Source organism: Erythranthe guttata, chromosome 8 (genome assembly GCF_056151865.1).
Source record: "Erythranthe guttata isolate IM_541 chromosome 8, IM_541, whole genome shotgun sequence".
Taxonomy (NCBI): Eukaryota; Viridiplantae; Streptophyta; class Magnoliopsida; order Lamiales; family Phrymaceae; genus Erythranthe; species Erythranthe guttata.
Window position 1 is genome coordinate 15891542 of NC_142540.1, and position 60948 is coordinate 15952489.

The 60948-nt window shown below is 37.0% G+C and overlaps 9 protein-coding genes across 11 annotated transcripts in view; 4 read left to right on the forward strand and 5 right to left on the reverse strand.

Annotated features, from left to right (window-relative positions):
- Window positions 1-2095, forward strand: part of LOC105951275 (protein PAT1 homolog 2) — a 6691-nt gene extending 4596 nt beyond the window's left edge. Inside the window, exon 6 of the mRNA XM_088821976.1 lies at window positions 1-2095. This exon is cut by the window's left edge and continues 606 nt beyond it. Within this exon, the coding sequence (XP_088678102.1) occupies window positions 1-1418 (1418 nt within the window). The 3' untranslated portion in view covers window positions 1419-2095.
- A 3589-nt stretch (window positions 2096-5684) lies between these two features.
- Window positions 5685-8577, forward strand: LOC105951277 (UDP-arabinose 4-epimerase 1). 2 transcript variants are annotated; one of them, XM_012974679.2, is made up of 9 exons: window positions 5685-5936; window positions 6319-6449; window positions 6672-6785; window positions 6928-7035; window positions 7151-7242; window positions 7415-7556; window positions 7656-7880; window positions 7973-8117; window positions 8201-8577. In XM_012974679.2, exons 2-9 carry the CDS (start codon window positions 6324-6326, stop codon window positions 8422-8424), a joined length of 1176 nt encoding a protein of 391 aa, XP_012830133.1. In that variant the 5' UTR covers window positions 5685-5936; window positions 6319-6323; the 3' UTR covers window positions 8425-8577. The 2 variants fall into 2 exon arrangements, with proteins under 2 accessions (XP_012830133.1, XP_088678103.1); XM_088821977.1 differs by having other exon boundaries at window positions 5685-5782.
- A 105-nt stretch (window positions 8578-8682) lies between these two features.
- Window positions 8683-15380, reverse strand: LOC105951276 (heat shock protein 70 (Hsp 70) family protein). The gene is made up of 14 exons (XM_012974678.2): window positions 14591-15380; window positions 13976-14208; window positions 12841-13000; window positions 12278-12523; window positions 12064-12200; window positions 11638-11971; window positions 11394-11555; window positions 10862-10933; window positions 10579-10679; window positions 10428-10497; window positions 9857-9913; window positions 9678-9739; window positions 9407-9479; window positions 8683-9218 (listed from the first exon to the last, which is right to left on the reverse strand). The coding sequence occupies exons 1-14, from the start codon at window positions 15350-15352 to the stop codon at window positions 9060-9062; spliced, it is 2628 nt and encodes an 875-aa protein (XP_012830132.2). The 5' UTR covers window positions 15353-15380; the 3' UTR covers window positions 8683-9059.
- An 8489-nt stretch (window positions 15381-23869) lies between these two features.
- LOC148768612 (uncharacterized) lies at window positions 23870-25729 on the reverse strand. The gene has a single exon (XM_088821290.1). It carries the CDS (start codon window positions 25727-25729, stop codon window positions 23870-23872), a length of 1860 nt encoding a protein of 619 aa, XP_088677416.1.
- Window positions 25730-27986: 2257 nt separating this feature from the next.
- Window positions 27987-30596, reverse strand: LOC105951581 (uncharacterized). The gene is made up of 7 exons (XM_012975037.2): window positions 29934-30596; window positions 29659-29806; window positions 29351-29542; window positions 29117-29245; window positions 28770-28939; window positions 28539-28669; window positions 27987-28101 (listed from the first exon to the last, which is right to left on the reverse strand). The coding sequence occupies exons 1-7, from the start codon at window positions 30586-30588 to the stop codon at window positions 28021-28023; spliced, it is 1506 nt and encodes a 501-aa protein (XP_012830491.2). The 5' UTR covers window positions 30589-30596; the 3' UTR covers window positions 27987-28020.
- Window positions 30597-37529: 6933 nt separating this feature from the next.
- On the forward strand, window positions 37530-42350 carry LOC105951278 (DEAD-box ATP-dependent RNA helicase 53, mitochondrial). The gene is made up of 8 exons (XM_012974680.2): window positions 37530-38170; window positions 38683-38810; window positions 38926-39337; window positions 39482-39580; window positions 39684-39908; window positions 40844-41005; window positions 41125-41553; window positions 42016-42350. The coding sequence occupies exons 1-7, from the start codon at window positions 37790-37792 to the stop codon at window positions 41533-41535; spliced, it is 1818 nt and encodes a 605-aa protein (XP_012830134.2). The 5' UTR covers window positions 37530-37789; the 3' UTR covers window positions 41536-41553; window positions 42016-42350.
- Window positions 42351-42747: 397 nt separating this feature from the next.
- Window positions 42748-44984, reverse strand: LOC105951279 (F-box/LRR-repeat protein At3g26922). Its single transcript, XM_012974682.2, has 2 exons — window positions 44799-44984; window positions 42748-44278 (listed from the first exon to the last, which is right to left on the reverse strand). The coding sequence occupies exons 1-2, from the start codon at window positions 44844-44846 to the stop codon at window positions 42917-42919; spliced, it is 1410 nt and encodes a 469-aa protein (XP_012830136.2). The 5' UTR covers window positions 44847-44984; the 3' UTR covers window positions 42748-42916.
- A 9711-nt stretch (window positions 44985-54695) lies between these two features.
- Window positions 54696-56482, forward strand: LOC105951281 (oxygen-evolving enhancer protein 2, chloroplastic). Its single transcript, XM_012974684.2, has 4 exons — window positions 54696-55237; window positions 55552-55784; window positions 55882-55932; window positions 56031-56482. Exons 1-4 carry the CDS (start codon window positions 54988-54990, stop codon window positions 56289-56291), a joined length of 795 nt encoding a protein of 264 aa, XP_012830138.1. The 5' UTR covers window positions 54696-54987; the 3' UTR covers window positions 56292-56482.
- A 159-nt stretch (window positions 56483-56641) lies between these two features.
- Window positions 56642-60557, reverse strand: LOC105951280 (2,3-bisphosphoglycerate-independent phosphoglycerate mutase). Of its 2 annotated transcripts, none has more exons than XM_088821978.1 (10): window positions 60266-60557; window positions 59924-60108; window positions 59632-59759; window positions 58806-58956; window positions 58455-58658; window positions 57944-58368; window positions 57629-57821; window positions 57404-57499; window positions 57154-57309; window positions 56642-57059 (listed from the first exon to the last, which is right to left on the reverse strand). In XM_088821978.1, exons 2-10 carry the CDS (start codon window positions 60083-60085, stop codon window positions 56895-56897), a joined length of 1680 nt encoding a protein of 559 aa, XP_088678104.1. In that variant the 5' UTR covers window positions 60086-60108; window positions 60266-60557; the 3' UTR covers window positions 56642-56894. The 2 variants fall into 2 exon arrangements, with proteins under 2 accessions (XP_088678104.1, XP_012830137.1); XM_012974683.2 differs by having other exon boundaries at window positions 59924-60115; window positions 60266-60326.
- Between the last annotated feature and the right edge of the window lie 391 nt (window positions 60558-60948).

A 60948-nucleotide genomic window follows, 5' to 3' on the forward strand; every position in this document is an offset into this window, starting at 1 on the left:
CTTCAGCTCATTTTTCATCATTGCAGTCTCAAATGTTCAATAGTGTTCCTTCACCATCACATTTTAGTCAATACAGGTTAGCCGATAAGAAAGAGTCAAAATCTAGATCATCGCAAAAAGGAAAACAATCTGTTCGATTCTGTAATCAAGGATCAGACGCTAGTAGCAACAGGAGCGACAGTAGTTTGCTACAGTTCAGATCGAAGTACATGAGTGCTGAAGAAATAGAGAGCATTCTTAAAATCCAGCATGCTGCAACACATGGCAACGACCCTTACGTAGATGATTACTACCACCAAGCCCGCCTTGCAAAGAAATCTTCTGAAACAAGATCAAACCATCGTTTCTGCCCGTCCAACCAGAAGGAACAATCATCTCGTTCTCGTAATAGCACTGAATCACAGCCACATCTCCATGTTGATGCTCTGGGAAGGATCGGTTTTTCTTCAGTTCGTAGGCCCCGCCCTCTTCTTGAATCTGATGTTCCTCCCTCTCCTTGTGGAGATAATAGTACTTCTGAGCAGAAATCATCTGGAAAACATTTGGACCAGGAACCAATGTTTGCAGCAAGGGTGACTATCGAGGATGGGCTACGTCTTATTCTTGATGTTGACGACATTGACCGGATCTTACAGTTTACTCTGCCCCAAGATGGTGGATTCCAGTCTAGGCGGAAGCGTCACATGTTGTTAGAAGGCTTAGCCGCCTCTCTTCAGCTGGTTGATCCACTTGGGAAAAGTGTTAATTCTGTTGGGCTGTCACCCAAGGACGATATTGTGTTCCTACGAATAGTTTCTGTTTCAAAAGGTCGGAAACTTATTTCACGGTATCTTCAGCTTCTTTTACCTGGTAGCGAACTTGCTCGAATAGTTTGTATGGCCATCTTCCGACATTTAAGGTTTCTGTTTGGGGGCCTTCCCTCTGATCTTGAATCGGCTGATACCATTAAGGATCTTGCAAGAACAGTCGCTGTCTGTGTTAGTGGTATGGAACTTAATGCACTGAGTGCTTGTCTTGCTGCTGTTGTTTGCTCCACCGAACAGCCACCTCTTAGGCCGCTAGGGATTCCTGCAGGAGATGGTGCCTCCGTCATCTTAAAGTCCGTTTTAGAAAGAGCTACTAAGTTGTTAAGAGAACCTCAATCTGCCAGCAGCTTGGGCATACCGAATCCTGCTCTTTGGCAGGCTTCATTTGATGCGTTCTTTGGTCTTCTGATGAAGTACTGTGCGAGTAAATATGAAAGTATAGTTCAATCACTAATGAATCAGAACCCAGAAAACAAAGAGGTAGTGGGTCCGGAGGCAGGAAGAGCTGTTAGTCGGGAGATGCCGATTGAGCTTCTACGTGCTAGTATACCCCACACTGATGACACTCAAAAGAAATTGTTAATGAATTTCGCTCAGCGATCGATGAAGTAAATTCCTGAATCTGTCAGATGTTAGCTGAGATGTGGCAGGCTAAGTTTTGTACAAATGATTTGCTTTTAAAGTTGCTGCTTTTATGTTCAGTATAACGATCGAAGGATGGGGAATGTGCATGCATGCTTTAGGCGGGATTTTAACGCCTTAAGTTCGACTTTTTTGAACCATCAGGTGCCCATTGCCTTTGGGAGAAGGGTTCATTTTCTGCTTATTTTCGTGAATATACAATTAGATCTGTGTATTATGTCAAAAGCTCACTTAACTGCCATTTTTTTTATATTTTGTTTTCATGGAGAGCTATTTGGCAAGTGTTGTGTAAACTCTGGGTTAAAAATTGAAGTGTAAGGGTGAATGTACAGGTAAGCCCTTGGGAAAGGTGACAAAATTCGGGTGTCTGCAGTTTCATCGTCCTCCTTAAGAATAGTGTCTTTTTTGGGGGGAACAAATATACTTATATAGAGGCAATGAACTCATCGTATTTTTAACTAACGATGTCGGGTTCAGTTTGCACATATCTGGAGGCAGGTTAGTATTAGTAGTAGTAGTAGTTGTAGCTGCATTGCATGCTTGTTTGTTCAAATATTTCTTCTCTCCCTTTAGATATGATACATTATTGCATTTGTTGTTGACTTTGATTTATTGTACACTTTCTTTTTAGGTTCTACCTAATTCTATATGCCCTCTTGTTTCTCATTAATAGTTGGGCAACCCTAAGAATGGGGCGGCTATTTCAAATACCATTTTTTTCAGTTTATTATCATCTAATTAAAAAAAATAGATAATAAATAGATAGTGACATTTATTGAATTTAATCGAACATATATACTAATCAATCTCAACTCCCTATTATTACACTATTACTGCATAATCAATGTTATGAAAGATTATGCTTAAATACAATGATTGTATAATCATATATTTTAAATGTATTACATTATCAAGACAAGGTAATCATCTTATTTTGATCAATTTTATCAATCTAATCAAAATTGCCAAACAATGCCTAACGGTCTTAATTGTATAGGATGCATATCAAGTGTAGCACGTAGGATTTTTTTTTTTTTTTTTTTTTTTTTTTTTTTTTAATGAAGGAACCTGCAGCCAACTATATAAGTGCACTGTAAAAATATATATTGTAAAAATATATATTCTTGTATAATAACTTGGTTGACTTAATGTGAAAACATAAAAATAAATTTTAGTGATAAATAATAGCTTGGATAATACTTCCTTGAATGGGGAATCGAGTAAAAAGTTAGGCATCCTACAATTGTATGGCCATAAGTCAATTGAGTAGATTTTTTTCCACTCGTAACAGATAAATGAATTACTTATATAAATATATTGAATTTGGAGATATGTCATAAGACTATGTTACTTGCATTGTCTTTTAGTTAACTCACACATTCATGATTAATTACAAGCTAATTATTTCTATACATTTATAATTTAATTAATCACATTTTAGAAAGAATTAATTAATTATAGAGCACATTGAATTAATTACACTACAGTAGAACCTCGATAAATAATATCCGATAAATTAATAACATCGCTTAAATAATAAATTTTTCTAGTCTTAACTTGGGGACAACGTGCTAAATTAATAATTCGTTAAATTTATAAGATAATACACATTCGAAAATTTTAAGAAGCCCCATACAATATATAATTTAATAATGCATAAAAATAATTCTTAAATTACATGGTTACTGTACATACGTTATAGATCTATGTAGGCTTAATACAATATAATTTAATTGTCGTTTGTTTTTTGTTGAAGTTTACATTACCATCATTTTCTTCCCTGACTTTTTTTAACATGGTTAGAACTTTCGATATAGTTTTCTCATTACTCAACAAAAAATTGTTATATACCATTGCTTCTTTAAGACCTTTTGTTCGTGAAACGAGCTTTATAGTGCATTGAACTAATGGTACAATGAATAATATGCACGTAAAAAACTTTAAAAAATATGTATTTTTTGAAAATAATAATAAAAATAATTTCATAAATTAACAAATTGTTAATTAATGTATAAATTAATAATTATTAAGTTATCGATAAGTTGATATTTCGCTAAATTAATGGAATTTTGATGGTCCCAGTTATATTAATTTATAGAGGTTTAACTGTATTATGTGATTGAGATTACACATCTTTCTTTTATCTTGTAGGTATTATGAATAAGTTTCTGACCAACAATCTTTATTATTCTAGATTCAGGTTATATCATTTCGCCAGTAAGTCATACATTTAATATGTAATATAAATAAATAAATAAATTAATGCATATAACAAAATTACCCCCAACCCTTCCTAATTGTAACCACAATTTAACTTTAATTTAATCAATTTTTACTTTTTTTTTTCAAGTTTTTTTTCATGAATTTTTTTTTGCCGCCAGTTTCCGGTGTTGACTTTTTTATTTTTATTTTTTTTGTTTTTTTTTTTCCCGAAATTTTTTATCCTTTTGTTTGCACCTGCCGCCGAACGTTGACCGTAATTTTATTGTCATTAATAGTAATTATACTATCGCTGATAGTAAATTTACGTAATTGTACTGTGGTTGACAATACAATTACTGTCAACCACAACAATATTATTATTTTTTTGGTTTTATTTTTGTTTGACAAGTCAATGTAATATTATTACTGTCGTTGACGGTAAAAGTAATGTAAACACAATAATATTACTGTCAACCACATCAATATTTTTTATTTTATTTTTGCCTTTTTGTTTTGTTTGATTTGTTGACCGATTAACGTAATAATATTACTGTCTACTATTGTAATATTACTATAAACACAATAATATTACTGTGGTTGACGGTAATATTACTTTCGTTACAGTAATATTACTGTGGATGATAGTAATATTACTGTCAACCACATCAATATTAATTATTTCGGTTTTTTATTATGTTTGTCTTTGTTGAACGACAACATATTAATATTACTCTATTATTACGCAATAATAATGATTTTTGTTGTGTTAATATTACTGTCTATTACTATGTTAAACAATAATATAGTTAATATAACGGTCAACCACAACAATATTAATGTTTAAACGGGCAAAAAGATATTGTAGAAAAAAAATAAAAAATAAAAAATCGCGTCATTCTCACATGTGATCTGATCGCATAGAGATCGGGGATCCACCACCCCTTCCCTACGACATGTATATATATAGTCTTGAAGCACAAGGAAAACTACTCTCTCTAGTATACACTTATTTTCACCAAATCTCTTTAAATACACCTATATTGTCCCCTCACAATTCCAAATAACTTGAAAGTTGGAGTGCTAACATCAAAAAATTCTTTTCCAGAACTCTTTTTGTAGGTCGCTCATAAACACGTACGTTAACTTCCTCTTGTTTGGACTTTCTCTCATAAACTTGGATTAAAGTTCCCAAGTTTATATAAGCTCATTGTGCTTTACTAATCAGTTGTTCGACTAATTTCCAAGCAGTTAATCCACTGATTTTATCTCAATGGAATGGATTGGATTAGTTGAGTCGATTAATGTACAATTGAATCAAGTGATTTAAATCAGTTGATTCAACTAATTTTAAATGTTTGCAAATGCTTTTAGAAATAGATTATGATCTTTTTTTCAGCATATAATTTGTTTTTAGATATTTGCAGAACAAGCTTTTGCTTTTGCTTTTGCTTCTCTTAAAATAAACTGTTTTAAATTATAATTTTAAAAGCACCCATATACCTGTTTTTTTCTATTTTAGTTGATTTTTCAGTTAATCTCAAACACCCCAACTTTTAGAAATAAACATTTAATTTCAACTTAACTCACAATCACTAACTTCTACTCTTAAATAAGTTTTTGTATACACCACCTAACAATCAATTGGCCAAGTGATTGGGAAGTTGACCAACCGATAAAGAAGTATTTTTTGTTTTTTCAAATTACCCCAAGAAAATGTGTCCTAATCAGACATATAATAAAGTTTCTACTTGTAAAAAAATGAAAAAATAAAATAATAATCTATTAATATCATAATAAAATATCCACCAATGGTAAAATATCTCCCTTAAAAAACAAGAAACTAAGAGAGGAAAATATTTAATTATTTTTTGTTGATTTCTACTTGGACTATTCTCTCTCTCACACAAATACACACACTAATAAGGGTGCATGTTAATTTTCATTGGTTTTTCATGGCAATATTTGCGTGTTATCTCCTAATTTCATGGCTCATTTGTTAGTATATATATTCATGAAAAATGGTCCACTTTTCTTCCATTCCAATCTATTAATTACTATTTTTCTCACATTCTTTCTCGTTGACTCTTCTTCCACACACACACACACACACTAAAAAAAAAAAAAAATTATAGGTAACTACTTCCATAATAAATATATATATTTGCGTTTTGACATTTAAACTGCCATTACATACTATTATTAGTCTGATCTGTAATTTGGTATTTATTTCTTCTCATTCTCATCAAATTTTAATTATTCAATTCAATCTTCTTCTTCCTCTTTCTGGTAAGTCATTACTAATTCAGATACTCTTTCTTTTTCTTTTTTCCCATTAATTCAATATCTTCAAAAAATGTATATGTATATGTATATATATAATTATATATATATATTTTTTTTTATGGCCTTTAAGGGAAGAAAAGATTTTCATAAAACCATATGATTTATTAATATTTTTTTATTTATTAATTTGCTGAAATGGAATTACTGAATTTACACATTTTCCTGTTCTATGCAATAATACATTAATGTATTATTTTGTTTTTTATTTTTTTGTTTCTTGATGATGAAGTTCAAGATTGGCTGCTAATCTTCAGAACTTTGTCTATTCTTCCAATAATAAAAAGGACTAATTTTGTCTAAAAAAATATCATAATTTGGTTGGCAGGAATAATGGATTACTTATTAGAGAACAAACGAAAAAGCAACTTCAGCAAGAAAATTCTATTGGCTGCTGCACTCACCGCTCTTCTCGTTTTCGTTATCAAGCGGCCTCCCGTTATTAGTCCCTCTACCAAGGTACCTTTCTTCGTTCACATACTCTTTTCGATTTTTCATTTTCGTTTTTTTCCACTTTTCTGTGAAAAAGGCCATTACATTAGTCGGTGATGTTGCCGGATTTCGTGGCACCATTTGAAAGATCATGAATGAGAAGTCGTCCACTTTCGGTTTCTGTTTTTTTTTCTTACATAATTATATTTATCCAAACCTTAAAAAGAAAATTGTTGTTGTACGATTCAGTTTTCTGAGCACGAGCCAGGCGTAACGCATGTCTTAGTGACGGGAGGTGCAGGCTACATCGGTTCTCATGCTGTTCTTCGACTTTTGAAAGATTCATATCGTGTAACTATTGTGGTATGTCGTACTTGTATACCCTTTTCCGTATATAATTCATCCTTACTTCGTTGAGTTAATATATTATTTATGTATGAATATTTTATAAAATTATCCATATTCTTACAAGATTTTATATATATATATTTGTTTATGTGGACAGGACAATCTTTCGCGCGGAAACATGGGAGCCGTTAAAATCCTTCAAGAATTATATCCGGAGCCCGGAAGACTTCAATTCATATATGCTGATTTAGGCGATGCACAAGCTGTATTCTTTCTTTTCTTTTTTCAAATAATATAGCTATTTTACTAAGTGAGATTGCGCTTTCGAAAAAATAGAATTCCTTAGCTTTTTTATTTTTATTCAACTTATTTAATATCAGGTAAACAGAGTATTTTCTGAGAATGCTTTTGATGCTGTTATGCATTTTGCTGCTGTTGCTTATGTCGGTGAAAGTACAGTCGAACCCCTAAGGTATATATATCACTACTACATCTACACGGCATCCAATTCAATGTTCGTTTTTTAGTTAAAAGTTTTGATAGTATAATTCGTTAAAAAAAAGTTGAAATATATAGATAGGATTTTCGACTCGGGTGCGCTTGTATCTATCATTGTTTTCTTACATATATATATTTGCATGCAGGTATTATCATAACATTACATCAAACACACTGCAAATTGTGAAGGCAATGTCAGCACATGGTGTGAAAACATTGATATATTCAAGTACTTGTGCTACGTATGGTGAGCCCGAAAAAATGCCAATTACCGAAAACACCCCTCAAGTGAGATCAAGATAGAGAGTTCGATAATAATATTTCAATTTTTTTTTTTTTTGAAACTATTGAAAAGTTTGATCGATGATCTGATGTATATTCATTCAGGTGCCGATAAATCCATATGGGAAAGCGAAGAAAATGGCAGAAGATATAATAATAGACTTCTCAAAGACATCAGACATGGCTGTAATGATCTTAAGGTACTTCAATGTGATTGGTTCGGACCCTTTGGGTAGGCTCGGAGAATCTCCCAGACCTGAACTCCGTGAACAAGGAAGAATTTCCGGAGCTTGTTTCGATGCTGCCAGAGGAATCATTCCAGGCTTAAAGGTCCATACATTCATACATACGTACTTCTCAAAATGAATATTCAAAAAAAAAAAAAAAAGTCGGTACTAAATAAGTTTTCTTGATTATTTCAGGTAAGAGGAATCGATTACAAGACAGCAGACGGAACGTGCGTAAGAGACTACATTGATGTGACAGATTTGATAGATGCTCATGTGAAAGCGTTAGCCCATGCTAAACCTTCTAAAGTCGGCATTTACAACGTTGGAACTGGAAAAGGTCATAACTCGTCATTTTCCGTTTTTAGTGAGCCTATAATATAATATAACTACTACATCTGATTTTACGATTATAACGTGCAGGTAGTTCTGTAAGGGAATTTGTGGAGGCGTGTAAGAAGGCAACGGGAGTGGATATAAAGGTGGAATACCTTAGCCGACGGGCCGGTGATTATGCAGAAGTGTACAGTGATCCTTCGAAGATTAACATAGAACTTAATTGGACTGCTACTTACACTAATCTTCAACAAAGTTTGACCACAGCTTGGAAATGGCAGAAGGCGCACCTTAATGGTTACGAAACTTAAAAACGACATGTAACTCTACTGTTTTATCGGATTTTTTTTTTTTAATTTCGGAATTTCGATTGTTTTTGTTTAGATTCGAAATAGACCAAAGTGGTGGTTTTGCAGCATAGCATACCCCCAAGGGTAGATTGGAAATAAAACTTTATTATTCTATTTTTATGTTTTCGATTTTTCGAATTCAAGTGGAAGTTACTAAGAACTCCTTACTCACATGAGAAATCCAAGTGGTGCGCATCAAATAGATAGATACACATGCTGTTTGTATACACCAATATAGTATATATAGATTATAGAGAGATGCCAAACAAATTTCTTTCAATACCCCAAAAACAAATGGCTCATCTATGCTAACAATTTCCTATGCGAGTTTAATATTACAAGTACGAAATTGCAAAATGATAATGCTTAATTTGCTTCAAGGCTCAAAAATCCCGGCGATTTAGCAAGAAAAAGCCGACCACCAAAACTGGGCTCAACTCTATTATGCATTTCCTAATCATATCATAGATGTACTTACTAACTATAATTAATCAATCGGTGATGGATGATGGATGGCCTTATACCTGCCCTCCTCGTATTGCAGGTGCATCCTCAAGCTTTGGTGTTTTGTATGTTACTCCCTCAATTATTATTTATTACAACTCGTCGTGAGCCTCGGTTTCAACATTTGCCTTGTCATTAGCCGCTTTGTCTGAATCGGCCTTGCTCTGCTCCTCTGATGTGGAGTTTTCCTTGTCAGTTTTATCAACCTTCGGTTTTGGCTTTGGTTTTGAGATTTTGTTCACGCTCGCAACCTACACACATGATCATGATAATAATGAATAAACTCCAATTATTAACTTAATAACACTTTCTCATGACAAACTTCTTCTCTGGCATCATTGGCTTGCAAATATGATAACCAACAAGCACCCAACTAACATACAATATTGTCTTAAAATCCTCGGTGTATGCATACATAAGAAGGAGATAAGATAACTACCTTGTCCTGGAGATCTAAAACTTTCTCGTATACTTCATCAGATGTGAATGCCGGTTTATTAAATCCAGAAATCCTGTTGGAGGGTGCCATTAAGTACTTTGTTAATAGAAATTATAAATATTTTTTATTTTTTTCCTCAACTGAAGGAGTTGCGGACGCCAAATTTAGATCCATGGAAGAAAAATGAAACAAACAAAAACCCACCAAAAATGATTGCAGAGAGGTGAAGGTAAAAAATCATGTTCTGAAAGAAAATAAAGATAAAACTTACTTCTTCTGCTCAGCCTCCTTATCACTTAACCAATTCTTCAACTTTTCAGCTTCCTTTGTTACCTAAAAACCACAATTATTTTTAAAATTATATTTCTTAAAATAATACGAAAAATTTATATTCAGCCAGTATGTGCCCCAATATGTATGGAATGCTTTGAGATACGAAGTTGAGAGAACCTCATCTATTCTTTCTTTGGGCAGCCAAGATTTGTCTTTTTCCCATCCTTGCACAATCTAAAGATTCAGGAGACAAACAAGAAGTAAGAGACGGCCTTGTAATGTAAGTCCAAGCATGCATCCTGAATATCAAGAAAAACGCACTCCTAGATATAAACTAAAAATCAACAAAACTGTCACCTTTCACTGAACTGGTTTTATGAGAAAAATAAATTGAAATAATGAAGTGATCAGGCAAATGTAGACACTTCGATGAGAGTTGGCACTTTGGCTTACTAAGCCAAAGTTTAGTCTTCTCTAAACCATATTAAATTTAATTCTTTTACCTTCTCCAGCTCAAAAAGTTCATAAACAAAAGTGCATTTGCATCTAGTAAACGAAGAACACACATCATCTTCAAACCAAAAATATTTTTCTTGGAAGTTTCTACTCAGTCAAACAAAGGCAGAAAAAACATGTACTTTGCCCTCTCCATCGCATTAATTATCACAAAAATACATAGTGTCCCAAAACTGTCTAGCAAACACTTTATACTTTAGAAGTTGTTGATCATAGAAAGAAACAAACTCACCTGCCGTAACTCCGTAAGGTATCTCTGTGCAAGTTGAGATGCAGCCGGCCGTGCAGTTAGTTCGTTAAATCTATAATAAATAACATGTAAGAGCCACACCCCTAACATGTAACAGCTATTCTAATCTATTGAAATGGATATAGCGGCAAACCTAAGGAATATGGGGTCACCAATAGCTTTCAACATATCTAAACGTTCTTGAAATTCAGATGCGGCAGCATCTTCACCGTCAGTATACAACCAGTCTTCTACCTAAATCAATGTATGTGTTCAGCCAGTATGTAAACGAGATACTTGAATAGGAAGAGTGCTAGAAACCAAAGACAAAAATTGCAAATGAACACGCACAGAGAGCAGAGAGAGAGAGAGAGAGAGAGAGAGAGAGAGAGAGAGAGAGAGAGAGAGAGAGACTGAGTGAGTGAGAGAGAACTAACCTCGTTAAGTTTTTCAATAAAAGATTTTCGTTCTTTGGCAGAAGATATTTTCTCAAACTCCTCAGATTCAAGCTATTTACATCAACATCAATAAAGCATGTGTCAGTTAATTAGATTCATAGAAATTTCAAGGACACAAAAAAGTCCGAAAATAAAATCTTAATAAAAAATAACAAACAGCAAGCTAATCTCTATACACATGACAAGGCTCAAGCCAAGTCCGCACCAGCCAGTATACCAAGGTAAAAACAAATGGCAAATGAGAAAACACAGTTAATAGTCTTAAAAAATGCATGTAGCAGGAGGAAGATCACGTATATGACCTTAATAGGACAAGGGTAAGTAATGTATGAATCCGTTATATTACAAATGCAGGTAAGCAAGAAGATGATTCGAACCTCAACGGGATTATTTTATATGAATCCATTAGCATCTAAATTGTCAACAAAAGGTAAGTGAAAAGTGAAAGACATGATCATGAGTTTACGTAGTCATGACAGTCAAAGTCTGCATATTAAACTAAACTTCTGACCTTATCTTTAGTAGAATAAATGTATGCCTCCAGGTTATTTTTCAATTCAGCTGTCCTTCTCCTTTCTGCATCCTTCTTGTCCAATGCTTCCAATTTGAGTTTGGCCTCCGCAAAAGATTCCTTTGGGAGAGGCATTCCAGGCCCTCTTGTTTTCTCAATAACCTAAATGAACATAGAGATAGGATTCTCAGAAATGATACATAATGCAATAACTATCAACTAAACATTGTTTCATTTTAAGTACCTTAAGGGGAACTCGGAAAGTTCGCTTCTTTAGCCTCTTTTCAGTACCAAGATCCACATTGCTAGAATCATTAGCACTGGAATCTGAAATGTTCGTATTGCCATTATTTGTCTCCAATTTGTCACTACTCTCCTCTGAAGCACTAGCATCCGCATCTGTATTGTTAGCTGAAGCAGATGTTGAGTTGTCCACTGTGAGATTTTTTCGTGGGACTTCTACCCATTCAGTTATCTCGATGACAGCTTCTGCTCGATCGAAGGAAAATACACCACTTCTACTGAGGGAGAAGTGTAAACTGGCCTTGATTGGGGAGGAAAGGTTCCGTGACGAGTACCTGACAAACAAAACAGCATAAAAAGAACCTCACTAAGAAAATAGAGTAATCTATTCAAATTAAATCAGATTTTTAACCGCCATAATCCTTACCTGTCACTAGCATCTTTAAGACCCGAGACATCATACTGTGCAAATGTAAGAGAAGAGGCACCCGGCGGTATCAGATCTTCATTCTCATAAGAAAGTGACACTTCAAAATCTTTATCGTGAACAATAGATCTGAACATCTACAATATAAGTTGGAACAAATCAATTGACATCTTGAAACGAAATGTAACACTTTCTGTACCCAAAAGTTCTTTACCTTGCTGGGTAACTTTTTCATTCTTGGTACAATCAGCTGTCTCGTGGTTTCATCTTTTAAAAGACCATCACCATTCAACTCAAACACAAAACCATAAGTAGAACCATCTATCATGCCTAGCTTACGGTTTAATTTGATTCCATCACTTAAATTTGCAGCATGTAGTGAGGCACCTAGAACAATAGCCTCATCGGCATCGAGATGCCTGTCCAACTCCTTCCTTCCAAGAAATTCCTGAAGTTTAGCCTGTACAACAAAATACAGGGTCAATTTTAAATACTCAGCTGTTGTGGAAATGGAAGCTGAGCTAACAGATGAAAGAACTTGTATATTTGTTGGGGATTGTTCTAAGAGCAAGTCAGCATCTAGTGTTAGCAAAGGGGGTCATTAGTTATATGTAAAATAAAGCAATGCAGATTGAAAATTGTAAATATTGCAGAGTTAAAAGAGTGACCCAAAATAGTATTCTTCCAGGAAGTTAAGACAAACGTGACGACAAAGTTCTATATATGAAGCATGCATCACATATCAGATGATGACTCAGGAAGTCAGTATTTCGTGACCTGCAACTTTGGAACTCGGGTGGCACCTCCAATCAACTCCACTCCGTATAAATCATCAGCATTCAAACCAGAATGCTTGAGAACTTCTTTTAGAGGAACAAGGGCTTTTTCCCAGATATCTTCACAAATCTCTTCGAACTTCTCACGAGTTATTGTGCTCCTATAGAAATAAATTCAAAAGAGACAAATAAGAAAATGAGTGAGCTATCACTCACTGCATATGTGATCAAAGCATGGGAACACTTGGAAAAAGAACCCATAATGCGATCTCAGGCTAAAATCATAAATAATACAAGATGTAACATACAAACTCATAGTCATAGAAGCAATAAAGTGGGGAGACCATGAAATAAGTGACAGGTGCTACCATATGAAGACATGGTTAGCATTGCATATATGAAGTCAGAGGCGCTTTCTGGAAAGATCTTAAGATTTTCAAGCAAAAGTCATGAAATAACTGCATATAGAATGCAACAGAGGTTCATAATCCAATTACTCTGCAAGTCGCCAGCATTTGGGGCATGATAAGTTATTGACATGATTCCATTCAAATGCATGCATTTACGAAATATATTTCCTCATGATAAGTTATTGACATGATTCCGTTCAAATGCATGCAATTACGAAATATATTTCCTTATTAAAAATTGTAAACAGCTAAGAAGCAAATCAACAGTATTACCTCTTCAAAGTTTACATCATTTTAAATAAAATTCAAATACAAACAGTTTACATCAGCAAAGCTTGTGCTTGACATGATCACAGTTTTTCAACATTCAAAGTAACTTAGTTGAATAAGTAAATTTTAATATTCTTTTTTGATGGGTAAAAGGAAACAAAATAATATAAACTGGCAGGTTAAAAATTCTGAGGACGTGAAAACGCAGATATGTCATATGGTAGCAGATGTAGTAGTGGCAGAAGAAAAAGACTCTTTAAGGTATCATCGCTTGAGTTGGAACCAAAAAGATAAAAGAAGTAACAGAATTATTTAGAGTGGTCGTTACATAAGAGAAATGAATAATTACTGAAGAAAAGAATCATTTCATAAAGAAGCAGAAGCAAAGAATGAACCATCAAACTATAAAGATCTTCCTTATATCTCAGAGTTTGCAAATATAGAAGAATTGCTAACCTGAAGTCACGATCATCGTAAATGGATTCTACAGATATTGGAGCCATCATATTGGCACTCAAGATTTCTTTTGTCCTCTTAACCTGTTTCTTCAGTTTGGCCATTGCCTTAGGGGAGCTTCTAATGTCAACACCATTTCCAACCTGTTTGTTGAACTCGTCCGTAAAATGCTCCACCAACCTCAGTTCCATATTCTGACCCCCAAGTTCTATGTCCCATTTGACATCCTTCACCTGGAACAACCAAATGTCAAATTATCCACACTAACATTCATAGTAGACCAAACTTCTACAATTTTAATTTATTATATGAGATTTTATTCTCTATGAAAAACTCCTGAAACAAGTTCTAAATCGATGTTCTGTTACCCTAAAACAAACATTAAAATAAACTCAAAATTTGGCTACTTATTTGCATCTCGCTAAGTTAAATCTTTTCATTTCAGAGATGGATAAAGACGTCTTTATATTTTATCAGCAACGGCATAGCATCAATTCAATCAAGTAGATTAAAGTGCATGCAACACCATCTAGTAAGAAATTATCAGAATTCGGACCAACACTAATCGACAGAGAATCAAATACTTTTAATCAAAATTGAAAGAGAATATTTCACCTGAAATTGATTAATAGAAACAGTCTTTCCCGATTCCTTGGCATTATAAGCCGAAAAAGTAACCAATGCAGCGTAAGTACTGCCGGCACCCATGTCGTAAAATACGACATTCCTTGATCCATTGGAGAAATCCTTATCAATCCCGTACTGCAAAGCAGCCCCAGAATGCTCATTCACCAAAGACAGTACATTCAGCCCCGCCAAATCGGCGGCCACCAACAGTGCCCTCCTCTCAGCCACCCCTGTAAAAGGGGGTACTGTGATCACCACATCCTTCAAACTCGTCTTGGCATGGGTCTCCGCCAGCCCCACCGCGTACTTGAGCATCATACTCACCATCTCCTCCGCCGTGAAATTGCCACTTTCCGCTTTGAAAACCGCCACCTCCCGTGGATCCTCGGGGGCGATCTCGGAACTCAGATAAAGCTTTTGGAGGAAATCGCGTGTGAAAGTGTAGGGCTTGGCGAGGAGGGAAGGGAGATGCGAATATACCTTGGTCGGGTAACGCGCGAGAAGGTTGAGAGATTCCTCGCCGATTAATCGGGAATCCGCGTGGAAGCTGATTAGGGAAGGGGTTTTGCGCTTGGACATCTCGTTGATGACGACGGAGATCGGAGGCTGGCCGGGTTTGAGGTTGACCACGGCGACCTTGAGCCATTCGGAGCCGAGATCTATGCTCGCAACCGCCGATTCAGATTGGAATGAATTCAGTAGAAACAGCGACAGAAGGAGCAATGCTCGGAGTGAATTTGCCGTCGCCATTATTGTGGAATTTTGAGCTCTGAGTGGTGGGAAGGGGGGGGTTTTGTAGGGGTAGTCCAGGTGGAAAAGGACAGAGGTGGTCAGCGAATGGGGAAATGACATGTGTCGTAAAGTACACGTGGCAGTATTTGAGTCGCTGGGTGCGTTGTGTTTGGCGTTGTCATGGATCTTCGGTTTAGACTAGTTGGGGCTCCATTTTATTCGTCTCGGGTATGGAGTTAGAACTACGACTACGTGATCATTAAAGGAATGTAGGAAATTTTAATTTTCGACAAAAAAAATTCAATATTGGAATAGTTGATCACATTTAGATTTGCCGTTTGCGAATTCCCATTTATTTGGATGGAAATCGGAATTAGATACAATATTTTCGATCCAAATTTATTTCTAAAAAAATCGATTTATTTTCGAAACAAATATATTAGATAATATTTTATTATGCACAATAGATTGATACTGAATCACAATAAATTATTTGAACAATTATAAAATAATACAAAATATATATATATATATATATATCTACGTAAAAAAAAATATTATAAACATATAAAAGTTAGTACGTTAAAGTCAAACCAATGTTCAGGATACATCTAAATTTTAAGTTTCAACATAAAGTGAAAATAGGATAAAATCATAATTGTTCATCAAAATTCAAATTTGATTTGGTCCTTAGGGCTTCTTCTCGTGCTCCTTATATTCTGGTCTAGATTCCGGTGAAGAGACCTGCAACGCCGGGAGGGATTCCCGGCGGGAAAGCTCCGACGATCAAGTCAGTATAATGTTCTAGAATGTATTTTGTGAAAAGTACGTAAGAGAATGTGTGAAGAATACAATATCATCTCTTATTTATAGGTGAGGGAACCTTGGCCTCCAAGGTTTCCCTTTTTAGGGTTTCTCCCTACCCTCAAGTCATGTACCTTGGGCCTTTGATTTGTCTTGGGCTCGTTTTACCTCGTTTTGATACTGGGCCCGCGAGTTAAGGCATTCCCATATCGTTCCCGAGGTTGTATGGTCCTACGACCTTTTTCGCACTATTGGGCTAAGTTATCATGGGCTTATCATCGTGGGCTTATGTTTATTCGGTCATTCCGGAATGGCCCGTATCAACTACTCCCCCCTACTCCTTATTTATTGGACGAGAAGACTTTATCCCATCTCGTCTAGTAAATATGGAGTATGAAGTGCGAAGTAATGGCTCGTTTTTTACGTTGCTTTTAGTGGGGACGCGTGCCTTCCGCCCCCTGTTACCCTGTCAATCAATGTGGTCGATTCGAGTTCCCTAGGTCATTATGAGGGGATTTCAATCGGTGCTTTTTCATCAAGTTCGAGGCAATCTGCTTTTGATCTCGTTCGTCCGAATGAGCGGTGGAGATTCAAATCTCCTCCATCCTTTCTTCTATAAATATCCAACTGACTCAATTTGTAAAAAAAATTTCCTTTTCTCCTGCGTGTTCTCTCTTCTTGTTTAATTTCTCTTCTGGTGATTTTACTCTCTGAGACAGAGTTCTTCCTCCTCGAGTCTGCTCTTTTCCTCAGTCAAGGTATTGCTTCTTTCACCCATCTCTTTTTTACCCCTGCCTTATTCTTCAAATCGATTATGTCTGCCCATTCTCCTGACCCATTTGGCCAAAAAGTGCCTTCCGGGGAGGGGGGTGGAAACCCCGTCTTTTCCATTTCCTCTTCGTCGGAGGAGGGACCCTACTTCTCCCCTTCGGGCAAACTTTTTGAACGACCCAAGAAAAGGGGCAGAAAAGAGGTTTCGTCTTCCGCGAGAAGTGGTTCTCCTTCATTATCCGAAGGACGGGATTCGGATGACCAATGGGGACCCAGTACTTTAAGCGAAATAGATCTAACTAACTTAGCCCGCGACATAGGCCTCCCTACCGATGTCGAGTTAGTTCTGCCTTCGCGAGATGACCGCCCTTTAAACCCTCCTTTAGGTTTTAGTACTTGGTTTTCGGAGCAGTTTTACTTCGGTTTGTCCTTCCCCATCTCGCCCTGGTTCTCCGAAATTGCCCAACTATGTAACGTGTCCCTTAACCAATTCCACCCTCACGCCATAATAATCATGACCGGATTTCGCATGCTATGCGCCTGGTCGGGGGTGATCCCTACGCCAGCTCGTTTCCGGAGCGTCATGGTGTTAAAGAATTCTAGTCCCTTCCACATTTCTATCTCGGCTCGTCCGGGTTTCAAGATATTGATGCCACCCAACAAGACCGATGGGTGGCAAGGTCATTATTTTTTTGCAAGAAATCCCGTTGATACCCCCTATTTATGCCCTTGGCTCGCCACCCTGCCTGAGAAAAAAAGGGGGAAACCTTTGGCAGTTGATGACTGTCTGTTAAGAATGATATCTCATTTCCAGCCGACCTACGGTGTCCCGGATAGCCTCACCAGCTTTCCGCCGATGCTTCGTCATTTCTATTTCCATGACAACGGCACCTATTCGTTAACTCGGGAAGATTTAGGTGGGTTTTTTATATGACACCCATTTTTACTTCGATTTGCTGTTTTAGCTCGAATGGTTGTTTTTCCTGCCTCGTTAATTCTGTATTTATCTGTTCTGGGCCTCATTTACTTATCACATTTTCTTCAATCTTGGGTGCAGATTTAAGGATGAAGAGAATGTTTCGTGGTGACAAACCGGCCACTCGCCCTTCCGAGCCAGAGCCGGGGTTTGAGGCGTTCGAGTTCCAGCGTCCTCTGGCTGCGGAATCCGAGAAGCGCTCCTCGGAGGAAGGGGCTTTGAGACCCAGGCCTTCTAAGAAAAATGCTGCGGCTCCCCGCTCCCGAGGTGGGCCACGGGTTGAGGATTCTGAACCCCCTCGGCGATCCTCCGCGATAGTTCTGGCCTCTTCGCCACCTCCCCCATTGACTGAAGAAGTGGTGGAGAAGGAGCCTGCTCCGAAGAAACGGAGGGCTGATTTGGCCCTTGGGCCGGCTGGGTCATCCCTACCTGCTGGTTTCGGACTTCATCTCTGCCACAACGCAGAGAATGCCATTGCCGCTTGTCGGTCTTTGGCATTTCCCAGTGATGTCGCCCATTTCGGGCAGATGAGTAAAGGTGACCAACTCGAGTTACTTCTTCATAATATCACGCAGGTTTGTCTTATTTCGTACATGTGAACCAATCCTTAGCTTTTGTATCTTTTATTCATGGCTAACCTCGTTTAAACCTTTTTGGTACATGTAGCAATTCGCCATTGCTTTTTCGGGTCCTCTGGGGTGGGATGATGTCTCGCGCGAGGCGTACGATAATCAGAAGAAAGAGGTGACTCAACTCCGGAAGGAAGTTCGAGGTCTTAAGGAGAGTTTGGCGGTGTCTGAATCGTCGAAAGAGGGGCTGTTTGCCGAGGTGAGGAGGCTGCAAGAAAGGGAGAAAATCTTGCAGGCAGAAAAGGATTCTCTAGTATCCCACAATACCAGCTTGGAGGAAAAAGCGAAGGGGCTCTCTAACGAGTTATTCGCAGCCGGAGTGCAGGCTTCTTCCAATTTTACCGAAGGGATAAAAGAGGGACAGAGGTTATTTCCCGGGTCGCCTGAAGGTCTTCGCTTCATAGAAGAATTCGTTCGTCGTTTCTTTCACCGCTTATGGCGCTCGACTACCTTCACCCGAGAAGCTTCAGGCCTAGCTCGTTTTTTCTTCTCGGCTACGCTTGCGGCTGTGCGGAAGCGGCTGAGCGCTGCCGGCATCGAATTTACGCTGGTTGATAACGAGCTCGCCGAAGATCTTCCCGACGACGAGATCCCAGGTTTCGAAGGAGATGTCAACGAGGACCCCAACTTGGAAGGGTGGAGGCCGATTCATCAGGGACTTGTTGAAGATTTTTCTCACCAAGGGGCTTCATCGGTGGTTATCACTGACTTCGTCAGGGAGGTTGAGACCATCGAGACGGGGACCAATCTTAATGAGGCACAGCCAGATTCCGTCATATCTCCTCCTCCGGCCACTGGGGATCAAACTTCCGAAGTGATGACTGAGACTACATAGTTTTTGTCTATTTGTATTTTGACTATATGTATTTTCCAAACAATGTTCCTTTCGTTATTCTCCTTCTTTTTCATTATGTATTTTGAGTGAATTTCTTTCTTTATCGACCTCCGACACATCGAAAATCTCTTATTTGCTGTTCAGTTTTTCCTTATGTTTGCCTTTGTGTTTATGTTTTTCAAGTATGATTTCAGAACTTATCAAATCTTCTTTTGAATTCGAGCCGAGTCGTTTAACTCCGAATGATTCTCGTCTGTGATCATTCTTTGAACTCGTCGATTGGCTTGATCTCGGCCACCCATTTTTGCTGGTTTTAGTAACTCACCTTGGTTTTAACTTATTGCCTGATTTCGATATCTTGTTTATACATATGACTTAAACTTTACCGTAATACGCATGTTAACATCTCAATGTTTTGTGCGTTTTGACGCCACAGTAAAGTACGCGAGTTAACGCCACAATGAAACACGCGAGTTAACGCCACAATGAAACACGCGAGTTAACGCCACAATGAAACACGCGAGTTAACGCCACAAAGAAACACGCGAGTTAACGCCACAGTGAAACACGCGAGTTAACGCCACAATGAAACACGCGAGTTGACGCCACAATGAAACACGCGAGTTAACGCCACAATGAAACACGCGAGTTAACGCCACGAAGAAACACCCGAGTTAACGCCACAATGAAACACGCGAGTTAACGCCACAAAGAAACACGCGAGTTAACGCCACAATGAAACACGCGAGTTAACGCCACAATGAAACACGCGAGTTAACGCCACAATGAAACACGCGAGTTAACGCCACAAAGAAACACGCGAGTTAACGCCACAATTGTAACTTAAATAAATAACGCAAGGATTTTTTTAACGTGGAAAACCCTCCAAATGAGGAGAGAAAAAACCACGGGGCCTAGCCCAGGTCGGAAAATAGATGTTTATTGATGGTTTCTGCTTGTACAAAGTGTGTCGTTTTTGCTGACTAGCTCTCTCTCTTTTTTTTTTTTTTTTTTTTTTTTTACGCGAAGAAGCGCTTCAGGTGTATTATATTCCAAGCTCGTGGCAACGGCTTTCCTTCTAGGTCTGCCAGCTCGTATCCTCCGCCGGCCAGACATTTCGTGACCATGTATGGTCCTTCCCAGTTGGCCTCCAACTTTCCTGTGTGCTTCAGTGCATCAGCTCGCCGTAGAACGAGATCACCGATCTGGAATGAACGAGACCGTACCCCTTGATCATATCGAGCTTTGATCAAGTTCTTATTTCGCTCCATGTGTAAATACGCTGCTTCTCGTAGATCAAAAATCTCATCCAGCTGTGCTCTTAAGGCATCATCATTTGTTTCTTCATCGAATGTGGTTATGCGGAGCGTCTCCATTGCTACCTCAACCGGAATAACTGCTTCGGTTCCGTAAGTTAATCGAAATGGCGTTTCACCGGTGGCGGCTTTGGCTGTGGTTCGGTAAGACCAAAGGACTGAAGGTAATTCGTCTGCCCAGCTCCCGCCCAGCTCATCTATCATTTTCTTCAGACCATTTACAATGGTCCGGTTCGTAGATTCCACTTGTCTATTGGCTTGGGGGTGCGCTACCGCCACAAACTTTTGTGCAATTTTCATCTCTTCGCACCATGCGCGAATCTTCTTGCCGTTGAATTGGGTGCCATTATCCGATACGAGGCTCCGAGGTAGACCGAACCTACAACAGATATTTTTCCAAATAAAATGCATAACCTCGTCTTCTGATATTTTTGATAAGGCCTCTGCCTCGACCCACTTGGTGAAGTAGTCTACTGCGACAATGATGAACTTCTTCCTGCCAGTGGTTTGAGGGAATGGTCCTACTAGGTCGATTCCCCATTGGGCGAAGGGACATGGGGCGCTCATGATAATCATTTCTTCCCCCGGCTTATGGATAAGTGGGGCATATTTCTGACATTGTGTGCAATGCTGAACATATCGATGAGTGTCCTTCTTCATACCGGGCCAATAATATCCAGCCCGGTGTATTTTCTGTACGAGGGCCCGAGCTCCTCCATGCTCCCCGCAGCCACCTCGATGCACTTCGTCAAGAACATGTTCTGCCTCCTGTTTTCCCAGACACCTCGCGTCTATGGTGGTGAAACTCCTTTTATACAATATCTCGTGCCGCACGTAGAAGTGCCTTGCTTTGTACGCCAAGCGATGTTGTTCTCTCTTGGTGCCGGTTCGTTCTCCTCTGAGGTAATTGATCAAAGGCGTTCTCCAGTCGGGCTCTTCATCGATCATCATGATTCCTGGTGTTGGGGTAGGGGCAATAAGGATAGTGACTTTCCTTTCAACACAATCGGCGACCGACGACCCAATTTTGGCGAGGAAATCAGCCCGCTGATTGTCACCTCTCGGGATCTGATGCACAGTACATGCTTCGAAAGTCTCCTGTATCGCTCGAGCTTTGTTCACATATTCCCTCATTCTGGTGTTTTTTACTTCGTAGTCCCCTTCCAGTTGGTGTATTACTAGTTGGGAATCGGAGTTTATTCGGACGACCCGCGCCCCGAGCTCTTGAGCGATCTCCATGCCTCGGATGAAGGCCTCATATTCTGCTTCATTATTGGAAACTCGAGGTAACTTGACAGCAAATTCAACTTCCATTCCTGTGGGATCAATGATTATTATTCCTGCCCCTGCTCCTGTCGCTGTAGACGAGCCATCCACATAAATTTTCCACTCCTTTTCAATGGGTATTCTGGTAGTTTCTCGGATGAAGTCCACCAATGCTTGTCCTTTAACCGAAGTACGGGGTTGATATTGGATTTCATATTGTCCTAATTCAATGGCCCATTTAACAATTCGTCCGGATGCAGTGGGCTGGCCTAGGGTTTGTCGAAGTGGTAGACTCGTGCGAATTACCATGGTATGCGATAGGAAGTAGGGCCGGAGTCGTCGCGTAGTAAGGACCAACGCATACGCTATTTTCTCGACTTCGGAGTACTTACTTTCCGAAGCAGTGAGGATTTTGCTAGTGTAATAAATCGGCCTTTGTTGGTTACTCACCTCTTTGAACAGGACCGAACTGATCGATTCATCACCTACTGATAAGTATACGAACAGAGTTTCACCTTTTTCCGGGGTGCTGAGGATGGGTAGACAAGTAAGTGAGCGTTTTAACGCGTCGAACGCGAGCTGGCATTCGTCAGTCCATTCGTACTGAGCCGTTTTCCTCAGTATTTTAAAGAAGGGTAAACTTTTGTCAGCCATTCGTGATATAAACCGAGCTAAGGCCACAACCTTCCCTGCTAAGGATTGGACCTCTTTGATGGAGCGAGGGGGCGTCATTTGGAGTACAGCCTCAACTTTATCCTGGTTTACTTTAATACCTTCCCGATTAACAACATATCCCAGGAACTTTCAAGCTTTCACTGCAAATGCGCATTTCGCGGGGTTCAACTTCATACCATAGAGGCGAAGGGTGGCAAATGTCTCAGCTAGGTCTGCGAGGTGCGTGGAACATTTTTTGCTTTTGACCAGCATATCATCAACGTAGACCTCAATATTACGCCCGAGCTGAGCCCGAAATATTTTATCCATCAACCTCTGATACGTGGCTCCTGCGTTCTTCAGACAGAAGGGCATCACTACGTAACAGTAGGTGCCCGTGGCGGTAATGAAGCTTACTGCCGGCTGATCCTTTTCGTCTAAAGGGATCTGGTGGTATCCTTGTGAAGCATCCATCATACTGAGTAGCTCGCAGCCCGCGGTGGCATCTACGAGTTGGTCTATACGAGGTAAAGGATAATCATCCTTCGGGCAGGCCTTGTTTAAGTCCCTGAAATCGATGCACATTCGCCACTGACCATTGGCTTTCTGCACTAACACTGCATTGGACAGCCATGTGGGGAACTGGATTTCCTTAACATGTCCAATGTCCAGGAGTCGTTGGACTTCCTTTTTTATAATCTCGTCTTTTTCAGTACCGAAGTGTCGCCGTTTTTGCTTGACGGGTTTGCACTCAGGTCGCAAATTGAGCCTATGCACGGCAGTGCGAGATGCGATGCCGGTTAGATCACTCGGTTGCCATGCGAAGATGTCTTCGTTAGATCGTAATAGGGCTATCAGTTCGTCTCGGAAAGGTGGTTCTAGGTCTTTGCTTATTCGGGTTTGCTTCGACATGCCGGGAACAAGGTCAATACTCATTAATTCGTCCATGGGTTGCACATGATTAATTTTATCTTCTGGATCGATTCGGGGGCGCTTCTCGTCTCCCAAGTTTTCTTTATTGAAAGTGTCGCGTCGCCCTTTCTCGGCTGTCTTGACCATTTCGACATAACAGGATCTCGACTGAGCTTGATCACCTCTGACCTCTCCTACCATTCCATCGACTGGGAACTTGAGTTTTTGATGAATGGTCGAAGGGACTGCCCGAAAGACGTGCATCATTGGTCGTCCTATTACTATGTTGTAGGCGGTCGGGGATCCTTCAACGATGACAAAGTTAACAGCTTGCGTACGGGCCAGAGGTGGCGTTCCTATAGTGACAGGAATTTAAACTTGTCCGATCGGTGTTAGAGATCCTCCTGTGAATCCGAATATCGGGGTGGTGACAGGGAAAATTGGGAGATCGAGTTCCATCTGTAGGAAACACTCGTAAGATATGACGTCCACTGAGCTCCCTGGGTCGACGAAAGCGCGAGCGACATCATATCCTTCGACATTAATCGTGATAAGGAGGGGATCGCAATGAAAGTCATCAAGGCCTACTTCGTCTTCGGGGCCAAACGAGATAATGGGATATTGACGGCACTTCGTTGTAGAGATTTGGCAAACTTCGGGATTGTCCTTGAGACCTCCAAGGTGGCGCCTCCTAGCCCGATGAGTATCTCCTCCCGTAGGCCCCCCTGAAATCATCTGAATAAATCCTCTCTTCGGCATCGGTGGCGGGGGCGGGATTCGCGCAGGATTCCCGAACTGAGCTTCGCGCTTCTGTCCCCGGGGAGGGTCTATCTTCACAAAATCTCCGATCTTATTGTCTCTAATAAGGCGTTCCACCTCGTCTTTCAGATGTGCGCAGTCATCCGTCATATGTCCATATTCGTTGTGAAAACGACAAAAGGTACCCAGTGTTGGGTCTCGGCGCGGTTCTTCACGAGCGGTTCGAGGCCACCGTAAGTCAACTCTCTTTTCGATTGCGCACAATACGTGGGACAAAGGTGCCGTAAGAGGCTGATACGATTGAAATCGAGATCCTTTAGCATCCGGGGCGATATTCCGACTGGGAATATTGGCATCCCTCCGAGGTAATATGGGTTCCTTGCCTCTCTTCACTTCGCTGACCTGCACGTTTGTGGTTTGGTGAGATTCTTCCACTTTCTGCTGGCGGGCTTCTTCTAGGTTAATGAACCTAGATGCCCTTTCTAGCAAATTATCGAAATCAGGCGATGGCTCCAGCGCTAGAGCTCGGAAAAACTCATCATCTCTTAACCCTTGTGAAAGGGCTGCCATGAGCACCTCGTCACTGGTAGTTGGGACTTCTAAGGTGGCCGAGGTAAACCGTTTGATGTAACTCCTGAGGCTTTCCTTCTCCTTTTGGCGAATGCTGAACAACGACAGAGAGGTTTTTTTGCACTTTTTTGAGCTGGCGAACTGGTTCATGAAGGCCTTGGCAAATTGTTCAAAAGATTGCACGCTCCCAGAAGGCAACAAACCGAACCAGGCCTGAGCAGATCCAGCTAAAGTGGTGGCAAAGGCACGACACCTCACCCCTTCCGTGAGCTGATGAAGTGATGCCGTATTGTTAAAACGGCTTAGGTGTTCAGCAGGATCTGATGTGCCATTGTATTCGAACAAAATAGGTCGGTAATTAGCGGGTATGGGGTCATCATCGAGGTGTTTTGCGAAAGGGCTAGATCCCCCGATAGCCCGCGTTGACCTGTTCCGCAAGGCCTTTAATTCGTTCATATCACGTCTCAGACTGTCTACCTCGGTCCTGACTCCATGACTATCGCCTCTTCGGTTTTCCGAATAACTGTCGCATTCATCATCAGTTCGCCCTTCGTTCGGAGAGCGTCTCAAGTCTCTCTTAGGCCGGTTATCCTGAGGTAAGGATTGGGCGTAATTTCTGATGGCCGTAGTGATCATGGCTTCTACTTCATTCCAGGTGTACGTACGCTCATCAGGGGAAGGAGCCGGTGCTGTAGCCGGTCTCTTCGAAGCGGCTCCACCACTCTGAAACTCGAAAGAAGGGCTTCCTGAAAAGAGGGGGATCCGTCTCTCTTTCTCGGGCGTAAGAAAGCTGCATCCTGACTTCTCCCTCAAGGCAGACGGCGGATCGACACCAGGTGTGTCGTGAACTGCTGCATCCAGCTCCTTTTGTAGGTTTCGGGTAGTCGTGTCTCCTTCCTCCATCATTCTCCACGTTTTCAGCTCAGATCTGGACTTCCGGTGGCAGATCTAGTATTTTCCCGGAAGTTGTGCTCCAAATTTTTAGATCTTTCCCACAGACGGCGCCACTTGATTTGGTCCTTAGGGCTTCTTCTCGTGCTCCTTATATTCTGGTCTAGATTCCGGTGAAGAGACCTGCAACGCCGGGAGGGATTCCCGGCGGGAAAGCTACGACGATCAAGTCAGTATAATGTTCTAGAATGTATTTTGTGAAAAGTACGTAAGAGAATGTGTGAAGAATACAATATCATCTCTTATTTATAGGTGAGGGAACCTTGGCCTCCAAGGTTTCCCTTTTTAGGGTTTCTCCCTACCCTCAAGTCATGTACCTTGGGCCTTTGATTTGTCTTGGGCTCGTTTTACCTCGTTTTGATACTGGGCCCGCGAGTTAAGGCATTCCCATATCGTTCCCGAGGTTGTATGGTCCCACGACCTTTTTCGCACTATTGGGCTAAGTTATCATGGGCTTATCATCGTGGGCTTATGTTTATTCGGTCATTCCGGAATGGCCCGTATCAAAATTCAAATCACTAATTTCTAAAGAATAACGTCATTTACATTTTACCAAATCTAGAAAAGTAGAAATCAAATTGTGCATGGGTTACCATCTTTTTTTTTTTTTTTTTTTTTTTTTTTTTTTTTGGTAATGCAGGAACCCGCAGCCAACCGTATAGGTGCACTGGGTAAACCTACACTCTCGTATAATAGCTTGCAAACCATACGAGAGATGTAAACCACACTAGGCTAACCATGTGTGACAAGCTCGACCTAGCGACCGTTGGTAAGGGGATTCGAACTTGGGTCAATTGACCCAAGCTCTCTTGCTCCAACCACTAGGCCACCCTTGCGGGTTGGGTTACCATCTTTTCTTGTACAGGAAGTTGTACTTAAGATCTACCAAATTGCTAAAGAGCATTCTATGAATGCTGCTGCTTTGAAGCATCTTTGCACTGAGGTTCTTGCTGCTGAGACCTTAGCTATCATCTCAGATAAGGCGAATGCAGCTAACGTCATCTTTGAAACTGATTCTCTTGTCGCTGCCAGCTTCATTAATGACCTTGCTATACTGAATTCTACCGGTCCTCCAGAGTTATCATCCATGATGATATCCGTAGGTTCTGGAACCTTTGGCCTAAATGAAAATTTCGATTCTCATCCAGAAGCTCCAACACCGCCGCTCACAATCTTGCCCAATGGGCTTGTCGGTGAATTGGGATGGTCTTGTCCCTCGTAATATTATCCCTCTTTCTTGTTTTTGCGATTATGAATTTATGATTGTATACTCTTCTTCGTTTTTAATTTATTAATGTGATTGTCTTTTACTCATAAAAAGAATATCATTTAACTTGCATCTTCTCCTAGACTAACTTAATTTAGAAGAATTTGTTTTTCCATTTTGTCCAAAAATAACACATAAAAACCCTTGAATGGAAATGAAAATTAGACGCACCTCACTCTAGTTCATTTGGGGACTGGACAATGATCGAGACAGACTATTGGGTCACACTTGAACCGGTTCAACCAATGTTCAATTTTTTTTTTCTTTATTTTTCTTTTATAACTATTTGTAGTAAAGAAAGCATATTTTCTTTCACACACATTAACTCATTACATATTTCCAAATCAAAACGTAAATCAAACCTACTTTTATTTTACACACACAACATATCAACACACGTATCACACCGAATCATTTCAAATATTATAGAAATAATAATTTAAAATAATATGTCTTCCAAATTCAAAGTTTTTTATTTTAAATTATATATATTTTTTTAAATAGGTAGTAAAAAGACGTCGCCTTAGCCATTTTGTTTGTATATTAAAAAAATGCACAATTTTGCACAAAAAACCCGATTTTCACCGGGGTTCTAATATTACGATTCAACCGGTCAAACTGGACAGGGCAAGAAAACAATTCGCGGGTTAACCAGCCTGACATAAGGATAGACACAAATTTCAAAATTTGTTTCTACCAAGCTGAACCAACTTCTAAACAACACTGCTTGTAATAATAGAAAGCAAAAAAAAAAAAAGAAAAGACAGTACATTACATGAGACTGTCATAAGACTAAAAACCACATAAAAACACAGTGAACTACTTCTTTTGTTACACACTATGTTCTATGTGATGTCTTTTTTTTTGCTGCTATACACCAAGTAATGGACTCATATTTTGTCATATATATATATATATATATATATATATATATATATATATATATATATATATATATATATAACAAACTGTATAATCAACTTCCCAATGCTTCTTGATGACTATGCTTCATCAGAAAGTTCCAAGCAAGCAATGCAGCACCTACTGCAGGCTCCACCTGTTTTTATCAACAGAAAAAAAAAACAACGAAAAAACATGCTTAGAACATGAAACAGAGAATATGTACGAAAAAATACGGTTATATATAATATAAGTCTCTTGAATTTGCAAAATTTTAAACAACAATTCACAAAACGAGCACCTCTCGACTTCCATGCATCATATATAAGTCTCGTTATTTAGATTATATATAGTTCGGCTACTACAATAAATAACTAGTCAGATTTGAGATGAGACCTAGTTGGCAACAACGAAGAAACACTAAAGATTATAACATCAAGTTGTTTAGAACCAATCTTGAATGAACATCTTTAACACCGAATATTCAATTAAAAAAAAATCATCGTAAATAAAATATGGCTTTATCAGTTGGATAAATGAAAATTGTATCTGAAAAACCACGGCACGGATTGAAAAAGACGAAAATAGCCTTACCTTGGGGCGAATTGGAAGAACACCCGGGAAATGTTTTGAGATGCAACTCATGACTTGGTTACCAATGTCCCATCTCTTATTGGCTTCAAGAACACTACCAACCATCACTAGTGGAAATTCGTCTTTTCCATCTGCGTGAATTCACAAAATAATATTTTACAATGAAAGTATAAATAAAACACAATCGATAATTCAAAAATGAAATCGCGAATGTAATTGTAAAAAAGGCACCTTCACCACATAGCTCCAATCTTTCGACAACTGCTTTGACACTTGACGCCAACTCATGCACGGAATTGTACAAGATGTCAATTGCGACAGGGTCCATTGCATCCGCACACGAAACCACGACCGGAAGAAGTTCCGCTATTCGAGCCCACGAGGGGTCCGCGTAGGTCCACCTTAAACCCAAATTACAGACACACTTATTATAAATTTATTAATTCAATTACACAATCGTAAAAAATATTTAAAAGGCATACATACATACATACATACATACATACATACATACATACATACATACATACATACATACATACATACATACATACATACATACATACATACATACATACCCTATAAGTTGGTCGGGTGAAGAAAGTTTAAGCGTGCCGAGAATAGAATTAGTAAGAGTAGTGAGTGGACCGCGACCGTCGTGGGCCCTTATTACAGCAGTGAGTGCCTGTGCAGCTATACCGTAACCACTGCAACCAAAGACACGTACCATGAAGTTTTAACGATGTTGTTTGTGTAATAAGAGACAGTGTATCGAGATCGAGTAAAGAAAGTAAAAAACGAAGGAGAAGTACCTTCCCCAGTCACCTAAAACGGGGCCCGCACCAGCAGCGCGAGCTTGTCTGCCATCTTCAGTGAAGCCATAAGCAATAGTACCAGTGCCAGCTATCAGAACACATCCATGTAGTTTCCCCATCGTCCCGCTCGCCAGAGCCGCCACAGCATCGTTCTCAACAAATAACCTCACGTCACTCGCAAATATTTCTCTACACACACAACCAATCAAACATTAACTAACTAACTAGTATCGGATTTGTTTCAGGAAATACATATTGACTAGTCTAGTCCGGTGTCGTAATCGAGAACAAAATTCCGAAGCAACCTGAGCCAATTGAGTATGCGATGCTGATCTGTTGGATGGTTGACACCGGAAACCGAGAGACAAACGGCTTCGACGGACGAACGAGTCGAACGTGACCTTGCGAGAGCATCCGCCATTACTTGCTCCAAACTCTCTCTAGCTGCTGTTTCTGTAAACACAAACCAATTTGGTAAATTCATTAAAGAATGAATCATAGTACCTAGCAAATACAAGAGCAGTATAACAACATTATCTGAATTGATTAAAAGAATATTTACAGAGATATATATAAATACCACCAACGCTGTTGTGGTTGGAGCAGCCGGCAACGGTTCGGGCAAGGACGGGCAGAGGATCGGGCAGGTGGTGAGTGAAGGGTATAAAAGGCATACAAATGCAAACTGTATGTGCGGTCCCACCATCTATACCAAGAATCACCTTCCTCGCCTTCTTAACATCATCATCATCTCTATCAACCATCTTCAATTCATGCTCAAAATCCCAGATTCTTCTATTCCTATACCTCTTCATTTCACTAATCCCGAAGTAAAAAATTAAAAAGAATTGCAGCTTTGGGAGTGTGTTGTCAACTGGGTTTTTCTTCTTCTTCTTCTTCTTCTTGTTGAAGAATTGAGTGATTGGTCGGGGTGGGGGGTTAAAAATGGTTGAATTAAGGAATATAATATTCGGGCGGCAACAAAGAGACAAATGGTTGGAGGTAATTGTTGTTTGATTGTATGTGAAATCGACGAGTCTGCAGAGCAGAGGAGGAATTGGATTTGAATAATACAGGTTCTTGATTCGTGGATTGCACGCACATAAACTATTCGACGAAATGACCAACCTTTTCTGGCTTACTATATTTGAATATGCATGTATATATATAATAAGCAAAGATCCTTGTCCTCGTGTGATTTGGCCTTGAAACCATGACGTTGATTTATTTTCCATGTGGTGTGCGTTTAAGGATTTGGTTCTATTATTCATCCTATTCTTGATGTTGTTATTTGTTGAAATGTTTATGGCCATCATTTTTTTTATGAATTTTATATTATTGTTTCTTAAATTATTAAAATTACGGGGTTTTTGCTCATAAATACCTATTATCGAACAATGTTTACTATTCAGTCCTTATACGTTTTTTCTTTGTCTACACTCCCTACTTTTAATTTTCACTTACACTTCACTCCCTACCCCATCCGAAATGTCTGGAATACCCCTCTCTTTAATACCAAATAACATCCGCCCATTCTATTCCTTTACAGAACGCGTTTTTTTTGTAAAAAATGTGCCGAACAAAAACACGCTTTTTCTGATATGTTTTTGTCAAAAGAATACGTTTTTTCGTGAAAATGTGCCGAACAAAGCACGTTTTCCAGATACGAAACGTCGGTTCGACTTTGAATAAACCCAACGTTGTGAATACCCGCGAAGAAGAATTAGTTGACGACAAGAAAAAAAGAAAAGAAAAAAAAGAAGAAGATATACGAAAATACTCCACTAGTCTTCAACCTCGAAGCAGAGAAAATACGAAAATTAACCTGCTTTGAAGGTTCGGTTCTTGCTCTGAAACAATTGCATGTTTATTTGAAAAATTATAGAAACCCAATTTCAAAAACCCTAAAATTACACAATAAATTTTGTGCTTTTGTTGCTGAGTAAAACACCTTCGCGAAAACGTCTTGTTTTTTGTCGAATTGAATGATTTTGAGTATTTAAGTGGATGGGTTTTGTGATTACACACACATGTTTAGTATATTGTAAGAGACATGTGCGTTTATACCCAGACCCTTTTGGTCAAAAAACTCTGCCTTTTTAGTTTTTTCGAGTTTGATTATTATTTTTTTAGCTATGGTAGTAGACTAAATTACAAAGCATTTTCGTATTCCCATAGAATTTATGTAGTGTTTAGTTTTTTACCCATTTGTATACAAACTAAATAAAAAGCGTATAATGCATAAATGTATATAGTATTTAAAAAACAACTACGCTTTGTACCTTTTTTCTAAAGTTATCAATCAAGTGCCAAACAATAAGTATGGTGGCTATCGGGAAACATCTTTGGGACTACTTTGAGAATCCCAGAGTGACGGTCGGAAAAGAAAGTAAAATTTACATACGACAAAATTCCGCGAGAAACTAAAATTTATCTCAACTTGAGGTAAAACCATTCCCAATTCACGTTATTTTCGGAACTAACAACTGCATATGCAATCGTGAATAGATCATCGTCTGGATCCTAGCACACAACACTAAGCAAGCATCCTTGTTTTTAATATGTGTTCCATCTAAAAATATCATGGGCCTACATGCACGAACAAAACCATCGATACAAGCCCTAAACGCAATAAACATCCGAACAAACTGCTAAGTAACAGAATCGATCTCATAATCTGCAATACTCACTGGATTTGTAGTTTTTACAGTGCGACAATATCTCCTTAATTTATCATAAGACATACGCTCAGCTCCATGGATGTTATGCATCGCTATTTCCTTACCCTCTCAATGCTTTGTGATACTGAATATCCACACCATAGTCTTTTTGGATATCAATCAACATTTCAATGGCTTTAGGATGACTTCTTGATTTTTCCTTTATGATGACTTCTTGAACGGAGACTATCCATTTCACACGTGTGGCGGAGATCATCTTTTCGGATGCAAAATAACGAATCTGCGGCATGCACGATGCATAAACTCGCCATTTGTATATATTCCGCATCAACGCAAACAACTATGATTTTTTGCCAATCATTTTTCTTATATTAAATGATCACAAATTGGCAACACAATATTTCTTTAGCATTACTCTAAACTCATCAGCACCTCTGAAACTTTGGCCCTCTCCTCTAATAGAGTGTCTCCATGCATCAATTGAGGATTTAAGAAGCACATTGTTCGCATCCTCTTGTTCAAATAATGGCAACCTTTCAGATGAAAATAAATAATTAAACTAATCAGCGATTATACTATATTTATTGTGAAACGATACGTCCTTAAAATACGTTATCTAACGGATATCGCCAAGTATACAATACTACAGTAACGTACATACATATTTACCACGTGTGTATACGTGTTATATGTACACTAAATACGTTAATGTAAACATTAATGAGTAAATATTAACCTTCTATTGTCCTGGGCGTTGTCACGCAAATGAGCCTCGTCGTCTCTCTCGTTTCTATTCATAAACAGGTCAACGATGTTCATCTTCATAATCGAATACATCAATAGCATTGTGCGCACGTCCTCGTCGGTGTTCAACCTCACGTGAATTCTTTCACGGGGGCCTAGGTATTCAAGTACCATTGTGCTGAATTTTGCATCAGACCACCTCTGTCCTACAATCAAATAAAGGTCCGCCAGAGTCGCATTATTCTTGATGGCGAAGATATGGAACTGTCCCCTGGATCGATACCTTGCTAAGATTTCGACAGGGGGTTGTTGATCGTCATCCTTTGCTTTCATTGTTCCCGTATGTAGCAGACGGACAGACCTCAAATTAAAGCAAAGACAACAAAAAAAGGCCGGTCGACGGCGACAAAGACCGACGGCGACCAGTGGCAGAGACAATAATCACGACAGCGACCAGAGGATGAGAGAATGAAGACGAACATCGTTTTTTTTTTGCCTCGGTAAGTTTAGAATGATGCAAGATACAAACATGTTTGGGAACTAGGATAATTGATTGAAAGTGGGTGTTTGACTGTAATTTAAACTTCAAATCATTCGATTTATGAACCTACGTTATGTAAGCACAGTGTCTACGTTCTTGGAGAACAATGGTAAACAATTACCGTTCTCTATTCATACGATTATCGCGCTCTAGTCATACGATTTATGAACGCGATACATAACACATACGTTATGGCGAACAACGGTAAACAATTACAGTTCCGTAGTCATACGATTCTTCGAATACAATTATTTTTTCAATAAATATTGAGTTTATTGATGTTTTAAACATGTTTTAGGGACATGTAATGGCTACTAATTATTTATAAATTAAAAAATTCTTAAACTTTAAATATTGAAAATCACGGTATTACACATTCAACACAAACGTATGTCTAGAGTACCTAATAAGTATAGTCGATTGCCATATAATATATATGTTATGTACCGAAAAGTATCATCGATATGTGTGTCAATGTTCGCGGCAAAAGGAATTGCAGGGGAAGATTGCCCGTAGCCCATGTCGTTTCTCCCAAAAATTGTTTCCGATTCACAATTACACCGATCATATTCAAGATCATCATACAATGCACAATCCATATCCCTGGTGAAAATTCGTCAAGAACAAAAACCGATAATTAAAAAAGAAAAAAGGAAGAAGAAGGAAGAGCAAGATGAAGAGTAAGAAGAATACGATGAAAACAAACAGGGATGATGATGACAATCTGGAAAAAAAAGTTATCGTTTTTTTTTTCCCGGCGTTTTTTTAATTTTATTTTGGGTGAACGTTGGAGTTGTTTGGGAACTAAAATAATTGATTGAAGTAAGAATATGGAGTGTTTGGTTATAAGTATAGTAATATATATAGAAGAAAAAAGAAATACAAAATCAATTATCGAAGGGCAAACATGTCAATTCAAGTAGGTAGAGAGGAAGTGTAAGAGAAAGTTAAAAGTAGGGAGCGCAGACAAAGAAAAAACGTTTATGGACTGAATAGCAAAAGTTTTTGGGCATTAGGTATTTATGAGCAAAAACCCCTAAAATTACCTGTTTCTTTGTGCTTATTAGCAACTTTTCTTTTTTTCCGGTGGGTAACGTTGCAAAAAGGAAGAAAATTTAAATACATAATAATTAAATTATATTAAAAAATTAAATTATGCAATATGAAAATAATAAATTGTGAAATTCAAATTATCAAAATAAAGTTGAATTAGGCAGAAATCCACATTCATGTGTGTGAGAGCTAGAGAGATTTTGTTTTACTCTTTCGATAATTAAAGTAGAAAAATTCCACATATGCGTGTGTAAAAGAGGGGTCAACAAAGAAATTGCAAAAAGAAGAAAAAAAAAAAACCATTTGAGTTAATTAGGATTTTGCTAGCCGATTTGTAAATTTCAATTGTTAAGAAAGTAAAAAAAAAAAGGAAATGAATAAAAAACAATTAATTTAATAAAAATTATAAATATATAACGTTATTAGATGTTCGTAGGTTGCCCTAACATCTCTTAATTTTATATATAAAGATTCAGATCAACTTGTCTTAATTTATTGTATTTAGAGCATCTCCGACCGGTCGCTATATCGCCATTTTTTTCATCTAATTTAGGTGTTTTTAATCTCCCACCCGAAATTTTTATATCACCATTACATCTAAAATTATGAAGATTTGGTTTTAGCCTCCCACCGTGGTCAACCCCCATATCACCATACACTCAAATCCTATTTTTCCACCAATTTTTTTGGTGAAGGAATTTTCATCTCCCACCGATTCACCATTTTCCGATTTTTCCACCAAATCCTAATTTTCCTACCAAATATAGAGGTGAAAATAGGATTTAGTGTAATTAACACCATTTTATTAAGTAGCATATAAAATGACAATTTTAACTAATTGCACCCGATTACCAACTTATTAGCATATTTATCGTAAATACATTGGTGTTAAATTACTAAATTAGTTTTTAAATTATAAATACATCTATCATTATTAATAAAAATATTAGTTCTAATAATAGAATATGGTTATTTTTAATTAAATTTGTATTTTTTTTAATCAATGTTGATTAGTTTCTGATTTTAAATTAATTTATGTTGTAATATTTTATTTATGCAATAATTTATGAGATTATTGTTTATGTATGATTTTATTATATGTAAAATAATTTGAGTTCATATTCAGATAGTTTTTAAAATTGATAACAAATTTTTTAAATTATGTAGTTAAAAGAATTTATTACTTAACATTGGATCTATAATTAACACTTAGGAAATACAATATAATAAAATTACGATTAACATTAAATTTATATTTTTAGGCTTATATGGTGAAATGACATGGGAGACCAAACCAAATCCCATTTCCTATAAGTAGTGAAATGGTAAAATAATATTATTTTAATATTGGTCTAAATTTTTGTGAAATCTATTGGAGAACAAAAACACCATTTTCCACCATTCGTGTACTACCGGTGGAAGATGAACCCATTTTTTCACCACCAAAAAAAGGATTTGATGAAAAAAATGATGAAACCGATTGGAGATGTTCTTAATAACCTATATTGTGTCGGATTGCTAAAAACCATGTATTACTAATATTTAAATAATTTTGACATGTCTAATTTTACGAATACCATTCATTCAAAAATTATTTTCTCTCTTTAAAACTCCCAAACCCCCAAACTTCACAAACACATCCAAGTTGGGCTTGGAAAATCACATCTCATACCCAAATCGAGCGTGAGAGAGACACTTTTTTAATAATTTAAGGTGGTGTTTGCAAATGATTATTTAAAAGCAGAAGTTAGTGATTGTGATTTAAGTTAGTTTTAAGTGTTTATTTCTAAAAGTTGGGGGTGTTTGCAAATATTTCGGAAAATGAACTAAAATTGAAAAAGCAGGGTTATGGTTGCTTTTAAAAAAATAGCTTAAAGCAGATTATTTTAAGAGAAGCAAAAGCAAAAGTTGATTTTGCAAACACCTAAAAACAAATTATGAGCAAAAAAACCGCATAATCACCTTCAAAAAACATTTGCAAACACCACATAAGCCCAATTGGTTAAGTCTAAATAAACTTATCACAATTACTAATTAACTACTTTTTTTTTTTGAGAAAAACTACTAATTAACTACTTATTAGGCCTAAAATGGCACAAGCCCACATAAACTTATTTAGGGTTTTAATCTAGCAGTTTGCGGTAAAAAAAAATTAGGTTAAATTATTTTAAATTAGCCGTATGCTCCCACGTATCTCTTTTTTGTATTTTATAATATATTTTTCGCTAGGGTTTACTTTTAGGAGTTTTAGAAATATAAAAAAAGGGACACGTGGCAGCAGAAGACCCACCCAGTGTTTATCACCGTGTGTAGGGTCGAAGGAGCCAAATTTTTAATATAGAAAAAATGAATGTCCCTAGCAATAATAAAAAAAGATTAATCTATGGGGAATGTCCTTAACCATATTAACAATAAACCTTCTTAACATTCATTGCTCTATCTATATATTTGATGGGTAAATCAAAATATTTTCGGCTATCTAAAGAACAAATTCAATTGTATAAAATTTAACTACAGATGAATATGTAATTTTCTTTTGCACATGATACGTGTGCCTTTTGTAATTGTTACTTGCTCGACAAGTGTGGGATTCGACAAATGGAAAAAAGGTTATAATAAATATTTGAAGTTAATTAATTTGGCTCCGCTAAAGACTATCAAATATTGTCACCCAAATATTCATTTTTTTTTTACTTATTTAATTAAATTTAAATTTGTATAAAAATTATTAAAATTCCAATAATCCACAATTTGAATCGACTCATCACTCAAGTCATTTAAATTGTTGTTCATCTTCTTTTCATTTCATTGTACTCGTATCTACAATCCTATCTAGAAATGTAAATGACCCGACAAAGTCGAACCTTTTGAGGAGTTGGCGCCCGGGCTCATTTTTAGTTACTAATGAGTTGCTCGCGAGTTTTTTCATCTTTATTTCAAATTAATAATATAACAAATATAAATAATCCCAGTTCATCTCTTATTTTGTAAACTTTTATTATAATATAAATAATTATATAATAAAAAAATAATAACATTTAGAAAAAATTGAACCAGAGCTCGAGCTCGACAAACTCAACTCGAACAAGAACGAAATTTGTCGACAAACTAATCAAATTTGCTAAGTTCGGCTCGACTCCGACTCGTTTATAATCCTAACCACTCACTTTTATATTCATTCATTTACAATAGTATCTTAGAAAAATATCTATAGGCTTTTATACTGTGGACCCCACCACACCCGAAGACCGCCTCGTATATTATTCATTCATCAGTTGATTGCTTAACTCTCATTTCATTCGTCGCCCCTTTCCTAAACCCTAACCAAAACCCTTCCTCCACTATTTAGGGTTTATATCTCTCTCTCTTCTCCTTCACACTAAATTCTCTTTCCACAGAGAAAAAAAAAAAAGGAAAATGGGCAGCCTTCTTTTGATTAGGAGATCTTCTTCATCATCGTCCAAGAGATTAGCTATCACCGCTCTCAGCCATTTCTTCTGTGAGAAGCCGCTCCCGATTCCGTCAAATGCCCTCTTTTCTCAACATATTCACACCTCTGCCACTCGTTCCCTTCTCCCCAAACCTTCTTCTGTATTTGGATTGACCAAGGGTTTCCATTCGAGTCTGCCTTCGCGTGCTGGTTTTGCCGTCGCTGATTATTCTGACGCCGATGAGAAAAGGGCTTCGAGTGGGCCCGGGCCCTCCGATGAAGGTCTTGAGATCTCCAAGCTTGGTATTTCTCAAGAGATCGTTGGGGCTTTGGCCCGTAAGGGTATCGAGAAGCTTTTCCCTATTCAGGTATCATTTAAAGATTCCTTCTTTTTTTCCAATTTCATGTTAATAGATCCATATCATTGGTTAATCTCTTCAAAGCTTTTTCAATGTGTGCAAGTGTTATGTTGCTAAGTTTTTTTTTTTTTTTTTATCAGCAAAATTTATTCTGTGTTACTTGTTAATTTGGTGTTTTTCATACTGGAAATCGTATATATAACTTGGGTCCAAGTGTAGGATTGACAGGGCAGTAGTTGTAGTGAGTGAGATTATTACTAACATTGCACAATAGTGCGCATCACTTTGTGTTACTAATTGAAGAAGTAACAAAAATAATTTAAAGCTGTCTATAGCTTATGAGTTTATTTGTCTTGTTTCCAGTTTTTGATGCGACAGGGGAGTTGAGTACATATATGAATCTAATTGTATTTATTTTTAGTTATTCTCGTGTTTGTTTTAGACTCTTTGCATCTTGTTGATCAAATATAGTTCACGGATTTGTTTGCCTTTGTTTATGAGTGTCAATTTTTGCATTGTAGAGGGCTGTCTTGGAACCCGCTATGCAGGGTCGTGATATGATAGGCCGAGCAAGAACTGGAACAGGGAAGACACTAGCTTTTGGGATCCCTATCATGGATAAAATCATCAAGTTCAATGAGAAGCATGGGTTAGCTATCTTCCATCTTATTTCCCTATTACTTTCTTTGTTGAATAAATAATTAATTTGGAATTTATGTGTTGTTATAGGCTGATAATTTCTTATTCTTGTTGTCAATATTCAGACAGGGCAAGAATCCTTTAGCACTTATTTTGGCTCCAACCAGAGAACTTGCTAAACAAGTGGACAAAGAATTTGCAGAGGCTGCCCCAAAATTAGACACTCTATGCGTCTATGGTGGTGTTCCAATATCACGCCAGATGAGTACTCTTGATCATGGTGTTGATATCATTGTTGGAACGCCTGGCCGTGTCATTGATTTGATTAAGCGTGGTTCCTTGAATTTGAAGGAAGTGCAATTTCTTGTTCTTGACGAAGCTGATCAGATGCTTAACGTCGGGTTTGCAGATGATGTTGAGACTATTTTGGGATTTATTACACAGAAGCATCAGACAATGATGTTTTCAGCTACAATGCCAAATTGGATTTTGAGACTTACTCAGAAGTTCTTAAAGAACCCACTTACCGTAGACCTTGTGAGTGCAGCCCTTGTGTTTATGCGTTTGTGCTTCGATTTTTCTTATTTGAGCAAGCATTATAAATTGTAATTATGACTTCGTAGAATATTCTACTTTGACTTGCTAACCTTACATGAAAGGATTGGTTGAATGTGTGCTCAGGTTGGAGATTCTGATCAGAAGCTAGCTGATGGGATTTCCTTATACTCAATTGCAGCAGACATGCGAGAGAAGCAAGCAATTATTGGGAGCTTGATAACAGTATAAATTTAGAACTTCTATTTTTTATATTATTTAGTTAATTTTGTCTTGTGAGTGATTAAGTCTGTTCTGAACAAAAAAAATCTGGTTCATTTGATAATAGGAGCATGCAAAAGGAGGTAAATGTATTGTATTTACTCAAACAAAGCGTGATGCTGATCGATTGGCACATGCCATGCAAGGGAACTTTAAATGTGAAGCGTTGCATGGTGATATCTCACAAAACCAAAGGGAGAGAACTCTTTCTGCTTTTCGAGATGGAAGGTTCAATACTTTAGTAGCTACTGATGTGGCTGCCCGTGGACTTGACGTACCCAATGTTGATCTGGTGATTTTTCTTCTATATCTCTATTTGTACTTGTTTGCCTTCTTATATGACAGAATTTTGGATAAACTGCCTATGTGTTCTGTTCTTTTTTTTTTTTCTTACTCTCTAAGAAATTACTTCACTCACTTATGTATACATATAATTTTTTTCGGATTCCAGTACATCTAAGGCTATATTTGGTGGGTAGAAACGTTTGAAAGACCTATCAACCAACCTAAGCTGTTGTTTGGTTAAAAAAAATTGCAATGTTTTTTTAGCCTTAATTGGTTTATGGATCACACATACAGAGGTGTGAACAGTTGACATATAAAGCAATGTTGAGGCCTCCAAAATGTTAATTAATTTTGAGGTTTGACAAATAAAATGTTTTAATTTATTTGTAGATCTTATTACAATCAACTGTAACTTGTATGCATGTGTATTAATTATTGTAACTAAATAATAATCATTTCAATAAAGTACAAGTGCACCTACTTCTAAACCTTTATGTAAGTATATGTAGTTGTAAACGTTGCCAAACAAGGCCCCATGAGCTATCATTCCATATGTTTCTCTCATTTGTAGTTTGTTTTAAAAGCAGTCTCCTTAATATCTAGTCCAGTCATGGAAAACATGATGGCATGCTTAAAAAATGTGACATTATCAACACTTGATTTCTGACAGGAAATATCATTGTTGTCTTTGTGGCAGTTATACCAACTAATCAATCCACATCTTCATTGTTTTATCTTATGTTATTGGAGCTTCAATGTTTGTGTCCTTAAATAATTGAAGGCACATAATTAATTCTAGCCTGCTACAAATAAACTATATTAACTTCCCTATAATATATATATATATATATATATATATATATATATATATATATGCTGCTTTAGGTAGACGATTGATTTGTCAGCACTTGTATTTACATGTGGGTATTTTATGGTGGTCAGATTATCCATTATGAGCTTCCAAACTCTTCAGAGATATTTGTCCATCGATCTGGACGAACAGGGCGTGCTGGGAAGAAAGGTAGTGCAATTCTGATATACTCAACCCACCAATATAGGGAAGTTAAGTCTATTGAGCGTGAAGTAGGATGCCGATTCACAGAGGTAAGTTATCATCAACTTTATATCCATTATGCATATTTCTTTCTGAATTATTGAATCCTTTAACCTCATTATAATTGCAATTGGACTAAATTGTTTGTAATTTGGGTGGTTTTATTTAGCTCCCTAAGATAGCTGTTGATGCCGCGACCATGGAAATGTACGGTAGAATGGACCAAGGTGGTCGTGGAAATTCGGGAGGTGGTCGATTCGGTGATTCTGGATTTGGAGGACGATCTGGTGGTTATGGTAATTCCAGGGGTAGTGGATATTCCGGTGGTGGTGTTGGTGGTCGCTTTGGTGGACCTGGATTTGGTGGTCAGGGTTCTGGCGGTGGCCGCTCGAGTTTTGGATCTGGCGGCCGGTCAGGTAGTGGTTTTGGGGACTTGGGTGGTCCGGTTAGGAAAAGTGGGTTTGGAGAAAGTGGTCCCAATCGCTCGAGTGGTTTTGGGGACTTTGGTTCAGATCGTTCCAGTAGGTTTGGTCGTGATGACAGCGACGGTGACAGAAATAAAGGGAGAAGATTTTTCTGAACCTAGCTACTATTCAAGGTGATTCCTTTTTCTCTTTCACGAATTATTAATTTGTATTCGGCATTTATTAATTTGCATTCAACCTGTGTCTTGATCTGAAAATCTACCACTTACGAACTTATTTTAATTGGGATAGTGGTTCTTATTTGAAATTATGATACTCATAAAACCACAAAAGAAGAAAAGAAAAGGAAAGAGATAATATGCCACAAAATGTGCACCAGATAGAAGTGCTTTCATTGAGTTTTATGGTAAGATAATCAAACACGCATTGTGATGCACTGTAATTCATGTTTATAAGTGATGATCATAAACCTGAGGTCCCCTTTGGTTTTTTTTTTTCCATTGCTTAAGAGTTTCTGTTTTACGAGGTATAATTTATTTAGTAGTGCTTATATTTTCTTGTCTTCTTGCCTTGTGTTTTTTTTTTCTTTTTCTTTTTCTTATGAATATTGTGTGTGTAACTTTGTATTGTTTCAGTATGAGATGGCATTAAAGGTGTTAAGGACAGAAGTTTACGAGGCAATCTAGAAGATGATGTCACTTTGAAAGTCTCTTCCTTCCGTGACCAAATAATCGAAGACTTGGATGATATATATATAATCATTTATCTCTTTGCTTGAAAAAAAAATTAGAGATTAAGCACAATGCTACGAGTGTTGCTTAGGATTATAATATATGTAATTTATTATCTTGTTCTTAACATGATTTTCTTCTAGTGTTCATAGTTTTTGCCGATTTAAAACTTGGAATGATATCTAGAACGTGCAATGATATGATGTGGTGGTTCTTTGCTATAAAATATTTTAAATTCAGTTTTGCATTGTATTCTATATCAGAATGTATACAAAATTGGTTATTTTGATCTCAGTTCTAAAACATGATATGTATAATGTATGTATCTAGTCCAATCTGTTGGCCTTTGAGATTTGTCTTAGGATACGAGCTTTCGATAATTGTGTTGAATTTCCCCTGCATCTCCAACTCTCAGGCCTCAAATCAGGAGTTATTGCACGAACACGAAAGCCGAGACCGGTCAAAGGTTCTAGAAGCTCCGGGCCCTTTTCAGAATCCATAGTTTTTGACAAGATGATCAAACAACTTTGTGGGGTTTGTCTGACATAAGCTCTCCAATCCGTAAAAATCCCTTTCGGTGAGTATTCGACAGGTAAAATGCATGTCATGAAGATAGCTTCCCGAAAAACTCAACTCTTGAATCGAAAAAAATGGTCATAAGGTGATAATCGATGGAGACAAATCCATTACGTTACATGTAAATCGACGGAGACAACGTCAAGAAAATAACTCGATAGTATTAATTTGAAATCATAATAAAAAAAAACAGATAATTGAATACTGGAATACATCCTATGGTTTTAAGTTATAGAACAACCAATTCAATATGTCGAGGTACTTGTGGTGCAAGCTTCTGCTTTACGTTCAACCTTGCAGTTTCTTCCACCTCTAATTTGTCACGGAACCATACAAAATCGGGATCAATTATTATTTTCTCAAGAACGATGCAATTCTCCAAAATGTAGCTGAGTAATTCAACATCATTCGCGCTGCCATAATAGCTACAAAACTTGAAGATTTTAAGGTGATGGTGGGGAGAATTTGCTACGGCACCCTCGATTTGTCTATCTTCCCTCGGTAGTGTAGACCAATTAAACTGTAAAACAAATTCCTCCAAGTACGGAGATGCCCTTATCAAAGCAGCCAACCTAATAAGACTTTCATGACCTCTTCCACAATATTCGATGACCAACTTCTTCAGATTGGGCATTTTAGGAAGGTCGCAAATCTCGTCCATTTCTCCTCGTAAAAAACCACAGCTGTATTGCCCCAAGTAAAGAGTGTGCATATGAGAAATGCAGCGAGACAGTACAAAATCGAATAAACGTTTTATTGAAATACTGTCAGGGTCACACCTGACAGATACGTTAACTAGCATCGGAACATTCTCAAGCAAAAGTCCCGTTACAGTCGTAACAATAAGTGTAGTAAGCTTTGGCGCAGAAACTTTAAGTGATTCCAAACCCGGGCAACAATGGACTATCTCCAAGTGTTTTAACTTGAGGGATGAACCACAGACTTGAAGCTTTGATAATTTGTTTGATTCATGGACAATCAATTGTTCGAGTAACGGGCAGTTATGTAACAAGAACTCGATAGCTCCACCACTCACACGAACAAATTTGAAAACTAATGCTTTGAGGGACTTAAAGCCGGCGGCTACAAGCATACTGTGTGAAGCGGGTTGGAAATTAGGTGGTGGTCTGCAATCGGTTAGGGTAAGAAACTCGTCGGGGAAACAATAATATTTAGACGAACCGTGACGAGTTTTAATGTCCAACTCCAGCCTCTCAACTTTTCTTGAGAATGCAAATTCAAGCCACCGAGTGATTGATTTTGCTGATGATTTGTTTAGATTAAAACGGATTTTGAACTCTTTTAAGGCGGGTGATTTGTGTGATTGAATAACGGAGTTCACCCATTTCACGTATTTGAGCCTCTCACTCTCGAGTAAGTCGAGTTCAAGATAAAGCTTGTCTAATAAACTTTGTTGAGCATCAAAGCAGAGAGAGGGGGTGTGTTTCCACAAGTTGATCCAACGAGACGAAAGGACACTAGTGCGTGCTGCTTCCTTGAGCGATAGTAAAGACAATATATGTACCAGAATGTCATCGGGCAACTCACTTATCCAATCATCAGCTTCCCCCACAAAACTCATCTTACCACACTGTCAGTTAAAAAAAAAAGAGAAAAGGATAATAGTATGTTAGAATAAGAAAAAAACCTTATTGAGTTGAAAATTGCTATGAATTAAAGGAGCCAGGATTTCAAGCCATTAAAGAAATTATGAAGGGGGTTGTTAATACTATTGTATACATAAAGATTTGAAAAATTATGAAGGGGGTTGTTATATAAATAAATTAATAGAGATTTGAAAAATGTTGGTTCTATGCTGCTCCGCCACTGCTACTCATGATAAAGATTGAATCTTTGGACAAAAAGCTTTGAATACCTAACACCAGAGCAATTCCTAGAAAAGCTTATTTAAACTATAAATTAATTATTAAAAAAAGAAAAGCCTTAATCTTTAGTGTTTCACATATTTACATATCACCAATAGCAACTAAGATAGAGATTATTGTATTGTATGTAGCAGCCAAACAACAGATAGGCATCATGATATAAGAGAAGAAAAAAAAAATTAAAAATCAGAGAGGCAAAAGGTTTTTGTGGAAAAGAAAGCTGACCTTATTGGGTTGAAAATTGGTATGAATTTTGAGTCGCTTCACACCCATTGAAAATAAAGATTGAATCTTTGTACAGAAAACGGAGAAGATAAAACAGACAGAATGATTATCTGTTCTTTCGACCAAAGGAGTTTTCTCCAGATCCTATGATGATGTAACTTGTAATACTAATCAGCTGCTACCAAATATAGCAGATCACGTAGAAGCAGATTGTTTATTTTCTATTAATGTATGTGTATATATATATATATATATGTATTTTTTGAAAAATCCAAATCCTGTTATAAATCGGTGATCTAGGTGAGGGGCAGGATTCGAATGCTACACCTCTAGTCATTAATGGTAGAAGTTAGGTACAACTCTCCTATGAAGCTTCTCTACTCTAATAATAAACCTAGGTACGTACCAACTCTTCTACAAGGGTTGGTTTTTTTTTTTTTTTTTTTTTTTTTTATTTATATATATATATATATATATATATATATATATATAAAGGAAAAGAAAAATACGTGTGGGCCATCTCACGTTATTCAATATAAAAAAGGGTAAAATATTGATAGCAAATTTTTTCGTGTGGTAATATAGGGATAGTTATAGTTTTGGTGCTATATTATACAATTTTTTTATTTTATTTTGGTCCTTAATTTTTTTTTAGCACGGAATTGGCTTTCAAATAAGTAGTTTTTTTATAATTTCGTCCACCATGTGTAACTTGGACAGGAAAAGCACGTGTTTGGCACTTAGAGCAACTCCAATGGAGAGACATCAAAATGGAGCATTAAACATTCATTTGATACTTGATATAATACTTTGATACTTCTAGAAAAAAAATCCACTCCAACCACAAGTATCAAATAGATTATCAAATTTTAAATATATGAATAATTATATTATTAAATGCCACGTGGAAAATTGTGATAGGTTAATAGAGTGGTTACATTTTTGATACCTCATTTTCCAGGGAGTATTTTTGCACCTCGGGGTGGTTGAATATCAAAATAGTTCTCCATTTAATGCCTCCATTGGAGGAGGATTTTTTAATTTTGGAGCATCAAAGTGGTAGTTTTTTAGTTTGATACCCCTTTTAGTTCCTCCATTGGAGTTGCTCTTAGACCACGCACTTTCGTACCTCTATTTTTAATGGAGATATTTGTTAGACACTCCTTATTTTGGACTTATATAAGTAGATATCGTAGTTGCTAGATGAATATATATAAGTCCTTTGATCCAAAAAAATAATATAAATAAAATAAAATAATTATATATAGACATAAACACCCTCAATTAATAGGAAAACAATTCTCATATATTTTCTCCGTTTTTTTTTCTTATTCTTTATTTTTTTTTATGATGAAATATTGTAGAGAAGGTAAAAACAGTGATGTTTTTAGATTATGACATGATTTTTTGGTGAAAAAATCAAAGAGGACAACAAACATCCTCTCCCCTCTCCTAAAGAAAATTCAAAAATCCAAAATTCTAGTCAAAATTCGCATTGTGTCTCCCTTATGTAGAACCTTCCCATCGTTTGTTGTTAGCAATTTTCGTTTGCAGGTTGGTTTAACTTTGTTTGTTGTTTGAAGAATTGCGTTTGGTGTTGAGATACAATTCCGCTGGTTTACAATTTGCAATGTATGTCTTAATTTACATTTTACAAACACTTTGTTTAATGTTTTTGCTGTTTGCAACGTGTTCCATAAACAATTTTTTTTGTAGGTGATTTTAATGATGATGATTTTTTTTCAGTTTGCAGTTTGCAGTTTGCATTTGGCGAAGTCATAGGTAGTTTATTGCTTGCAATTCAATAATGCAAGCCCTGCTATATTTTTTTCTTAAATTTGTTGTTTATATTTGGCGAAGTCATAGGTAATTTTTTGTTTGCAATTCAATAATGCACATTATGGATTTCTTTTTTCAGTTTACTATTTGCATTTGACGAAATCATAGGTATTTCGTTGTTTGCAATTCAATAATAAAATATCTAATTTTCAGTTTGCTATTTGCAGTGCACAGAGTCATAGGCGTCGCGGGAAGCGTCACAGTTCCTGGAGCGTTTTTAGAGTATGAGTTTGTAAAATAAATTGTATATTTTTTTTATGATTAATTTAATTTTTTAGTTAATATTTGGGAATTTGTTTTGATAGAGAAATTTTTTGGGATTTGATTTGATTTGAACTAAGGGTATTTTCGCCACAATAAATATTATTAATTTATTAAAAACCTAGATATTTTGACTTGGATCTACACACATAAATTATAGGGTAAATTACAAACACCTCCCTGAGGTATGGTCAAATTACAAAAACACCCCTCTTGTTTGGATAATTACAACCACCCCATCAACTCCTCAAATTTAGTGAAATCTTCGAGATTATATGGAATATTATCACTTTTGTACCCGTTTTATCTCATTCAAACTCTACATTATGAAGCAAGATGATCATAATATGTGATTTTTAGCTTGTATATATTAGTTTTTGGTGCATCGGAAACTGTATTTTTACACAAAATGAGTACAAACGAGAGCAAATTTCACGGAATCTAACATAGTAAAAATTATAATGGTTGGATAAAAGTTTACGGGGGTTAGGGGCCAGCGCCACCGACTTTTTTTTTTTAATACTATACACATTAAATAATAAAAATATGTAATATTTTCAAATTTAAAGGAATTATTTTACAAATTTTGGGCTAACTTATAGGAGTGAAAATACCATCATGCATATTCAAAAAAATTGAAAACAATTGAAATATTGTGTATATGGAAATTAAATCTTGCACGGGTAAAAACTTTCTACCAATTAACTACAAGCCAATTTTAAAAGTTAAATTTTAAGTAATATACAAAAAAAATAGAATTTAAAAAGGAATATATACAGAAAAATTAGAAATAAAAAAACCAACAAAATGGAACCCTCTTTTAACACTATATATAAGGTAAATATATAGAGGATAATTTTTTTTTAAATCAAGGGTGTGCAGTTGCACACAATTGGACTACACTGGTTACGCCACTCTCCGAACCCTTTCCAAAATAATCGGACACCCTTCCCAATGTTCAATAATAATGTTGATATTCGAATTAATCCCTATTGCAAAACTATTTATTTATTAAAAAAGATAAAAGAAAATTACGTACCAATATAAAAACTTGAACTACTAAACAAATTGTGGCCATATAAAAACAAGAATTTGAAGCTCAAAATGAAATATATTAGATGGAATCCAATAATATAAAAATAAAAAGAATATATAGATGACATAGGTGGTGTTTGCAAAAGTTTTTAAAAATAGATTATGAGCATTTTTTCTCAAATAATCTGTTTTTAGGTGTTTGGAAAAATAACTTTTGCTTTTGCTTCTTTTAAAATAAACAGTTTTAAGCTTTAATTTATTAAGCACCCATGACCCTGCTTTTTCTATTTAAGTTATTTTTTCAGTAAATTTGCAAACACCCCCAACTTTTAGAAATAAACACTTAACACATAAACTTAACTCACAATCCATAACTTCTGCTTTTAAATAAGCTTTTGCAAACACCACCCATAACATTAGATGAGCTATAAATTGGGTTGAGCTTGGGTGAAAGTGGGCTATGTTATTTAGTGTCTTTTTTTCTAGCCGGGTAGACACGGCCACGTGCCGGTTTTGGGCCCGGAACCGGCCCGTTGACCGAGTGAACCGGCCCGTCCTACCCGGGAAGGGCCCGGTTATGAGAAATGGTGAACCGTGAACCGCCGGGCCGGCCCGGCGGTTCACCCGGATTTAAAAAAAAAAATTCAAAAACATTCAAAAAAAAAGCAAATAACGGCTAGTGAACCGGCCGTTATTTACTTTTTTTTTGAATTCCCCCCCCCCCCCCCCCCCCCCCCAAATTTTCCTATAAATACCCTCACACCCTAATTTTTCCTATAATTTACTTATTCATCAAATATTTTAAACTTGTGCTTCTAAATTGACTTTTCATTTATTTCCTTTTCCCTTTTCTATTTAAAAGTACTTCTTTTAATTTACTTGTTCATCAAATATTTCAAAAAAAAATATATATATTCAAAATTTCCAGGCCGGTTCCGGTTCCGGAAAATGTGAACCGTGAACCGGTTTGAACCGGCCCGTGGCCGTGTCTATAACCGGGTACTCGGTTAGGAATTCTAAAACCATGACCAGACCCAATTTAAGAACATCAGCTTCCCGAACCTGGCAAAGCCGTGTAGACTTGAAAATTACCCGATCCGATCAAATAAAACCCGATCGGAACGGATCACAACCCAAATGTCCACCCATATTATTAGGTATCTTAAAGAAAATATCATAGTTCCGCTTAAGTTGGCCTAGCGACTGGAGTAAGTGAGTCAGTGTCAATTAACTCAAGTTTGAATTTTATTGACAACAGTAATTAAGTCGAACTTGTCACACATGGTTAGCCCCTTAGCCTAGTGTGATTTAAGTCTCTAGTGTAATTTACAAACTATTATACGATAGTGTAGGTTTATAGATAACGGACCCCGAGATGTCCAATAATGAGACTTTCTAAAAGACACGATGAGACAAGATAACATATGATAGTTACTTAAATATTCAAAACATGATTAAAGTTGTTAAAGCTATTATTTCGTAGAATGCTTTTATCCTAAAAGATGCAAATGTGACTCAAGAGGTATTTGGGTAAGCTTATAAACTATTAAAATTAGTCTTTTTTTGCAAAACCACTCATGTGTAATTTCAAATAGCTGAAAAATCCCTTGTGTCAAAAATATTAGCACAAACTTTATGTGCAAAACAGTCAAAGTAAAAAAAAACCCTACAAGTTTGATTCCCTGTGAAAAATAGTCAAAGCCAAAAAAACCCCTACGAGCTCGACTCCCTGTGAAAAATAGTCAAAGCCAAAAAGAACCCTACGAACTCAAGTGTTATACACTCGCGCTTTGTGCGACTGGACCTCTGATCTTGAAACTAAAAAGATCTAACTAACCCTTTAAATCATTTTTTTTGAAATTTATAAATTCATCCAATATTTTCATATGCTCGAAATAAAGTTATTAGAATTTTCAATTCAATCCCTAATAATTTCAGAAAATCCCTCTCTCCAAATTGCATAGAATCAAATTGCAATTTTCATAATTTCTCAAAACTTCATCTTCTTTCTCCCCATTCTTCTTTAGATCTAATCCTCGCCAAAAAAAAAAGAAAAAAAAGAAAAAAAAACAATATCCAGAGATTTATCTTCATAACAAGCCTATTTGCAAAAGAAGAAAAAACAACAAAAGTTGCTTTCTCCAACTAAACCCACCAGAAGACAAAGGCACTTCATGCACAAAAAACACAGGCCCCAACACAATACACACACACAAAATGTAACTCGATCCAAAATCTTGATTTACAAGAGATCTGGAAGAATCCATTAAACATAAAGCATAATCTTTTTTTGGGGTCGGAAGGCAGGTGGTGAGGCGGCGGTGGTGCGGCCGTGGTGATGATGCGGCGGCAGAGGGCTCGATGGAAGAATTAAGTTGCGGGAGGAAGATGATGGCCGTGGGTGATAATTTTTTTTTGTTTTCTTTTTGCATTTTATTTATTTAATTGAAATAATGTGTGGCTTCCCAAATTTGGCAGGTCAAGCTTGTATGCCCATTACTTTTTGGCAGATAAAAAGTGCATGCCAAATTTAATTCACATCCCAGCCAAAACATTTCGTATTCTGTAATTATATAGGATAAAGATAATAAAATATATTAATTGTTTATTTTTATAAATAATATATTATTTGAGTGAGTTATTGTGTTAAAGATAATGTGATAAAATATTAACAAGAGTGGATTGTAAAAAGTGGTATGTAAAATTATAAACATCTGCTGGAGATGCTCTAAAGACATTTAAGAGCTTTTAAGCTTTTCAAATTGATATTTTTTTTAAAAAGATTCTAGCATTTTTTAAAATAAGCATAAGATTTTTTTAAAATAAGTACATGTAATCTTTTTATTTAAGAGCTTAATTATTAAAAATAATTTATAAGTTCATTATCTAAACATAAAAGCTTATAAGCTCTTTGAGCAGCTTATGAAATGTTTGAAATAAGATTAGCCAAACACCTGATTTTGTTTTGATGTTATTTCATTTTTTTTAGTCATATAGTTTTATATTATACGGTTGAAGAGTTTTACCCCATTTTCTATATAGAAAATAGAAAATAAATTGTGAGAAGCACAAAATACCACTAGCAACATCATCCACTAGCAATACCACTAATCACTAATTAATTGTCAACTCATAAATTCAACAGCCATTATATCTATCTAATCTTCTGCCAGCTCCAATCCCGCCCTGCGTGAGGATTAACCCAATTCCGGGTGGGTTGCTTGATCTTGTCGCGGCTAATGGTAGAGCATTTTTAGATTGTCTTAGTGTTAAGGGGCGCTCCTGGGCTTGAATGCATTTGTTTTGGCGTCAGAGGACTCGAAGTTAGCGCAGTGACCGGTGATAACTGACACTCCTGCTACAGCGCTAATCCACGCAATGATATTTGAGGCAGAAGTGTCATAGGTACCCAGCACAACCTATTCCTCTTCTGCCTTTTGACTCTCTCCTGCTCGTACATTAACAAGGGAAGTTGTCCTTCAAAGAGCCAAGTCAGTTACGCACTTGCCTTTAGGGGATCGAAGTTGGATGAATCTCCAGCGGTTCCTTCCATCGGCGTCATCTAACCACGTTAGCAATCCAGAATAACTGGAAGCTCGAAACGACCGGTCAAAGGAATTGATCCGTTTAGTTCTGTTCTTTACAGTCTATCGTTTCATACTTATCTCCCAAGAAATCTCTATCCAATACAATTCTACCATCGAACCCGTAACTTTGTTTCATTGTTATCACAGCATTCAGCTCTGCCTCATTGTAGATGGGCACATCTTTTTCCTGAAGAGCCATAGCGGCGCTTCTAGCATCACTCCATTTTGACGTGGTTTCTTTGTCTCCGTCGGGCGGGGATCGACCGTGCTTCTTGATGGCTGACATGAACTGATAGAGAATCGTAGGAATATCTTCGTCGGATACCACATCTTCTAGTCGGCGAGCACCTTTAGTTTTTTTCCTGCTTGCCATGTGTAATTCTTTCCTTTTCTTTCTTTTATGTTTGGTGTTTCTATGATATGAAAATGGGTGATTATAACAGGTGAAATAGGTACATATTTATAGGAGGTTTTCATTTTACTGAGATGGATGCTTGGTCCTTGGGGAATTTTTGAGTGATTGGGAGATGTTGAATTTTGGAGGATTTTCGCGTGACCGAGGAAGTTGAAAATGTTGGTAGAATTTGGAGAATATTTGTGTGATCGGAAGACTGATAACTTTTGCATGAGGGGGTCGGAAAATTTTGGGTAGAATTTAGAGAATATTTGCATGATTATTGGAAAGATCTAGAATTTACTTGGCTAATATATTGGGCCATAATTGTTGGGCTTCTAAACATGTCTTTTTAGCACTTGAATTATAATGGTACTCTAATATAGAGTCAAATTACGGTTTTCTTTAGGCTTAAATACAAAAATTTCCTGTACTATGAACTTTGTGTCATATATCCCTATACCAGATATAAATACAAAAACCTCTACTATTATATTTATTCCAAAATTTGACGAAAATACCCATGTTAAGCATATAAAGATAAGGGTTTGTTTGGGCCATTTTCCATTATATTTTTTAACATTTTCGGTTAACTTACTTAGGAAATTTTGATATTTTTATTTTTTTTCTCCAAAACATTTAATTACTTAGAATTTTTTTTTTCTGAATAAAACCTTTTATTTTTGTCATTTTGTATTTCTTCATTTTCTTCTTGAATGTTTTCCGGTAGTTCAAATTCTCAACAATCATAGGATTGTAAAGATGTTAGTAATCTTAGGATGTTTGAACTACCGGAAGAAAACATTTAAGAAATTTTTTTTGAAGAAACTCAAAATAACAAATATAAAAGGTTTTATTCAGAAAATTAAAAAAATCTAACCAATTAGATGTTTTGGAGAAAAAAATATAAGGATAAATTCCACTTTCCTCCCTTGTGTACTTTGGTTCGATATCACTTTACCACTTTACCCCATGTACTCTCAATTGCATCGATTTGCCCCCTCGTACTTTGGCTCGATATCGCGTTACCCCCTTCTACTCTCAATTACATCGATTTGCCCCCTTGTACTTTGGCTCCCCCTTCTACTCTCAATTACATCGTTTTGCCCCCTTCTACTTTGGCTCGATATCACTTTACCCCCTTCTACTCTCAATTGCATCGATTTGCCCCATGTATTGAAAATTGTCTCAATGTGGCCATCGCCGTTAGTATTCAGACATTTGACCTTAACACCGTTTGATCTAAGTCTGAAAATTACAAAAAAAAAACACCCGGTCTCAATGTGGCCCTCGCCATATATATATATATATATATATATATATATATATATATATATATGTGTGTGTGTGTGTGTGTGTGTGTGTGTGTGTGATGGGGAGGGGGGGGTGTTAGTGGGTAATTATTCATGTAAATATATGATTTAAAACTGTTGGTTATATGAGATTATGTTGATAACTATTCTGGCTTGTATTCTAGTTTTTCGTAATACCTATTTTGGGATGAATTAATGAACATGCCTCTAGTTCATCTTGTTGGAGTCAAATAATAATTCGCGTAAATAATTAATTAAGAATTGTATTTACTTCAAAATTAAAGTAGAAATACGCAAACGATAAATCTAATGAGGCTTGTAAAAACAATGTTCTTAAGACAATATTTTTGAGATGTCTACAGTGCAACATGCTTCTCCAGCTAGTCTCCCAATATATAACAATCAGTTGTTAAATATTCGCACTAATATTCAACCTACGGCGAATTTAAACAAATAATAAAATATCTACAGAATTGAAGGAAGAAGGAAGAACAATGTCTTGACAAAGTCCTCAAAAGTTGATTGTAGAATTGGTCCGGTTCTCCAATTTATAGGCAATAAATACCGTTTTCAAAGAGAGAAGAACGAACGAACGCCTATACAAATTAGAGGCGTATGTTCAGAATTGAGGCATTACGCGCTCTTCTTTGAAACGTTGTAATGGTTGGCACGTAAAATTAGTTAGCTTAGAACTGGATTAATTAATCACCATTTGAGCTTGAGCTATTTGATTTTTCCTCAAAAAATACTAATAAGTCAAAAAATTTAAATCGTGCACAAAATAATCTTTTTTTTTTTTTTTTTTAATAAATTAACATGCGTTCGAAAAACCCGAAGCCCAAATCTACTTGCCATCCGAGCGTTGTGCGCGTGTTTCGGGTAACACCTATACATAATCAGAACAAGCCTAGCTAGTTCATTCTTCGCTGTTCAAAAGAATCAAAACATACCTTCGTTACCAAATCAACTATGATAACTTGACTGGTCACAAGAAGATTAAGTTTATAAATTCTCATATGTGAAACTGTAAAATGTTACAAATAGTACAAATCTCATATATTTAATTAGTGAATTGGTAATAAGAAGAAAAAAAATGGCTACACTTGAGAAAATGTTTATTTTTTTTAATTGTTCATATTAAATTAATGTCATCCACAGTCTGAATTTTCAGAAAATTATAACATGTGTCTCGCAACGGATGACCTAGCGGTTGGAAAAAAAAAGGGGTTTGTGTCAATTGACCCAAGTTCAACTCATTTTGTCAACGATCCTAGGTGGCGCTTGTCACAATGGTTAACTTAGTGTATTTTACGTCTCTTGTATTGTTTGCAATATATTATACGAGTTTATAGGCTAACCTACCTAATATGGTTGGTTGCGGATTACCAAAAAATAAAATAAAAAAATATGTAAAACCCAAAATCTTTTCTCATTGGATATAAATTAGATTACATAAAAAAACAAGAAAGGAGGAGAAAAACAGAAGATTGTATAAATAGGACCCACAATAGGTATGACATGGAGATTACAACAATTGGGATAATCCACGTGGCACCAATGGCATCCTCTAAAGCCTTATCCCAACATCCAAACAAAATCCTCAAAAAAATCCTCTAAAGAAAAAATAAAATCAAACAATTAGGATTCACACACTTGCACACACCACACTCATCAAAATCCTGAAAACAAAAAGGGAAGGAAGGAAGGGTGTGTTTGATCATAAAAAAATAAAATATTATAGAATAATTTGAGAGAGAGAAATGGCATCAACTTCATGCTTCTTGCACCACCACACAACACTATCTACACCGGTAGCAAGAACAACCACCAACTTGCTTTCTTTGAAGCCAAACAACCAGCTTCTAATCTGCCGAGCACAGAAGCAGCAGGTTGAGGCAATAGAATCATCAGACGCCGTCGTTTCAAGGAGATTGGCTCTCACTCTTCTCGTCGGTGCTGCTGCTGTTGCCACCAAGGTCTCTCCTGCTGATGCTGCTTATGGAGAATCTGGTATTCTTTCTTTCTTTTTCTTTTTTTTAGTTTCTTTGTAAAATAATCTTTTATTTATTTAATTTTTTTTATTTTTTTATTTTATTATTTACACATGATTGACATAATTTGGTTGCTTGTTGTATCAACAAGTACTATATAGGAGATAAATATGAAATTAAAATAGAGAATGAGTTTCTAAGTAATTGGATGGAGTTGCATATGATTGACTATGAGAGCACTTAATATGTTGTCCTAATGTATGTATGTATGATTTGAGACAAAATAATAATAATAATAATATACTGATAATGGTGATATGTAAATGCGCGTAGCGAATATATTTGGGAAGCCGAAAACAAACACGGACTTCAAGCCGTACAGCGGAGAAGGATTCAAGATAGAAGTGCCGGCAAAGTGGAACCCGAGCAGCGAAAAGGAGTTTCCAGGACAGGTTCTGAGGTACGAGGACAACTTTGATGCATCGAGCAACCTCTCCGTCACCATCACTCCCACCGACAAGAAAGCCATTACCGACTACGGCTCCCCTGAAGACTTCCTCTCCAAGGTATTTCTTTTTTCTTATTATCTACGTATATATCATCTCCGATGTACGTTTTCGTTTGGATTACTGTAATCAAGAATTTGTTTTTTTTTTTTTGCAGGTGGATTATCTGCTAGGCAAACAGGCCTACTTTGGTAAAACTGATTCAGAGGTAAGTCGAATCACTCTACCTTTAGAGCATATATATTGATGATGATGCTCGGAAAAAAATGTAGAGCCAGTATTAATTAATTTGGTTTTGGTACATAGGGTGGATTCGAGTCGGGAGCGGTGGCAAGTGCAAACGTATTGGAGACATCGACACCGGTTGTAGGTGGGACCCAGTACTATTTCTTGTCGGTGCTGACTAGGACAGCTGACGGAGACGAAGGGGGCAAACATCAGCTCATAACAGCTGCAGTTAAGGATGGAAAGCTGTACATATGCAAGGCTCAAGCTGGTGACAAGAGATGGTTTAAGGGTGCTAAGAAGTTCGTCGAGAACGCTGCCACTTCTTTCAGTATCGCTTAATCAACTTTTAAGGGATTTCGAGTCTGTTTTGTATGTAACCTTTTTCTTTATATAACCTACGAAAACAAACAAGTATCCACAACTCGAATCTTGATTGGAGTTGTCAAATTTATGTCCCATCTCAGTTATGTGTTGTGTGGATATTTCAAATGTGGTTTTTGCATAAGAGGAATTATTCTTGTCACTTGTCATATCCCTTCTCATCAAACTACTTACTTTTATGTCCAAACAAGAATCGGGTGCTGTGGAATATCAAGTATAGTAGTCGAGCAAATCAGATCATTAAGAGAAAAACAGAGAACGCACCTCAAAGAAAAATAATGCATAGTGAAGAGAAGTAGTAGGTCACGAATGGAAAGACACTAAGAGTTGATAATTATATTTCAAATCATCGAATTGTCGAACAAATCACAACCCCATCGAAATAGGAGAAAAATAGTTCGATGCTGCTTAAGTTAATAGTCTCAATTACACTAGAAAGTAAAACTCAGCAAGCAAAAGGTGTTTTTATTCAGAAAGAATGGATAGTGTGTAGTGTATTCTTTCTGTAGCCATCCCCCCTAGTGCAAAATTTTGAAACGAAAACGAAAAAAAGAACAGAATCTAAACGTCAACAACCTCAATGAGGGTCGTCTCATAGTCGTCTGGGGCCACGAAGCCGTGTAAGTTCATGACAGTTGCAGCCACATTTGCAAGCCCACCATTCGGTACATCTTTCCTGAACTTGACACCAGCTGCCAGCCCTGGTCCCCCGATTGCAATCGGGACCTAACCAACCAAAGTTTTTTTTTAATTAATATATATACATGTGGGCGTAAATATATATACGAAGAAATCAATCAAATCTGTTAATACTACTTACAGGTTCAAGTGTGTGAGAAGTAAGAATCTGAATGTTGCCATTCTTGTCAAGAAGGGGTTCGCCTTTCTTGTTCCTTTTAACCATGTCCTCTGCGTTTCCGTGATCAGCTGTAACTACATATATTCCTCCCACTTGCTCTATCGCATCAAGTATCATCTACACACATTTCACACAATAAATAATTCTCCCAATTACATTCCATGGGACAAATAAATTCGAAACAAACGCAGGATATATAATTTAACAGTACCTTGACGGCTTCATCAGCAGCCTTACAAGCCACAACTGTTGCGTCAATATCACCGGTGTGTCCCACCATGTCACTATTTGGCAGGTTAACACGTACCTTTTGTACAAAAAAAAAAAAACAAACTCGTTAGAACATATGCTTCTTACAAAAGTAAGTGATTTTTTTTTTTCGATTTTTCCAACTTGGGTAGGAATCAGAAAGACGAAATATTTGTTGTTGGATTACCTGGTCAAATTTGCCGCTGAGGATAGCATCTCTTGCCTTCTCACCAATCTGCAAGGCTTTCATCTTTGGCTTGACATTAAAGGTAATACCACTATCGCTTGGAATTTCAACATATTCTTCCATGTCCGCGTTGAAGTATCCTGACCGGTTTCCGTTCCAGAAAAAGGTCACATGACCAAATTTAACTGTTTCACTGCATAATACCATACCACAACCAATTATTTAAGGTTATGATGATGCCATAAAAGACGCTAGTCGGGTGTAAAAGCTACAATCATAGAACTTGGTAAATAAAAAAGTTTTAACCAAACTTACCTGCAAGCAAAGGTACGGACACCGTTGTGGACCAAATACTCTCCAGAAGTTCTTTCCATTTCAGGAGGAGAAACGAGGTAGTGGTTTGGAAGTTTAAGTTCGCCATCGTACTGAAGCATCCCAGCGTAACGAATCTTGGGAAATCTGACACGGTCAAATTTATCAAACTTCTCATACTCAAGTGCCTGGGCAACCATGGACATACGATCAGCCCGGAAGTTGAAAGTCACAACAGCATCACCGTCGACAATGGGCCCCACAGACTTGCCACTATCATCAACAATGACAAAGGGAGGCAAGTATTGATCACTCGTGTTAGGAATCTCTCTCAGCTTCTTGACAGCTTCAACGGCACTCTTAAACTTGTATGGTGCTTCTCCGAGGACTTGTGCATCCCATCCTCTTTTTACAACTTCCCAATCATTCTGGAAAATGCAGAAAAAGGATTGTCAAATGGAAACTTCTAGAAAGAGTAACAATTCTTTATGATATAAACATGAATGGGGCTTACTTCATATCGATCCATTGTGACATACATGCGACCTCCACCAGATGCAATCTGGGCATCGACACCGTTTTCGCGTAGCTTTGCAAGATCCTCTTCAAGAGTTTCAACATAGGCCACACTTGTTCCATCCAAAACATCACGTCCATCCGTCAGAACGTGAACACGGATTCTTTTAGCACCACGCTCACTAGCACCTTTAAGCAACAACTGAAACCCAATATAGTATGAAGTGCAGAATTAGTTTTTTTATCATATGCAGGAAAACAAATAAAGAAAAGGGCCAACAAAGTTTTAAAATAACAGAAGAAAGAAAAAGTGATTGCTGCTTCTGAATTGATCAACAGAAACAAATACCTGCAACTGATTTAGCCTAGAGTGTACACCTCCGTCACTCAATAATCCGATGAGGTGAAGTGTTCCACTTTCAAAAGATGCCTTGATGTAGTTGAAACCTTCTCCATCATAAATTTTTCCAGTATCAAGAGCACTATCAACAAGCTTAGCACTATACCAAAAGCACATAAAAGAAGGGTTAATGTTATGATTGCTTTTAAGGACACAATCTAAACCAGGAAAAAAGCTTTTCTACCGAGTGTATGCTACTATAATTTTACGGCCAAGTATTCTTGCACTTAATATATCAACAAATAGAATCTTTCAATAGGTATTCTGCTCATATACTAGTTTACATGATTGAAATCAGTAATATGAGCTTCGAAAGTCTACCAATCAACAAAAGGAAAAAAAAAGTTCCTTCGTTTATCTATTTAATTTTTCTGTACGGCAAGTTCAGAAGAAAATAGCATAAACAACCATACATTAGAATTCGGTTTCTATCTATAAGAACCAGAGACTCTAGAGTACCTTTCTGCTGCTTCAGGAAAAATGATTTTTTTTAATATTTTCTGTCAACATGAAGTCTATAAAGAAGGAATGAGAAATGAATAAAATAAGTAAAAACACGAAATCCAAAGGGAGAAACTGGCATTCAGCAGACTTGTATTCATATGTATAATCAAATTGTGAGCACCTACCACATACAAGAAAGTTTATTAAACAACCTCAGGCATACATAAATTCATCACAGAAATTTCAATTTCCAAGTTTGAAGTCCTTGTCTCTAGTTCACAGATTTATAATTTATTACCAAAGAAATAAACGAAAACAACGAAGCCCTCACCCTTGTGCATAAATCCTGCCAGCACCAAGAGCATTGTGACCAACCTCACTATTGCCCATGTCATCATCTGTGGGCAGACCCACAGCTTTACCATGGGCCTTCACCAATCTCCATTTATCAGGGGCACCCTTCACCAAAATCAAACCATAACAACAACAACAACAAAAAATTTAGCCTCTCAAAAGGGAAAAAAAAAAAAATATTGAAGCCACGCATAGATCCAAGAACAAATTAAATATCAGATGCATTTAACCCACAAAAAAATAATTAAATAAAAAAAAATTAATAATACATTCTTAAGTGAATCCATGGTTGGAGTCTCCGCCACATGGATGCAATTGTACTGATTGGGTTTAGCTTCGCCCCACCCATCCAAAACAATCATTGCTATCGTTTTCCCCTTTGCCAGCTTTGGGTGATCCTTCAATTTCCATGAAAATCCAGAGCTACCCATCTCCTTTTCCTTTTCTTTCTTTTCTTTTGCCTATCAGTATTTCAAAAAAAAAAAAAATCAAATCTTTTATCAGAAAACACAAACTGTATCAGATCTAAGGGCGTTCAAAACTACAAATTAAATACATATATACATCGATCTATACTAATACACGTAGAGGAGGAATGAGAAGAAGCGTACCGCTTGTTGTTTTGTGAGTATAGATTTCTGAAGAAACAAGTAGAATCGAATAGGGAGACTGAGATTGGTGGAGCACTTATATATACTATTTTTTTCAACATCGAGGAAAGGGGGACACGTGATCATCCACGTGACACTCTTTTTTTTTTCTTTTCTTCTTTTTTTTTTCTTATTTATTTATATAATATATATATTTAAAAAATAAGATCTTTGGGGAATATGCCAATTGATGATCTTGATCAGCAAGAAATTAGTAATAATGGAAAATTCTAATTTCTGGACAAGTTAGATTGTAAGAATGTAGGATAATCTTAAAATTATATTACTAAATTTATATATCAATTTAGTAACTATCATGTAACTCAATTTGTATTTTTAACAAATTACCCATCAAAAGTTGAAGCATACAAAAAATACAAAAATACAATTTAATAGATGCATCGGGTAAACTTACACTCTCAACTATGCGAGAGATGTAAATCACGTTATTCTAACCATGTTGGTAAGGAGATTCGAACATGGGTCAATTAACACAAATTGACTTGCTCCAACCACTAGCGCATTCCTTGACAGAAAAACAATATTGTAAACCTACTATCATATGTTAATCTTGTTAACTGAGATATAGACAAATCGTATATAATATCTTAGGTTATAATTTTGTTAACTAAGACTAATTTATC

What these genes read in the sequence shown, in the direction of transcription:
- LOC105951280 (XM_088821978.1), bottom strand. Translation starts at nt 60,085, where the DNA reads ATGGGTAGCTCTGGATTTTCATGGAAATTGAAGGATCACCCAAAGCTG. An exon ending in CTAGGCTAAATCAGTTGCAG is followed by an intron (nt 58,659 to 58,805) that starts GTATTTGTTTCT and finishes ATTGGGTTTCAG; the next exon opens with TTGTTGCTTAAAGGTGCTAG. An exon ending in GTCCGTACCTTTGCTTGCAG is followed by an intron (nt 57,822 to 57,943) that starts GTAAGTTTGGTT and finishes GGTATTATGCAG; the next exon opens with TGAAACAGTTAAATTTGGTC.
- LOC105951581 (XM_012975037.2), bottom strand. Translation starts at nt 30,588, where the DNA reads ATGGAAAATAAATCAACGTCATGGTTTCAAGGCCAAATCACACGAGGA. An exon ending in TCACCCGACCAACTTATAGG is followed by an intron (nt 28,940 to 29,116) that starts GTATGTATGTAT and finishes TTTGGGTTTAAG; the next exon opens with GTGGACCTACGCGGACCCCT. An exon ending in ATTGGAGCTATGTGGTGAAG is followed by an intron (nt 28,670 to 28,769) that starts GTGCCTTTTTTA and finishes GAATTCACGCAG; the next exon opens with ATGGAAAAGACGAATTTCCA.
- LOC105951277 (XM_012974679.2), top strand. Translation starts at nt 6,324, where the DNA reads ATGGATTACTTATTAGAGAACAAACGAAAAAGCAACTTCAGCAAGAAA. An exon ending in TTATTAGTCCCTCTACCAAG is followed by an intron (nt 6,450 to 6,671) that starts GTACCTTTCTTC and finishes TGTACGATTCAG; the next exon opens with TTTTCTGAGCACGAGCCAGG. An exon ending in CAACGTTGGAACTGGAAAAG is followed by an intron (nt 8,118 to 8,200) that starts GTCATAACTCGT and finishes TATAACGTGCAG; the next exon opens with GTAGTTCTGTAAGGGAATTT.
- LOC105951281 (XM_012974684.2), top strand. Translation starts at nt 54,988, where the DNA reads ATGGCATCAACTTCATGCTTCTTGCACCACCACACAACACTATCTACA. An exon ending in TGCTGCTTATGGAGAATCTG is followed by an intron (nt 55,238 to 55,551) that starts GTATTCTTTCTT and finishes AAATGCGCGTAG; the next exon opens with CGAATATATTTGGGAAGCCG. An exon ending in TTGGTAAAACTGATTCAGAG is followed by an intron (nt 55,933 to 56,030) that starts GTAAGTCGAATC and finishes TTTGGTACATAG; the next exon opens with GGTGGATTCGAGTCGGGAGC.
- LOC105951278 (XM_012974680.2), top strand. Translation starts at nt 37,790, where the DNA reads ATGGGCAGCCTTCTTTTGATTAGGAGATCTTCTTCATCATCGTCCAAG. An exon ending in AAGTTCAATGAGAAGCATGG is followed by an intron (nt 38,811 to 38,925) that starts GTTAGCTATCTT and finishes GTCAATATTCAG; the next exon opens with ACAGGGCAAGAATCCTTTAG. An exon ending in ACGTACCCAATGTTGATCTG is followed by an intron (nt 39,909 to 40,843) that starts GTGATTTTTCTT and finishes TATGGTGGTCAG; the next exon opens with ATTATCCATTATGAGCTTCC.
- LOC148768612 (XM_088821290.1), bottom strand. Translation starts at nt 25,729, where the DNA reads ATGGAGGAAGGAGACACGACTACCCGAAACCTACAAAAGGAGCTGGAT.
- LOC105951279 (XM_012974682.2), bottom strand. Translation starts at nt 44,846, where the DNA reads ATGGGTGTGAAGCGACTCAAAATTCATACCAATTTTCAACCCAATAAG. An exon ending in CCAATTTTCAACCCAATAAG is followed by an intron (nt 44,279 to 44,798) that starts GTCAGCTTTCTT and finishes TTTAACTGACAG; the next exon opens with TGTGGTAAGATGAGTTTTGT.
- LOC105951276 (XM_012974678.2), bottom strand. Translation starts at nt 15,352, where the DNA reads ATGGCGACGGCAAATTCACTCCGAGCATTGCTCCTTCTGTCGCTGTTT. An exon ending in TGAAAAAGTTACCCAGCAAG is followed by an intron (nt 12,201 to 12,277) that starts GTAAAGAACTTT and finishes CTTATATTGTAG; the next exon opens with ATGTTCAGATCTATTGTTCA. An exon ending in CCAAAGAAAGAATAGATGAG is followed by an intron (nt 9,740 to 9,856) that starts GTTCTCTCAACT and finishes TGTGGTTTTTAG; the next exon opens with GTAACAAAGGAAGCTGAAAA.